At 42.0% G+C, this 72,089-nt stretch overlaps 1 long non-coding RNA gene across 1 annotated transcript; it reads left to right on the forward strand.

Annotated features, from left to right (window-relative positions):
- The first annotated feature begins 33,172 nt into the window (after positions 1 to 33,172).
- Positions 33,173 to 45,950, forward strand: LOC149474749 (uncharacterized). Its single transcript, XR_016306376.1, has 3 exons — positions 33,173 to 33,370; positions 45,103 to 45,213; positions 45,345 to 45,950. It is a non-coding gene; the product is annotated as an uncharacterized LOC149474749 (long non-coding RNA).
- Positions 45,951 to 72,089: the final 26,139 nt, after the last annotated feature.

Below are 72,089 nucleotides of genomic sequence, written 5' to 3' on the forward strand. Positions count from 1 at the left end.
GTCCGCCCCTGACAGTATGTACCTTTATTGACATCAAAAGTACTGGCCCATTGGCACACAGTTCCTTGCCAAATTCTCACAGCTGCTATATCTTAGAGGCAAACTGAAACGAGGTGACAGGAAATTCATAAAAGGTATCCATTATCAAGATCAGTTATACCAAAAGTGTGGAAGTTTGATAATTGGGCAGGTTTGGTTTGTGCTCTAATTGAAAACTTTTCTTTTAACCTACTGGAATAAAAGAAAATTGATAAAATATTACTATAGGCATACATTGATTTCTTTCTTATCAAGCCAATTATGCTTTAACTCCCAGGAGACAGGCCAAATAATTGTAGGGAAAGGGCTCCTAGGAGATATAGTTTTGAGGCATACCCACTTCATGAGAAACTGACATCCCAGCAACTTCGCACATTTATACCACAAGATAATAATAATCATACTGGGATATGCTCTAGAGGCAGAAAGAAAGGTTTGTGAATAATGTGGTACTAAAACTCTAACTATGCATGATCTGCAGCTATCCGAAGGGATGGATTGTTACCTGAAGACATTTTTTCACTGGACACCACATAAGGTATATACAGTATACATTGTACTTAGTTGTAAGCAAAGCAGCCATATTGACCAATAACCCATTTGGCATAAATTTAGGAACATTTTTGAAAACCTACAGCTGAAATGCTGTGGTATATGCTTAAAGTGGACCTGAATTAAAAAAATGGAGATTTTCTTTATTTTATATCTACAGCTGTTAATTGTACCTACAGTAAACTGAACTAGAAAAAAATCTACTTTCTCAAATTCCTTCTTAAAAGTAGCCGTGCATTTCCTGTGCCTACTACCTCATAGCTGTAATTCTGTAGTATGAAAACTAAGAAAATGTGCCTGTGGCTGCTAGTTTTATGAGATTTGGAGGGATAGTCACTACTGTGCTGTTCACCGTTCTCCTTGATGAAGACAAAACTGTACCTGATGACCTGCAGGACAAGGCAAGGAGAGTCAGTAATAGGGGAAAGATCAGCTGCAGGGAGACCAGAAGCAATACTGGTGGCTAGTTCTTTGCCTTTCTGGGGTACAGCTTCTATAGTTCTGAGTGTCTTTATTGTCAGTAGAAGACATTTAGGATTCCTGATGTAGCACCCTCCTAGTTAGGTGCAAGGATGTTAGGTAAATGTAATTCTTTTTGGCTCCTCTGTACTCAGTGGAGACAATTATTAATTGCTTTGGGCTGATCTGTGTCTAACAGGCTGCAGGTTTGATTGCTCCCCTTGCCTTCTGGAAGGTTATAGAACATAGGAGTGGGGAGGGGGGTGGGGGTGAGAAGTCTGAATATTTACGGGGCCTCATCCAATCCCTGGGGAGGTGTGGCTAGTACCCCACATGAAGAAAAATATTTTCAAAATATTCTTCCCAAATATATTGATATATTTGAAATGCTACAATTCTGGCCTAATTCAATATATTTCAAAATATATTTCAATAAATATATATATATACATACACACACTGCATGTTGAAATGTGTTTTTATTACAAAATATATGAAAAAAAAATTTTAAATACATATCTACATTTTTGGAATGCATTTACAAATACAGGTAAAAATATATGTTAAAATTACTTTTTTTAAAAAAATCTGAAGAATATATTTTAAAAAAATATGGCCAGAATTATAGCATTTCAAATATATGTCAATATATTTGGGAAGAATATCTTCAAAATATATTTCAAATATATTTTTCTTTCATATGGGAGGGGGCTAAAGAGCACATAAATAGTCTGAGGCCTGGAGTAGTCTTGTCATGTCTTGGGACTTGTCCCTCTGGGCAGACTGCTCCCGGCTGTGGCAGAGCTGGGGGGCCTACATCTGAAGTATCTCTGAAACCCTGAGTTCACCTAAAGGATCCAGTCTGTACAGCCTCACTAGAAGGTATCTGGAGGAAGCTGAATGAGCACAACTTCCCCCTGGCCTCGTGAGTACAGACTTTATCATAAAATCCTGGTGACTGTGTACTGTCAGGGTAGCTGGGCCAAGTAGTTCCTCTCCTGAGAGGTCTCTGCCACTGGCCTTCCCTAGTCTCATGTGGGGAGACTATACTCTGAAGTTTAGCAGAAGATTTGTTTCTGAGGATTGTAACAGAGAATTGTGTCCTCCTGTTACTGACCGTGATTCTGAAGTATCCCATATCACCCTGCACCCTCAAGTTTATTCAGCAATACAAAAAGACATCCCCTAGACTGATTTCTGAGTCGAGGTCAATGAACTGTTGCTGTGTGCCTGGCTGCCTTGACACTATTTTGGGAAAGAACCTGTTGTAATCTACAGTGGCCCCTCCGGGGGTAGCGCTACACTAGATAACTTGTATTGTGCATTGGTGGCCTAAGAGATTAAAAAAAATTAAAAGTGAGCAGAGATACATAAAAATTATATTAAATCACCATTGTTCAACAATGATATAGAAATCAAAATTTAGTATCCACATATAGGCATCATACACAGATAGCAATTCTTTTTAAAAAGAATGCTTTTGCAAAAGGGCAGGGCAAAAGCAAAGTCTTTGGGTCATAATATAATCCCTTTCTACAAGTTCTACAAATTCTATTACAAACAGAAACATTTTTTTTCTAAAAAGGGTTTTGTAAGCTCTTTCACAGCTGACCACAAACCAAACAGAAGGCGCCCACCAAATGAAGCCAACAACATTTTAAAAAGTTACACTTAAACAAAACCTATTAAATTCTTCATTCCACAGTGTCAGTTGGAGCCATATTCTGTACAAGATATTTGGTTTCACGTCTTAAGTTACATTTAGCTGTCAAAGTCATCAGATACTGATGGAATTTAGTTACCTATCAGATAATCTCACCCTGAAGGCCCAAACAAGAATTACCTGATAGTAACCAAACTAGTTCTACAGGAGACGGCCTGACTGAAGAGTTAACTTCAGGAGACTAAGTATACTAATAAAACATATAAGTTCTTTTTATCTATAACATTTTGCTCTTTAAGATATGAACACTTTAGCCTAGCAAAATTATCACATTTGTGGCACTTCGGATAGTAGAGATGCCATCCCCATTTGTGAAAAGGTTAGATGTTCGCAGGATCCTTCATTTAGTTCATGTGCCCATCCAGTGTTCAGGGCATGTAAAGTAAGTTTGCTATATACAATGAACTGGATAATCAATTTATCTCCATTTTTATTTTTAATTACTTCTACTTAAAGGATATGTTCAACCTAAACTTTTGTTTGTGTTTAGGAAAACAATTCACTCAACAGAATGTGAGGAAAATCATCAGGAACTGGTCAGATTTCAATCCATGTATGGGCAGGCTGGTTGTACTGAAACTGATCGGTCGATCGACTTCAGCACAACCAGCCTGTCATGTTTTTTTCATTCAATCATATATAGCCAAATGCATGGATCATTTTATTGTGGTGGTTCAGAAACCTCTCTATATCAGAATACAATAGCGCAGCAGAAGGATTCCCCCCACCCCATCAAAACTGAATGTGTAGATGTGGAAATAGAGCGAAATTTCTTTCCTGTGGCTGAAAGAGTGTAAGGGTACATTGTTTACCAGTGGTGAGCCGACTATACCAGGGTTCAGTTCAGGGCAGCTTTGGCGAACATGAGTAAAGTTCAGATGTCAAATCTAAACCCCATTGAAGTCAATGGGAGCTGAATGATAAAAACCAGTTCTAACAAATCTTGAGGCTAACATGCTAGGGATTGTCATGCAAATGGCATGAGAGGGCTAAGCACTGCCCTCAGAGATGTACGGAAGCAAAGTGTTTTTTTAAAAATTGTGTTTGGAGGGGAGCAGATATTGTAATAATGCTTAAAGTAAAACACTGAAAGGTCTGCGCATTTTAACTAACAATCGCGCAGTCATGCAACACTGTACACAAATGAAATTTATGTAATTTTTTTCACACAAATAGAGCTTTCTTTTGGTGGCATTTGATCATCATTTTTTGGGCTATAAATGAAAAAAGACAAATGTTTAAATATACAGTTGCAAGAAAAAGTATGTGAACCCCTTGGGATTACGTGGAGTTTTGCATGAATTGGGCATAAAATGTGCTCTGAACGTCATCTAAGTCACAACAATAGAAGAACACAGTCTGCTGAACATAATACTACACAAACATTAGATGTTGCCATGGTTTAATTGCACATAACATGTAAACATTCACAGTGCAGGGAGGAAAAAGTATGTGAACCTTTGGACTTAATAACTGGTTGACCCTCCTTTGGCAGCAATAACCTCAACCAAACGTTTCCTGTAGTTGCAGATCAGACCTGCACATTGATCTGGAGTAATTTTGGACCACTCCTCTTCACAAAACTGTTTCAGTGTAGCAATATTCTTGGGATGTCTGGTGTGAATCGCTCTCTTAAGGTCATGCCACAGCATTTCAATCAGGTTGAGGTCAGGACTCTGACTGGGCCACTCCAGAAGGCGTATTCTGTGCTGTTGCAGCCATTGTTTTGTTGAATTACTTGTATGCTTTGGGTCATTGTCCTGTTGCATCACCCATCCTCTGCGGAGCTTCAGTTGGCGGACAGATGGTCGTACGGTTTCCTGCAAAATGTCTTGATAAACTCTGGAATTCATTTTCCCATCAATGACAACAATCCATCCAAGCCCTAAGGCAGCAAAGCAGCCCCAAACCATGATGCTCCCTCCGCCATGTTTTACAGTGGGGATGAGGTTTTGATGTTGGTGTGCTGTGCCTTTTTGTCTCCACACATAGTGTTGTGTGTTCTTCCCAAACAACTCAATCTTGGTTTCATCTGTCCACAGTATATTTTGCCAGTAGTGCTGTGGAACATCCAGATGCTCTTTTGCAAACTTCAAACGTGCTGCAATATTTTTTTTGGACAGCAATGGCTTCCTCCGTGGTGTCCTCCCATGTACTCCACTTGTTTAATGTTTTCCTTGTTGTAGATGTGTCAACAAAAATGTTAGCATGTGCCAGAGATTTCTGTAGGTCTTTAGCTGACACTCTGGGATTCTTCTTTACCTCATGCAGCATTCTGCACTGTGCTCTTGCAGTCATTTTTACAGGACGACCACACCTAGGGAGAGTAGCAACAGTGCTAAACTTTCTCCATTTGTAGACAGTCTGTCTTACCGTGGACACATGAACATCAAGGCTTTTGGAGATACTTTTGTAACCCTTTCCAGCTTCATGCAAGTCAACAATTCTTGATCGTAGGTCTTCTGAGAGCTCTTTTCTGCGAGGCATGGTTCACATCAGACAGTGCTTCTTGAAACCAGTAAACCCAAAACAGGTGTGTGTTTTTTAAGGGCAGGAAAGCTGTCAGCAACACATCCAATATCATCACACTGATTGGAGTCAAGGTTGGCTCACTCCTGGCTCCAATTAGCTCTGGGAGAAGTCATTAAGCTAAGGCCTCACATACTTTTTCCTCCCTGCACTGTGAATGTTTACATGTTATGTGCAATTAAACCATGGCAACATCTAATGTTTGTGTAGTATTATGTTCAGCAGACTGTGTTCTTCTATTATTGTGACTTAGATGACGTTCAGAGCACATTTTATGCCCAATTCATGCAAAACTCCACGTAATCCCAAGGGGTTCACATACTTTTTCTTGCAACTGTATATATTTTTTTACTTTTTGCTATAAAACATATTCAATAAAAAAATAAAATTTAGGTCAAAATGTATTCTGCTACATATCTTTTGTAAAAAAAAAAAATCCCAATAAGTGTATATTAGTTAGTTTGTGTGAAAGTTATAGCATCTACAAATGGCGGTATATATACTGGAATTGTTTTTCTTTTTTATACATATAATGGCGGCGGTCAGTGACATACAGCGGGACTGCAATAGTATGGCGGGCATTCTGACACTAACTTACATTGGGTGGGAACTAACTGCCACTGACATCTCCAGTGACACTAATATGATCAGTGCTAATAAAAAGCACTGACACTGTACTAATGACACTGGGCAGGAAGGGGTTAACATCTGTGTTGTGTTTTACTAGGGGACATGCTGGCTTTTAACTCCCTGCTTTACACTCACCGATCTCTCTCTCCTGTCAGCTGCTCTGGCAATCACCGAGTCCCGGCCATGAATTGCTGACCAGTGATTGACACCTACAGGAGCCAATGACAGCTTGGGTATGATGGCACGAGAATGCATGCACGTCCCTTACCTGGAAAATCAAAATCACGTGTATATATACGTGATTTTGTGCAGAGCGGCAAGTGGTTAAATGCCTGGGGGACACCCCGACTGCCTGTAAAGTGGTGCATCTGTGCAACGTATACATCCTGCTACAGCAACCCTGACATTTACAAAGAAGAAAGTGCTTTGTGAAGGGAATCTCCCCTTTCCTGGCCTGCCAGGCTACATGTTCGGATAAGAATCTGGGGCGGATTTTTGGGGGCTCCCATCAACTAGGTGAATTTTCGGGTGTTTGTCCAAATACCCGAACAACCAAGGCTTTACCCTTTGTCCAAATACCAGAACAACCAAGGCTTTAACCTTTGTCCAAATACCCGAACAACCAAGGCTTTAACCTTTGTCCAAATACCCGAACAGACAAGGCTTTAACTTTTGTCCAAATACCCGAACAACCAAGGCTTTAACCTTTGTCCAAATACCCGAACAGCCAAGGCTTTAACCTTTGTCCAAATACCCGAACAGCCAAGGCTTTAACCTTTGTCCAAATACCCGAACAACCAAGGCTTTAACCTTTGTCCAAATACCCGCACTTTAACCAAACCATGCTCATGCCTATTCCTTCCCTCTCTGCTCTAGAGTGAACCTGCTGCTTTGCCCCATAAACGGCAAGTTCTTTTTAAACAGAACTATTATTTTAACATGATTTCTGTGCTTATAGGCAGCACAGTTAAGAATTTTGTAGCACATTAGGGCTCTCCGACATTGGTCTTCAATGTATGTTCATTGCTACATAATGAATGAGTAATTCTACGTAAGGTATGAGTAAGCTTGTAAGCCAGGAAAACAATACAATGTTACATTTAATTCTTAAAATTTCTGCTTCAGATGTGATAATCTCCCTTCTTCAAACTTGTATTTGTGCCATGCGACCTTCTGCACTAATATTCAAAGTCCAGCGCTTATCTTCATTGTCTGCCTTCCTCCAGTCACGCCTGTAGCTTCATAGGCATCCTGTTGTATGTTCATATAGAATAGTCTCACACTACCCCCCAGTGTTCAAGTGAACATATTATATTTACAACAAGCTGTTTAAATAGAAAATCCTCAGAAGAGGAATAGGTTATATTTATGCTGCCATATATTCGTCTATATGAGTATGTTTGCCCTGTAAATTGCTGTATTCCACCTGTCATAAGTGTATTTCACTGAGCTGGCGTATTAGTTATTTGCAGACAAGGTGATATTTCATTGAAATTCATGCATACTTTACAAAATCTGTCACCAGTCTATTCTCTGCTTTAATTAGATGAAGCATTTATTATGATTGATCCTGCATATAAATACATATTCACCACTGCTTGACTTGTTAACCTCCAATGTCCAAACCAAAGCCCTTGTCATTTGTCAGGGAGACATATTGCTTTAATATTAGTAAGAGAAATTTATGGCAAAGTCTATAAAAATCTTGCATATATAAAATAAAGTGAAAATCTATCTATATTATATAAAATATCATGTATTACAGTTATGTTTTATGCATATGCACCATGAGATTATTTAGGTCGGCAGTACCAAGAGCAACGATGATGCTTAAAGTGCAGTAATCCACAGCAACCAGTCGGACTTTGACTTCATCACTTTAGAAATGGCAGTGCAATAGCAGATAATTGGTGATGGGTTGCTATATGTTACAGTGTTTTAGAACGCACACTTTTATCAAATGTTTCAATTACCCATGTGGTTCTTTTTCACAGGTGGACGAGTGTGTTATTGTACAAGCTGCTATTCTTAGCTGCCGCCTTCTAAACATAGTGGATCCAACTGTCCAATTCTACTTCTTAACCACTTCCAGACCGGACACTTTCACCTCCTTCCTGCCCAGGCCAGTTTTCAGCTTTCAGTGCTATCACACTTTGAATGACAATTACATGGTCATGCAACACTGTACCCATATGAATATTTTAGCATTTTTTTGAGACAGATAAAACTTTATTTTGGTGGTATTTATTCACCACTGGGATTTTTATTTTTTTTGCTATATAAATGAAAAAGTCCAAAAATTTTGAAAAAAAGTGTTTTTCTTATAAAATTTTGCAAATAAAAAATCTTTCTTCATAAATCTTGACCAAAATGTATTCAGCTATCTTTTTAGTAAAAAAAAAATGACCAAATTAGTTTTTAACCAAAAATTATAATTTTTCAAAACATTGTTTACATTTTTTTTTATACTATAGTTTATGTTTTTGTTTTTTAACATACTGTCACCCTAGCAGTACAGTGTCACCATAGTGACACTGTACTACTTGTGGGGGGGTGATGAAGATTCTTTTTTTTTTTTACACTGAGTGCTTTTACACCCATAAAGGATGTAAAAACAATCATTTCGCCTTCTCTCTGGCTGCATTCTTGCAGCCATTGAGAAATACTGTGCGATCTGTAATTGGTCACAACTTGTCACATGGTACAAGGCTGTTGTGAATAGCCTTGTACCATGTGATCTCTGTGATCATTCCACAAGTAGTAAGCAATGATGTCAGAAGTGACATCTTTCTTACTACTATTCATGTGATCACTGATTGGCAGCACATATTTCTCTTCCATGTGGGGAAGCAGGCTGTCCTAGGATGGTCCAGGTAAATCTTTCTATGCTGAAGCTTTCTAGACATTAGTTAAACGCTGGGATAAGTTTTAAATGTAGCAGGGGAGTATGTTGAAAAATAAATGTAGTTTCCACTATTTTAAATTTGTTTTTTTATTATAAAAACTCAAAAGACCCTGTTTCATTTGAATGCCCTTCGTATCATTACATGTTATCAATCGAAGAAAACTGCTTTAACATTATGTATTTTTATATATATATATATATATATATATATAAGCCTGTTTGCATTTATTAACCACTTTAGGACCCCATAGCAGATATACTGCTACAGGGCGGCCCTCCAGTGCAGGATCACGTAAATAAACGTGATTCTGCGCTTCCACCTGATGCGCACGCACACACGCTGCCGGCGGGCTGCTTTGGCTGTGAGTATTCACAGCAGAAAACAATCTGCAGGTGTCCACTGCACACGATGATCGTCAGGGAGAGACACAGAACTGGTGTCACTGGTTCCCACAAATTGTCAGTTAGTGTCCGATTGTCCGCCACAATATCGCAGTCCCACTATAAGCTGCTGATCGCTGCCATTACTAGTATAATAAATAAATATTCCAATATATATACCGCCATTTTTAGATGCTATAACTTTAGCTATAACTATATCTCAAACCAATCAATACACACTTGTTGGGATTTTTTTTTTTTACCAAAAATATGTAGTAGAATACATATTGATCTAAATTAATGAAGAAATTTGATTTTTACATTCAGAATTTAAATTTAGATTTTTTTTTTAATTGTCTGTCTTTTTTTGTTTATAGCGCAAAAAATGGAAAAATAAAATGCAGTGGTGATCAAATACTATCAAGAGAAAGCTCTGTTTGTGGGAAAAAATGGCATACATTTTATTTGGGTACAGCATTGCATGACCACACAATTGTCAGTTAACCTCCCTGGAGGTATTCCTGAGTGTAGCTCGGGGTAATGTTTCAGCACCACAAGCGGTAACCCCAAGCTACATTCGGGAATACCTTGCAGCGTTGCTCCGTGATCTCTTCTTCACTTACCTTGTCCTTCGCTCCAGCGTTGTCCCTCCTGCAGTGTCCCCTGCAATGTCCTCTGGCGGATGCAGGTATCTGTCTTCTGGGTTCCGTTCCCCGCGACGTACAGAGGACGGAACGGTGGGAAATTTGAAAGTTGTAAAAGTGACATTCACTAAATACACTAAAATCACATAGTATAACATTACTGTATCAAACCATTTCACATATATTTTGTCCCGATTGCTTTGTCCTGTGCCCTGCCTGCATTTTTACTGTTCTTTCTGCCTGGAAACTGAGAAATGTCCATGGCGTCCAAAAAGCGTCCCTTTAGGTCAAAATCGGTTTTAGACCAGCTAGAGAACAGCGATAGTAAATTAGAACCACTTGCAGAATTGAGTGATAATGATTCGTGGGGAAATTTGTCATCAGACACTGAAAACGATTTTGCGACTTTGCTCAGTGATGTGCGAACTTGGCGCTCTATTTCAAATTTCAGTGTTTTTGGTTTGATTATATTATTGAATTAAATGTATTATTATTATATTATTATTTTTTATGATTATTTATTCAATTATAATTTATGATTTCATGTTTCAAATTTTAACATACCCGGGATGTTTACTAGACTCTTGTTCAGACAGATTTCAGTGAGTTATTCCTAAAAATTACAGGCCTACAATAAAAAAAATACATATTTTAATGCAAAAAAATGTACCGCTTTGAGCACAGAAATATGGACATACAGTGTTCCCTCGCCACTTCGCGCTTCATGTTTTGCGGCTTCAGTGCTTCGCGGGTCAGCAGCCACATTGTGGAGAGGAGCGTTGTTTCATGTTGATGCGCGAGAGAGAAGGATCCCTGCATGTCAACCAAAGAGATGAGTTGACTCAGAGTACTGTACATACCACAGGCTTTCATAAAGGCGCGTGATTGGTTTCCGGTGTGACATCGACCAATAAGAGTACGAGTGGATTTATCCCTGTGAGTTGATTGTCTGCGCATCATTGCAGCCTCACTTAGCATCTTCCCTTGTTGTATCTTGAGTCTCCGAGTCAAGTGAGAGCCTCTCCTCCGCCACCAACACAAGACTCTTCGCCTCTCTCAGAAAGCAATGTTGATTAATGTTTATTACTGTATAAGGTTTTGTAATTAACCCTATTGTAATTAGCACTGACACGTTTAAGTAAATACGTATACTGTACAGTACTGTTGTAATTTTTGTCTTAAATGAGTAAAGTATGAATACTGTTTACATATTTAAAACATTCTTGTACAGTACCCGCATACACAAAAATTCCTAGGGGCAAATACTACTTCGCGGTTTTTCAGCTTTCGCGGAAGGTTCTGGTCCCCATTAACAGCGAAAAACGAGGGATCACTGTAATCAGACCGCTAGGGAGGCTACAGTACCTCAGCGCCCTATCGTAAAAAATGGCTTGGTCAAGAAGGGGAAACATTTTCTAAAGGACAAGTGGTTAACTTAGTATGCAGCTGACCACAATCAATAGATATTTACAGTGAATGCTGTAATTACATTTTCTTCTCAACTTAAATTCCTGAGAAGAATCTGCTTGCTCACCCTGAATGTTTATGGGGTTTGGCTGTACACTTCTTAACAATAGCACACCTTCAAGTTAGGCAAGGCAAAGGGCTTTGCCAGTAAGAAGGGTGTAGTCCTGACTTCAATACAGTATAAAAACAGGAAGATTGTGCCTGTGTTATGGTATGGACCAACACCTGAGTCTAAACTTGTCAGGTGCAGTCATTCTGTCTCAAGCCAGAAAAGCTTCTTTAATCCTATTTTACTTTGTGGGATTATTATTTTCTCACTAGGTAAATGAATAATTCTTTACAGGTGATAGACAAAAATGGAAACAGAAGGTGTAGTGCACTTACGCACCAGTGTGTTTACCTAATTTTAGGAGTGGGACAAAAGGCTGATTATTTTGGCATATTTTTAAGTATAGTTGTGAAAAATGTTTAAAATATATTCAAGAATGTTCAGATCTAAAGAAAAGAACCTCTCACTCAGTACTGTTAGATCCATGTACTCCCCGGATCCTTCAGTTCCAGATTCTATGATCAGTACATGACAAACATTATATCATAATAACCTCTTACCACTTACAGCCCCAGTCTTTTCTGACTTTTTGTTTACAAGTAAAAATCAGCATTTTGTTTGCTAGAAAATTACTTGGAACCCCCAAACATTATATATATATATATATATATATATATATATATATATATATATACATACAGTATATATATACATATATACACATATATATATATATATATATATATATATATATATAAAATGTATTTTATTTTATTTTTAATTGTTGCTAGAAAATTACTTGGAACCCCCAAACATTTTATTTATATATATATATATATATATATATATACCATCATATTATTCTCTAGGGTCTCTGTTAAAAAAATAAAATATATAAAATTGTATTTTTTTAACAGAGGCCCTAGAGAATAAAATGATGGTGGTTTAATAAATATTATTGCAAGTAAACACAATATATAATCGAATTTTGGCAAAATATAAAAGACGATGTTGTGAAGAGTAAATAGATACCTAACTTGTCATGCCTTTACCCCAGGTTCACACCTAAGCGTTTTCCGCAGCGTTTTACAGAAATCCATTTAACATGATTTCCTAGGGGACACGTTCACATCTCCGCATTTTCACCCGGTGCGTTTTTTGGAAAGGGTCAGGGACTTTTTTGAACACAATAAGTTGCGTTTTTGGTTCTATAGACTTCAATGGAAATGCTGCAGAAAAGCATGTAGTGTGTTTTTACTGCGTTTTGCATTTTAAATCTGCCTAGCAACAAGAGAAATAACAAAAAAACCCTGCAAAACACATATAAAATGCATCAAAAACGCAGATGCAAAAATGAAAAATGCAACGCAGAAATGGTCAAATGCAAACTGCATACATCTGTACCTAGCCTTAAACATGTCTTCAAAATTAAACACGCTCCTGTAATGATGCCAAACGACGGTATTTAAACATTTCCATATTCAACAATTTAAACATTTTTACAGGTTACCAGTTTAAAGTTACAGAGGAGGTCTAGCTCTTGAATGATTGCTTTCGCTGTAACGTTTGCGGCAATACCTCACCTGTGCGGTGCAAACATCATTTACATTTTGCCACTGCGCACAAGCATGGTGGAGGGAAAGACCACTTTGAAAGAAACAACAAATTATCACCTTCATTGCTATCACAAGAAATGTAAACATCCCTTGTGATCACAATAACGCATGACAGGTCCCCTTTATGGAGAAATGGAGAACCCAGATCTCTCCTCTACCCTTGAAAGCAGAAATCAGATTTAAAAAAAACATTGATCTGATCTTTCACAAAAAAAAAAAAGGCAATGTTTACATCTGCCCGAGGGCCCGGGATCAGTAGGGGGCCCCATTAGATGCCCCTGGTAACTTTCATTGTTTTTTCATAGGCTTTTTTGGGTGTGGGCGAGGAAACCGGGGCCCCATGATCCCCTATTGCCCGGGGGCCCTATGAGTTGTCAGTCCGCCCCTACATTTGCCCTAAACCAGAAGTGACATCAAGACTTCGCTTCCGGCCTTCTAGATCATAGAGGTGATCAGAGATGATCCAGTCCATCTTCACCTCTATGGCCAGCCATGCGAACCACCAGATCTGATCCCAGGCTTCCCGGAGAGACAGGTAAGCCCGAGAAACACCAGCGAACCGAGGGGGGGACCCCTCCCGCTGCTTATAAAATCAATCCAGCTGCTAATCAGCCATTCGGATTGCTTTTATGAAAAAAAGCTTTGTGGACTGGAAATTTGAATACTGGGGTTTTGGCTGACAACTGCAGTCATAGATCCGGTAAACCTGCAACGTATATGTACATTAGTGGGTCTACAAGTGGTTATTGGCTCAGGACCCTTGCTTTGTGTCACAAATGAGACTGTCAGGTATAGTTTAATACTATGGACCCGTTGATGCGTTATGCGGTTTTTTTCTTTTTTCAGTTTGTTGCTGGGCAGAATAAACCGCATCAAAAATGCATCAAAAAAGCGTTAAAAACGCATCAAAAACGCACTACATGCTTTTCTGCAGCATCTCCATTGAAGTCTACAGAACCAAAAAATGCAACGTTTTGCGTTTAAAAAGTCCCTGACCCTTTCCAAAAAATGCACCAGATGAAAACGTGGAGATGTGAACCTATCCCATAGGAAATCATGTTATATGGACTGCTGTGTGTTTCTGTAAAACGCAGCAGAAAACGCTTAGGTGTGACGCATGGACTTAAGGCAGACAGGGCATGGAATACTGGTAAGAGACACTTACAGCACTGGGGTGCAGAGCTCACAGGCAGACAGAAGTACAGGAGTTTCTCATAGCAGTGGGATGATGATCATGCAGAAACACAGGGGTAATGGTATTAATGAGGAACATAGAGGTGCAAAGGGGTCCCAGGGAATGCAGGTACAAAGGATACAGTTGGGGTGCACAAGGTGTTTAGGACAGGGAAGATAGCTATTCGTACAATGAAGGTGAGGGCCCTTGGAAAGGCCAAAGTGCAGAGTCCCAGCGGCGAGCACCCGGTGCTCTTTGTGATCGCTGTGTCCTACGGACTGTCACAGTGTGGGGAAAGTACTGCCGATAACCGGCAAATGACACAGAGGACATCTTCACCGATCATCAGGGCACTGATCATCAGGCAGGGCAAGAACACACAGAGGGTCACCGGGGAAAAGCTGGAAGACACTGGGATCACAGGGGGTGTGGAATCACACTGGAAGACACTGGGATCACAGGGGGTGCGGAATCACACTGGAAGACACTGCGATCACAGGGGGTGCGGAATCATACTGGGATCACAGGAGGTGCGGAGTCACACTGGAAGACACTGGGATCACAGGGGGTGCAGAATCATACTGGGATCACAGGAGGTGCGAAGTCACACTGGAAAGCACTGGGATCACGGGAGGTGCGGAATCACACTGGAATTACAGGGGGTGCGGAATCACACTGGAAGGCACTGGGATCACAGGGGATGCAGAATCACACTGGAAGGCACAGGGATCACAGGGAGTGCGGAATCACACTGGAAGGTAGTGGGATCACAGGGGGTACGGAATCACACTTGAAGACACTGGGATCACTTGGGGTGCGGAATCACACTGGAAGGTACTGGGATCACAGGAGGTGCAGAATCAAACTGGAAAGCACTGGGATAACAGGAGGTGCGGAATCACACTGGAATTACAGGGGGTGCGGAATCACACTGGAAGGCACTGGGATCACAGGGGATGCAGAATCACACTGGAAGGCACTGGGATCATAGGGGGTGCAGAATCACACTGGGAGACACTGAGATCAGGGGGGGTGCGGAATCACACTTGAAGACACTGGGATTATAGGGGGTACAGAATCACACTGGGAGACACTGAGATCACGGGGGGTGCGGAATCACACTGGAAGGCACTGGGATCACAGGGGGTGCGGAATCACACTTGAAGACACTGGGATCACAGAGGGTACAGAATCACACTGGGAGACACTGAGATCACGGGGGGTGCGGAATCACACTGGAAGGCACTGGCATCACAGGGGGTGCGGAATCACACTGGAAGACACTGAGATCACAGGGAGTGCGGAATTACACTGGAAGACACTGAGATCACAGGGGGTGAGGAATCACACTGGAAGACATTGGGATAACAGGGGGTGCGGAATCACACTGGAAGACACTGGGATCACAGTGGGTGCGGAATCACACTGGAAGACATTGGGTGACGCTTACACACAGTCACTAGGAACAAGGGGGTCCAACTACAGGAACCCATGGTATCTAGGAGTTTCTTAGACAGTCAGGGACACAAGGAATCTCAGGGTCACTGGGAGTCACTCAGAAAATAGGACACTGGGGGGGTTGATTTACTAAAGGCAAATAGACTGTGAACTTTTCAAGCGCAATTGCACTCATTTTTCCCCGAGTTTTGTGGATGTGGTAAAACTCTGCTTTTTTCCATCATCCAATCATGTGCAAGCACAAATGCTTTTTTTTCCATTTTCCTTGCACATGTAAGCAGGTGTAGTTAGCTAGTCTGCCGTTAGGCTGCTTTGTTCCAAAATAGTGCATGCTAACAGTAAATTATGTAATGGAGCGTTAGGGCCCTTTTAGACAAATCCTGTAGAGATGTAATGGGTGAAGTTAGTGTCCATATACAGGTGAAACTCGAAAAATTTGAATATCGTGCAAAAGTTCATTTATTTCAGATAGACTCATTACATGCAAAGCAAGATAGTTCAAGCCGTGATTTGTTATAATTGTGATGATTATGGCTTACAGCTCATGAAAACCCCAAATCCACAATCTCAGAAAATTAGAATATTGTGAAAAGGTGCAATATTCTCGGCTCAAAGTGTCCCACTCTAATCAGCTAATTAAGCCATAATACCTGCAAAGGGTTCCTGAGCCTTTAAATGGTCTCTCAGTCTGGTTCAGTAGGAATCACAATCATGGGAAAGACTGCTGACCTGACAGTTGTGCAGAAAACCATCAATGACACCTTCCATAAGGAGGGAAAGCCTCAAAAGGTAATTGCAAAAGAAGTTGGATGTTCCCAAAGTGCTGTATCAAAGCACATTAATAGAAAGTTATGTGGAAGGGAAAAGTGTGGAAGAAAAAGGTGCACAAGCAGCAGGGATGACCGCAGCCTGAAGAGGATTGTCAGGAAAAGGCCATTCAAAAGTGTTGGGGACTTTCACAAGGAGTGGACTGAGGCTTGAGTCAGTGCATCAAGAGCCACCACACACAGACGGATCCTGGACATGGGCTTCAAATGTCGTATTCCTCTTGTCAAGCGGCTCCTGAACAACAAACAACGTCAGAAGCGTCTTACCTGGGCTAAAGAAAAACAGACCTGGTCTATTGATCAGTGGTCCAAAGTCCTCTTTGCTCATGAGAGCAACTTTTGCATCTCATTTGGAAACCAAGGACCCAGAGTACGGAGGAAGAATGGAGAGGAACACACTGCAAGATGCTTGAAGTCCAGTGTGAAGTTTCCATAGTCCGTGTTGATTTGGGGAGCCATGTCATCTGCTGGTGTTGGTCCACTGTGCTTCATTAAGTCCAGGGTCAACGCAGCCGTCTACCAGGAGATTTTGGATCACTTCATGCTTCCTTCTGCAGACGAGCTTTATGGGGATGCTGACTTCATTTTCCAGCAGGACTTGGCACCTGCCCACACTTCCAAAAGCACCAAAACCTTGTTCAATGACCGTGGGATTACTGTGCTTGATTGGCCAGCAAACTCGCCTGACCTGAAACTCATAGAGAATCTATGGGACATTGCCAAGAGAAAGATGAGAGACATGAGACCAAACAATGCAGAAGAGCTGAAGGCCGCTATTGAAGCGTCCTGGTCTTCCATGACACCTCAGCAGTGCCACAGGCTGATAGCTTCCATGCCACGCCGCATTGAGGCAGTAATTGCTGCAAAAGGGGCCAAAATCAAGTACTGAGTACATATGCATGCTTATACTTTTCAGAGGTCCGATATTGTTCTATGTACAATCCTTGTTTTATTGATTGCATGTAATATTCTAATTTTCTGAGATTGTGGATTTGGGGTTTTCATGAGCTGTAAGCCATAATCATCATAATTATGACAAATCACGGCCTGAACTATCTTGCTTTGCATGTAATGAGTCTATCGCATATATTAGTTTCACCTTTTAAGTTGCATTACTGAAATAAATGAACTTTTGCACGATATTCTACTTTTTTGAGTTTCACCTGTATATAAACACCAGGTTAGGGGGAGCCTAGGCAGATACGGGGTATGGGAGTCAGTTACCCCAGGGCAGAAGTCCCAGCAGACGTGTACAGAGTTAAATAGGAGCAGCTGCAGCAATCCTGTCTCTGGAACAACTAGAAGAAAGTCGTGAGCTGGATGCCTAATGCCTAATGGGCAAGTCAGAGCCCTCTGAATGAGTACTAATTATATTGGGATCAGGAGAGTAACTTCAGGGAGCATACCCGGCTGGGAAGAGTTATGGAGTAGGACTTGAAAGGAGAAGCTGGCATACTATAGAAGGAGCCTTGTTAATCTCAGCTGACAGAGCAGTATGCTTCACCTTGAGAATCGCAATTTGAATAGAGCAGAAGGCTGCAGATATAAAGACTATACAAAAGGGAAGATGACTTAAGAGTAATGTGTAATGTGTTGCTTTCACATGATGACTGCTATGGTGTGTCCACCATGTCTGTGATTGGCAAAGTGATGTCAATCAATCCCAGATAGTATGTCCATGTGATGTGATTTGTCACTACCATCTCTGGAAGAACCCCAGTATGAAGCAGATGTGTGTGGATGTGTGGACGTTCCTTTCTTTGAATATAAAGGCTAATGGCCAGGGATCCAACTGCCTTTAGTAAATCCATCCCTATGAGTTTATGAGTTTTGTGGTTATTTGGAATATTCTCAGGAAGCCAGGAATGTTAGGAAGCACTGGGGGGGGGGGGTCATCAGTATCCTTTTCCACTAAGAAGCACTGGGGAACATGGAGGAACACTAGAAATCTTCTCCACTAGGAATCATTGAGGAACACTACGACAACCTTCAATGACATTTTTCATGCAGATTCTTTTTTTTTTCTTGACTTCCAGAGGCTCCTCTTTATGAAACATAGTTGATTGTCAAAAAATAAAAAGTGGATTTTTAGGGAGATCAATCTCTCCATCAAGTAGACTACTACTTTGTCCACTCTCTTGATCCCCACAGTATCTTCTGCAGATGCAGTATCTTTCCAATGCATATATGTAAAAGTAAGTTTGTGAATAGATCTTAAAAAATGTGAACTGTAAACACAAAATTATAAAATCACTCTAGAGTTAGGTATGTAAACGTGTTGCGCAGGGGCGCACTGACAACTTATTTGGCCCCCGGGCAATAGGGGATCATGGGGCCCCTGTGTCCTTGCCCACACTCAAAAAAGCCTATAAAAAAGGTACCAGGGGCATTTCATGGGGCCCCTACTGACCCCGGGCCCTCGGCAGTGCTCGAATGGCCAGTCCGCCCCTGGTGTTGCGTTAACAAATATTCAAAGGATGACACTCTGTATCATAAATGGATAAAAAATGCTTATAGACTGTATACCAACAATATAAATGTGAACGTAATTGCAAATTAACTTGTTTCAAATTACTGAAAAAAGCAAAAAAAACTGTCTAAATCACTTGTGAAATAACATGACAATGTGCACTCTCCATGTGATAGTACAGATTGTCAGACCAAGCCATTCATATACAGTATAAGTCAAAACATAAGGCTCAAGGAAAACAAAGAAGGAACATAGTGCTTACTGCCAATCATATGTTGATTAAAATAAAATAATACACTCACATAAATACAGTTGTAAATGCTTTACACCATAATATGGCTATGCAAGACTCTTCCCAATGCGTTTCATCAATGCCATCGGGGTACACCAGGTGTTTGACGGCTGGAGCGTAGCTGCTGCCAGACGTTCTATGATGGATAGAATCTGCCTGTTGTCTGGCCCTGGGATTAAAGTGGTATACACTGTGACTCCTTTACGGTGAGAGCCCCATTGAGAGCTGTTGATGCTGGCTCCATTTACCTAGCTCTACATCGTCCTTGGATTTAAAGAAACGTGTATTTTGACTATGGCATATGTTGCACTAACCATTATTCAAAATGTGATACTCAATACGCTCATATACAGTAGCGATACATCAATATATATGTGAATGTAATTGTAAATGAAAAAATAGTGAAAAAATTCCCAAAACAATCCAAAACATTCATGAAATAATGTTAGACCATCACAGGGTCTGTCTCACCCTTAATATTTAACCCTGTGAAGGTCTAACATTATTTCATGAGTGTTTTGGATTGTTTTTGGAATTTTTTCACTATTTTTTCATTTACAATTGCATTCACATATATATTGATGTATCGCTATTGTATATGAGTGTATTGAGTATCACATTTTGAATAATGGTTAGTGCAACATATGTTTCCCATGCAGCCTACAACCTACCCTCCTAAATTGTTTTGCTCTCCTTCCACACATATCTTATCCTGTTGGCCCACAATAGGACCACTACTGCTGACATCTATGACCCCTGAAGCAATTGGCTTCTTTGCTAGCGGACTAGGACACAAAGTCCGGATTCTTATACGTTTTCATATTTTGATCGCTTTAGTTGTCCCCAAGATCACTTTTTATTCATGAAAATTAAATCTATGTATATCCTTTCTCAACATCTTAGATGACGTTTGCATATACCATTCCCAATGTTGTCAAGTATGTGTTTGAAGCTTATAAATGTATGTTTTTGGTCTTAAAAGATTTCTGCTTTCTCTCTTTAGCAAATCATCTGTGGTTACTTACAATGTCTTCGCAGTGTGCCTGGTGTTAAAATGTATGTCCAGGAACTACCCAAACTTACCCTCTCTCTCCCCTCTATGGCATATCTTAGCATTCTTTTCATTTACCTTGTTCTTGTAATAGGAAACAGCTTTATCACTCTATGACATCATCAGCAGGCTTGTAAAATTCTTGAAGGCATCTACTGGCAGCTCAGTTCCCACTGATGTAGGCACACCCGCCAGGACTACAAGAGTCCCTCTTCTACACACAGTGTGTGAGTAGGCTTTGGGTAAGAAAGACAGCTGCATTGTTTTCCTGAGAAAGAAATCAATGTATGCGTATGGAATGGGACAAAGAGGGGTGGGGGATAGGTGGCACTCTGTAGCCCAAAAGGAAGGGCTGACAACACTGAAGAGGATTTTAATTTAAAAAAAGCAGTGTTGTCAGCCCAAAAAAGGACCTTAGGAAAACACTGGATTTCTGACAAGTCAGTTGATATTTTTCTGTAGTTACAGTATTTTTAAATGGGTAAAAGATGAGGAAATGTGCATATATGAAAGACATACCAAATATGTTTAGTTACCGTAATTGCACTGACATTTACTATAACTAATAAATGTTGTAATTCTATAGTCAATGTAAGGCAGCATTATCAGTGTATTGTTTACATAGAAGAATGATACCATTTACCCCAACAGAGGATTCCTTGTGTTTGTGAATTAGGGCTCATTCGCACATATGGTTGAGGAGAAGTAACACCCTGCAGATGAGCCATCCTTTTACCACCCCTCAACTGCTACCCCCTTTAGTTGCAGAAGCAGTGGCAGGGGGTGTACACATGCTGTGAAGGTGATGCTTTGTTTTACAGCCGTGATAGGACTTATACCCCGGTCACTTTCACTCTGCAATCACCCCACAACCATGTGCAATGCAAGGTACGGTAGTCTAGCATATAAGGGGTTAAAACATGCAGCGAGGTGACGATACAAAACCTTATTACTGCTTGCCAAATGCTCTTTGAAGAACAATCCGAATGTGGATTGCTTATCAAAGAGCAAAGCATATGTGAATGAGCCTTTAGGCTAGGTTCACAGGTATGTAGTTCCCTGCTGCCGCGTTTGTGCAAGCATTACAGCACATTCATTTGAATGGGCTGCTGAACCTGCAGGAAGCTCAAGAAGAAGGACCCTGACCCATTTCTAAAGCCACAGCTGTACCATGCATTTCCACTTTTCCTTGCACAGGAAAATGTGCCATTTTTTCCAATGCATGGGGGTGCCATTAAGAACTAATGGCACTCCAATCCGACATCCATTCATACTGGAAGGCAGTTCACGAACGTGTCCACTATTCCACTACTCATCTGCCCCCTACCTTTTATACCCCGCTTCAGTCCCTGGCCAACACTATTGTAGAAATCTCTCGCTATGCATATGATACGTGCCACAAAGCTTTGTGTCCCAATACATTGGAGATCAAATTGTGTCCCCTCCATGAAAGAGTGGCTCCAAAAAATCAATAGTATTGTTGAAATGGAAGCTCATACACATATCCAGTGACAAACTCTCTAGATTTACTGCTACTTGGGCATGCTGGACCCACTTCCAGACCACCACGACCTACAAAATATTTTTAACCCACGAGCATTGACTGAATAGTAGTATTTCACAGTGCAGCGCTGTGAAATACGACCAAGGCATGGTGGACTTGACCTTGCCACACCAAATTTCCATACTATTGATACGTAATTACTGGCTTAGATAGTATGGGGAGGTGGATGTCTCTCAGTGGCCCCACGTATGGGCCTTGGCCTAGATGGCTCAGTGTGTCCCCTCTGGATTTGTGATTTTATTTTCCTATTTGACATTCTTTTTCCCCCTACCTCCCCTCCTCCTATGTTTGTTTGTTTGTATGTTTGTTTGTTTTATAAGGGCTCCTTACACTTGGATGATGCCCTTAGGGGGCTTACAGCTTTGAAGGCAGCAAAACCCTCAGATCCACTTCTATTACTTTGTTTTTATTTTATTTTTATTTGCCTGACAATTGTACCTTATTTGTTTATTTTTTTATTTTCTATTTGTGCATTGTGAGATGTTTCTTACAGACTATCTGCCTTGGCTTTATCCAGTTGCCAAGTATTACTCTTTGGTTTGTGTGTACCAGGTTCTTCATTTTTTGTGCTTATGGTGGTATCGCCTCTCATATCTTTCCATTGCATTGTATAATCGCTAGCGTGTGGACATCATGTTTGTATTTGTCTTTTTTGATGACCATAATAAACATTCTATGGAAAAAAGCCTGACCATTGTAAAAAAAAAAAAGAATTAATGGCACCCCTGCGCTTCTGATAAACAGCAGGTAATTTTTGCTGTGGTTGTAGAGACACATGCAATTTATGCTCCTTCCCACACATGCAATAGTGTGAACCTAGCCTTACTGTTATTGATTATTTTCTATTTTCAGATATGATTGTGATGGGATTATGTTGTATTCCTAGGCAGTAGTTGATACTTTAAAGGCAATAAACAGTGACATGTAGAAATTCATTAAAATATTTTACTTGGTAAAAATAAAATATCTGCTACTCCAGACATATCACTGATGATTTCCATTCAAAAGGTAGGATAAACTGCTAAAAGTTCCTATCATTGAATAACATAAAGCATTATCTGTCACCATACTATGTCCATTGGCTATACTAGTAGTTGTTTGCTAATGTCAATAACTGCTGTTTAAGTGCTGGAGTTTTATCTATATGCTGCCTGTGAGGCCTTGTTCACATTATCACGTAGCGGAATGCTAGTTTTTTACATGCGATTTGATTTTAATATGCGGTTTTCACACAATTCTGACTGTCGCATAGGGCAGCCCATTCACTTGAATAGCTGCCCTATGCACACCTGTCGCACGAAAAGAAACTCCTTCTCTTTTTCGGGTGAAAAGCTTTATTTAATTTCTAAAAGTGTGGTTCGTCAAGCTCCTGTTGCATGACAATTGCGGGAGAATGCGCAGCGCATTTTGATGCGATTTTCACACAGTTTGGGATCACAACGATTCTGTCCATGATCCCCATCACAAGATATGAACGGGACCTGCCTGTGCCATAGACTTTGTTTTCCTGCTGGACATAATTCGTAAGTCAAACAAAAACGTACGGTTTTGCAAGTTTACTATTTTCAGCACAGTTGTAGTTTTTGTTGAAAGTACAGTTTTTTGGATTTTTACCATTTCCCCATATTTATAAAGCAGTGGAGGGGGAGCAAAGCAATTCTGGAGTAGCGAAAGGATTATGTGTAACAATAAAAACTAGGGAAAGCATGTAGTTAAATGAATATTAATGGGATTGAGGACACCTTATTAATGTGTGGTGAGGTTTTTCTAAATTTTTTTCCCCAAAATGGTGCAAAAAATTAAGCTTAAAGTTGTTACAAAAAATTTGGAATGGCCTGGGCCTATTTGAGTTTAATCTGGTATACTGTAGGTACAATCCAGAGCTTTAACCATTTGCCGCCTGCCCTATGGCCGAATAGCGGGCGGCAAATGTCATCAGTGTTCCGGGTGGACGCCATATGGTGTCCTCCCGCACATGCGCAGATTGCGCTCCTGCAGAGTGGCACAGCGGAGCGATTTGTCACCGGCCGCGTACCACAGACACGGCCGATGACAGATCTGAGTATCGGCCCCGTTGCCGGTACCATGTGACCTGCTGTGACCGATCACAGCAGGTCACATGACAGTTGTATACAATGGATGGCTTAATTCATGCCATCCATTGTATACTAGTGTCTAGCTGTGAATGGTCACAGCTAATCACATGCACATGTCATGTGATTAGCTGTGGCCAAATTACAGCTAAGCACGAAAAAAAAAAAAAAACCCTGAATGAATCGATGTCATTCATGTAAATGCTTGCTTATAGCAAAGTAATTCTTTGCTATAAGCAACTTGTGTAATAAAAAAAAAAAATACTGATCACTTCCCCAAAGTAGTATAATGTTACTATGGTAACATTGTACTACTTTGGTCATAGTGAAATATGAAAAAAAATCTTAAAAAAAAGAAAAAAAATTAATAAAAAATAATAAAAAAAATAAAAAAAATAAAAAAAATTTTTTCATACTGTCACCAGTCAGTGTCCCTGTTCACCGCCATGCCAGTTATATGATGATGCTGTACTGCACTGGTGACAATATGTAAAAAAAAAATAGTGAAACTAATTTTTTTCATTTTTTCATTTTTCGAAAAATTATGACAAAAAAAATACAACTTCAGAAAACTCGCCATGCCTCTTATGAAGTACGTCGGACTGTCTACTTTGCAAAAAGGGGTCATTTGGGGGATATCTGTACTGTTCTGACATTCTTGGAACTCAAGAAATTAGATTGGCTGTCAGTACAAGATTGATCAATATTCAGATATATCCCATAGTTTGTGAACTCTATAACTTTCCTACAAACTAAAAAATACATCCTAATTTGGGTTATTTTCACCAAAGACATGTAGCAGAATACATCTTGGCCTAAATTTATGAAGAACAATTATTTATTTGCAAACGTTTATAACAGAAACAGAGAAAAACCTTTTTTTTCAAAAGTTTGGGTCTTTTTGTGTTAATTTAGCAAAAAATAAAAACCCCAGCGGTGATTAAATACCACCAAAAGAAAGCTCTAGTTGTGTGAAGAAAATGATAAAATTTTAGTTTGGGTACAATGTTGCATGATCGGGCAATTGTCATTGAAATTGTGAGAGCGCTGAAACCTGAAAAATGGCCTGGGCAGGAAGGGGGTAAAATTGCCTGGTATTGAATTGGTTAAAAATCACTTATTAGTTTTTGATAGAAGTACAGGACTTCTTTTATATAGACTAGTCATTGTGTCAACTTTGAATCTGTGCATCATGCTTCATGGCTGAATAAATATAACTAAAGGCAAAATGTTTTTTTCCATTTTGGCTAGAGTAAGGGAGGGTTAGATCTCCCATCATTTTTTTTTGCTTGCCATCTGTGTCCCATTGGGGAGATTATTTAATTCACTTCATCTCCCACAGCCAAGAAAGAAGTAAGAGGAAATCCTTGACTGTCATTAGAGTGACCAGGACTGGTATCCCATTGGACGATTTTCACTCTGTTTCTATCCTGGTGACAAGCCAAAATTTGGGATTTTCTTTCACTTTCACTCTGTCATAATGGTCACCAGGACAAACAGAGAGTTTGAATCTCCAAAAAGGGTCCAGATCTAGCCTATCTGATCTGGAGGTGAATTATAAAAAGTCAGGGGGCACAATGTCAACAGTGTGGCAGATATGCAGGGAATCAGTATTCCCTATTTACTCAGCATGCTTCTCTACCACAAGTCACAACTTGGAAAAAACATCTGATGTAGAGACGATGCAGGAGTGGGAACAGATATCAATAAAAACCTGATAGGTCCTCTAATCTCTGTCGACTCTGTTCAAAACAAAAAAGAGCTCTGTATTTTGTTATTTATTTATTTATTTATTTATTTCAGGTACTTGTATAGCGCAGTCAAGGTATGCAGCGCTTTACATATATATTGTACATTCACATCAGTCCCTAACCCTCAAGGGGTGTACAATCTAAAGTCTCTAATTTACATTCATACATACACATACTAGGGACAATTTAGACAGGAGCCAATTAACCTATCAGCATGTCTTTGGAGTGTGGGAGGAACATGCAGTACTAAGAGGAAACCCACGCAGGCACAGGGAGAACATGCAGACTCCAAGCAGGTAGTGCCATGGTTGGGATTCGAACCAATGACCCTAGTTATACCTTATTTTCCATATACCTAACTCAATTGAGAGGAGAGAAGAGAGAGTGCATGTCATTTTTTTTTCTTCTTTACTGTATGATCAGTATCCTTACTGCAGGATTCGAGCGCCACTTTTTAATTGCCTATCCATGGTTGAGGGGGTTACGAGATTGAAAACAGAACCCCCAACATTCCAGCATGATATATTTCACTACTATAATTACCTTTGATTAATTTCTTAAGTAATTGACAGTTTCAAGATATACATGTAACATAATTAACACTTTCCCACTGAGCATATGCATATATGCAGCCTCAGTGAAGTGGTCTTTATCCACAGGGAAGCATATATTATATTCTGTTTTGTGCTGACAGCGTGCTGCACAGCGCACTCCCAGCACAGAGAGTCTCATATTAATGATTAAAAAACAGGAGGGCCAGTTCCCGATCACCTGATCGCTCTAATAGCCTGTGAATGGCTATCACAACGATCAGTCTCTGTACAGTCTGCCCCACTGTATTTTTTCCTCCTCCTGAAGGGAAGATAAATACATTGTATCTTTTTCTCCTTGCTAGAGAAGAAAGTTATAAATAAATAAATGTAAAATAGCTAGATCAAGGTTTGATCTAGGTCAATGTCAGAATTAAAGTATAACAAAAGCCATTTTTTAAGTTTTGGATAGAGTGGAGAGGGATTAAAACACCTATTAGGTTTCTATTGCTGTCTGTGCCCTTGTTCAGGAGGTTCACCCTCTCGGTTTGTCCCGTTTACCATTATCAGTGAAAGTGAAGGAAAATCCCAAATTTTGGGTTGTCTCTAGAATATAATAGAAGGCAAGTCTTCCAATGGGGCATTGGTTCTGGTGACCTGGGGGTCCCCAAAGGAGTTCCATAGGGATGTCCTCTCACTTCCTGTTTGGCTATGGGACAGGAAGGGAAATCTCTGCAAAGGGACACAGACAGTGAAAAAAATCTGACAGAGGTTATAAACCTCCCTTACTCTATCTAAAATGAAAAAAAAAAAAGTTTTGCCTATAGTTCTGCTGTCAGGTTATGGTCAAAAATCATGCTCAGACACAAAGGCAGGGTCAAAGGTTGGAGTCAAATGTCAATAATAGTGTATTTTAGGTAGGATTAAGAAATATATCTTTTTTACATTTATTATCCAAGTCAATGTCAGTGTGTTTTAGGTAGGATAAAAAAAAAGCAAAATATGCACTATTGTTTCTGGGCTGTACTACGGGTGCAAACAACAAATAACATACACATATGTGGTATCACCGTGATTGTCAGGAGTAGAATTTGTTTGAAGTTGTTCTGTGGTGGTAGGTTATGGTAATAGCAAGAAGGGAGACAGAAGGAAGCCTGAGCTACTGATATTATTGCTGTTTTACTTTACACATTTGGCACTTTCAAAAAACATTTTGTTTTTACTCGCTATACCAGAACTTAAAGCGGAGTTCCACCCAAAAAAGGAAGTTCTGCTTTAAGTACTGGTGCCCCGCTCCCTGTGAGTAATTGGCACCTTTGGGGAGCAGGAGTGGAGCGGGTACCCAATTTAGACAGGTACCCGCTCCCACTTCCACTACGATCGCCTAGGCAATCGGTAGTGGAAGTTGTCCTCCCCTCCTCCCTCCCCGTAGTCTTTTGGGACACATGACAGGTCCCAGAAGACTGCAAAACCATTCACAAAGCACAGCGCTACTTGTGCCTGCATAGTGGGCACCCGGCTGTGAAGCCACAAGCTGTCACAGCCGGGTTCCCACACTTAAGATGCAGGCGCTAGGGAGAGAAGACAGCCGGTAAAACCTGCTGCAGTGAGGACACAGCAGGATCAAGGAACAGGTGAGTGGCTGCTTTGTTGGCAGTAAGTTGGCAGCAACAGTTTTTGTAGCTGATGACTTTTTTTTTTACAGCTTTGACTGGAGCTCTGCTTTAAATAGCAGAGTTTAAAGAAAATCACTTTCATTTTCAGACACTCATTTTCTAGCATCAGTATTGTAACAGCAATACAAACAATAGATATGTTTGACAATCCAATATACAATTATTTATTTACATACATATTTACATACATAGTTAGTCTGGCTGAAAAAAGACAAAAGTCCATCCAGTTCAACCATTAAAAAGAAAAAAAAAAGGTTATAATCCCATACCCACAGTTGATCCAGAGGAAGACAAAAAAAACTGGCAAAGCATGATCCAATTTGCTCCAGCGGGGAAAAAATTTCCTTCCTGATCCCCCGAGAGGCAATCGGATATTCCCTGGATCAACTTTACCTATAAATGTCTTTTCATGTCACAAGCTCTGCCATTTGCTGGCCACCTCTTTCCACAACATCCTGAATTCCCAGCATGCTTTGCAGCTTCTCCTCTGCTGTTTACTTTCAATTTCTAAGAACTACATGTCCCGTGGTACCTTGCTGCCTGCAAGCAGTGATTCCTGTACTGACTCCACCTCCTGAGATGCCTCCTCACAGCACCCCTGTAGCTCAGAAAGCAGGCTCTGTGAAATGTGTGACACAGCAGTGCCTACTCACAGGACATAGTGAACACGTGTAATAGAATTTAGGAAAGCAACTTGCACTTAACCACTTGTCCTCCAGAAGGTTTTACCCCCTTATGTCCAGGGCATTTTTTGCTATTCAGCACTGCGCTACTTTAACTGACCACTGCTTAGTCATGCAACAAAAATGAAATTTATATAATTTTTTCACACAGTAGAGCTTTCTTTTGGCGGTATTTGATCACCAGTGTTTTTTTGTTTTTCATTATATAAATGAAAAAAACAGAAAATTTTGAAAATATATATATTTTTTATTTTCTGCTATAAAACATATCCAATAAAAAAATAAGAAAATCCAATTGATGTATATTAATTGGCTTGTGTGAAAGTTATAGTGTCTACAAACTACAGTATATACTGAAATTTACACAGTTATAGGCGCTATTCCTGTAATAGGAGTGATCAGGGGCGGACTGACAACTCATGGGGCCCCCGGGGAATAGGGGATCATGGGGCCCCTGTGTCCTTGCCCAAACTCAAAAAAGCCTATGAAAAAGGTACCAGGGGCATCTCATGGGGCCCCCTACTGTAACAATTTAAAAAAACAATTTATTTTGTTTACGTCGCCTAGTCTCCAGATGCCGCTTCTAGCACTAAATCTACTGTTAGCGGGCAGCAAGCAGTTAAAAAATTTAATTAAAAAAAGTCAACATATCTTGATAGTATGGGGTTGATATTCTAACATCAAATAGGCTGTTCACTGCACAAGGGAATTTTCACTTTGCAAGGGAATTTTCCCTGAGCTTAACGTGATGAAAATTCACTTCGCAAAGAATATCCAATCACGTGCAAGGAAAATGGGGGAAAAAAAAAAAAGTTTTTTGCTTGCATATATTGGATGGTTAAAATCAGCAGCACTTCACCTCATTCACTAAACTAAGAGAAAATTCCTTGCAATGTGAACGGCCTATTTGCCTTAAGTAAATCAACCTTCATATGTTTATTGGCATGTTCTACCAAAGTTTGAGCTCTCCTTTAAAATTGCACATTAATGTTTTTTTTGATCCTGCAATTAAAGAGATCTGTATCACTCAGCACAATGCTTTTGCTCAACTAAATGCAGGCTACCCACCTGTAACATATTTAGCTTTTATTTTCTTAGACACTCATCAAAGGCAGGACATGTTTGTCCAAACATATTTTACAATACATTAAATCCTAATCATTTTCATACGGGCCGAACGATGAACTGACATTTCCTGCAGGCCTCGTCTTTGGAATTTACACATCTCCGCTTAAATGAAACAAATAGAAGAAAAAAATCCTTATTAGTACCTTGTGGTTTATAATAGAAAATCTCCTTTTTTCTTCTTTCTGTTTAACTTGTATGACATGTTGCTTTGACTCAACCAGTTCCTCTCGTTCATCCGCTTTTCTTCCAGAAAATAGCTTCAGGGTGGAGCAGAGAGTTCAAGTTGTAGTTCGTTTAAGTTAAGCAGGAAAGATAAAAACCTCGTATTGTATTTCACAAAGGACCGTGGTCCCTGAGCAATCTATGACTATACAACCGCTATAAACCTTTGATTAACCACTGTTTTGCGCTGATGAAGGAGTGCCTCCTCAGCCTGATTCAAACCCCTCTTCATAATCCAGTATCCTTAAACCTCTCTTCATTATGTGATCATAATTGCTTCTATCTAGAGAGTGCATAACCTCGCACCTACATAGAGTGAGTGCCAAGGTTTAAAACTATAATAAGCTGAATTCTCACCTCCTAATCCATTATTTCAATCATTAGACCACAGTTTATTCCTCTAGAGAACATTAACATTTGAAAATGTGTCAAGCCGAGTATGAAATTCATCATAATCCCAGACCACCTGCCAACTAATTAGCATATAGAAATCTGATTTTCCTGCAGCCCGAGATTAATCCAATGTTTGACATGAGTTTATATGTTCAAATTGTTTTCAGGCAGTGGCGTGGGAAGGCCAGAGAAATGTGATGTGAAACCGAAAATAAACTGCAATCAGGGCTCCAAACAGGGTATGCCAAATACGTAATAGGATCCTGCTTTCAAAGGGCTTGATGGTTCTCGCAACAAGTAGTGACATATTTCCAACTGAGCAGGGATTTCTGAAGTTAACCTATGCCTACAGAAAAACGATTAAGGTCGTCAACAGTACTTACACAATAGCAGTAGATCACTGAGGTTTCATTGCATTAAACATGTGCATGCATGTATGTTTAGGCTGCCTTCAGCACATTAGGAACAGTACATTTGGTGCAATGACTGCAAATTAGTATTTTTATTTTTTAAAATATACTATGAGCTTGACTTTTCACAGGTTTTTTAAACCACAGTAGCCAGGCCTTACTGCAGGCAACACTCACAGGCAGCACCAGAACCACATGATTGCTTACTGTATTGGGTCCAGGGCTGATGTGGACACTTTCAGAAGTGAGGACCTCTCATAGACAAATGGGTGTGCAGACTGGAGGACTAGCTGGCGGTTCCTCTGGAAGTTCTGAACTGTTCTGTCTGAGAAGGCCCTCAACACTGCTCGTGGTTTTGTTATCAAGAGGCAAATCCACCTGTCCCCCAATTGTGTGGGTTGGCTGACTTTTATTAAAATGAACCAATCTTAGTTTGCTAATGACTACAAAATCCCTGTTGCTGAAGCTACAAACTAAACTTTCATGCACCACTCCCCCCAAAAAAACAAAAGAAATGATCACTGCCACTATAAAGGTGCCACACAATGTTTCTGTCTGCAGCTGAACCTCAGCAGATGAACCGCTAATTTTTGCTGCCAGGTAAATCCTGCTTTGTACCTGTATATTTGTTGCCTGTTCCAGTTGTTTGGTGGCTATTGTCTCTCAGATAATACGCTACATGTTTATATCAAAATAAAACCTGCCTTGTCTCTCCCTCCGATATTGTGGCTTAACCAAGCTACTTACATAGTGTCCAGCCGCTGAACAATATTTGTGGCTATTGTCTCTCAAATATTACATGCTTTTTATTTCAAGATACTAACTTGTCTTGCCTATTTCTATTAGCTGCCTATTCAAGTGCTTTCTTACTGTTTAAGTGAACTTTAAATCTGTTGTGGCTGGTATTTCCATCATTTAGTTCTAGGCTCAATTCAGCAGGATAAAAAGTCGCAGCCAAAACTACTCCAAAAAAAATTTTTCAACTTAAAATGAATCAGATTGGGGTGAAACTGCTGCATTTAAGCCAAGATGAATGTAAAAGTTACACATCCAAATTATATGATGCCAGAATAGTGTTGCTGATGCTGTCCATGGAAATCGTACTGTTCTGTGACACCATATAAAGCCTAAAGGTTAACACTTTTTTGAAAAAATATAGCAAATAAATATTGAATATAGCTTATACAGTACAATTGCTACACAAGCTATATTGTCATTTTATGTTATTAAAAAATACCTCTCCTTTTCAATCTGCAGCTTCTGTAATTTTGAGGCAAAATTCAATGCTATACGGCAACCTGGAGGTCTTCTGTACACAGTTGGTGTTTAGAACCTCCCTCGAAATGTAATTTCCTGCTTGTGTGAAAAAACTAAAAACCTGCACTAAGATACAAGTCAACTTGTGGGCATCCTCTGTGATAGGAATTATATTTTTGATGAGATACTCTCATGGTTAATTACTTCAAAGGGATGCAGACACTGCAACTTTCCTCATTAGAGCACTGCAAGTGCATTAGCTGATTAGAAATAACTATTTGCTGACCATGTTAATGCCAAATGATGGCTACAGCGCGACTCTCCAGTTCTGGCAGGACATCCATGGATGTCCTCCCACGTGAGAGCCCCCTGGGATGCCTTTGGACACAGTTGATAACAGAACGTGGTAAAGGGCCAATCACAGCAGCCCTTTACCATGTGATTAGCTGTGTTCAATCACAGCTGGTCACATGTAAACAGACTTGCAGGTTATCTGCATTTCCTTTCCTCACACGCTGTCTCTGTGTGAGGAAAGAAAAGCCGATAACTGGCTAGCCTGACAGTACATTGTTTGCACTGATAATCATAATCAGTGCAGCCCCATCAGTGCCAATTAGTGTTGATCAGTGCTGCCTATCAGTGCCGCCTCATCAGTGCAGGCTCATCCATGCCTACTCATCAATGCCCATCAGTGCCCAGCAGTGCAGCGTATCAATGCCACTTCATCATTGATCATCAGTGCTGCCTCATCAGTGCAGCCTCATCAGTGCCCATCAGGTCACATCAGTGCAGCCTCTTAAGTGCACATCAGTGAAGCCTCATCAGAGCACATCAGTGATTAAGAAAAATTACTTATTTGCAAAATGTTATAACAGAAACTAAGAAAAAATGTTTATTTCCATAATTTTTGGTCTTTTTTTTTGTTTGTTTAGCAAAAAATAAAAAAACCCAGTGGTGATTAAATACCATCAAATGAAGAGTCTATTTGTGTGAAAAAACGATAACAATTCTCATATGGGTACAGTGTTGCATGACTGCGCAGCTATCGTGTGACAGCGCTGAAAGCTGAAAATTGGCCTGGGCAGGAAGGGGATGAAAGTGCCCGGTATTGGAATGACTAACACAGACACTCCCATTCAAGAATCAGCCTTCCAAAGACGTAGTTGAACACAGATTTTTCTAAGCTGTACCAATGTAACTATGCAGAAAATCCATACCTGAAATTTAGCTTTAACTAAACATGAGAAAGACTGTGATCACCTTCCATTGCTGTGCTTTCTGGCAGACCTTTGTAAATCTCAGGACTGGATGGACAAATCATTAACTAAAACAGCTCCCACCTGTGTTTCAATGGTTTTTATTCTGTGCTCTTTGCCTGGAGTTCAGCTGTAAAACATGTAAGTTCATAGAGATGTTTGAAAAAGTTTTTTTATTTGTTTTAATTTGTGCTTGGTGCACTAATGCAGCTAAATTTGAAAACAATGTAAAATATATATATTTTTGCCAATTTAGTCCAAGATATTCCAATGAATAAGTGTATTAGTCCTGCTGATTTCTTTAAGGGGAATTGAAGCATCCCTACCTTAAATTTTACTTTTATGGCAGTTAGGCAATCAATTGAAATCTCTGCTTAATGTGCTGTAGTATTTTCATTGTGGAGTCATTTACAGTGTAATGTTATGAACAGAAAATATTTAATGGGCTATATCATTGATGTCTTTTAAATCCAGCCATAAAGTTATATATTGATCTCAGCCAGTAATAAACAGTTTATTTGAGCAATGAGGCACAGGCTTTTTTTTTACACCTTTAATATTAACCCTACCATCACTACTCACAAAACATGGGTATTCGGATCTGCCATACTGTAAGATACTATTGATATAAATGTATACTATTATTAAATACAGGCGTACCTCAGTTCATAAATTTAATGCGTTCTGCGGGACTTTTTGTATTGCGAAAAAATCGTAAACCGAAACGCTGTTTCCCATAGGAATGCACTGAAAACCAATTAATCAGTTACGGAGGTCAGAGAAAAGTAATAAAAAAGCATTTTATCTGTTCAAGACTCTTTATACAGTGCACTTTAAAGGCATAAATACTCTACAGAGACATGATTAAAAAAAAGTTCATAAATGCATTGAAAATCAATTAATCCGTTCCAGAGGTCAGAAAAAAGTAAAAAAAAGTCTTATCTGTTCAAAACTCTTTATAAATTGCACTTTAAAGGCATAGTACTGTACATGGACATGATTAAAAAAAAATTAGTAAATGCATTGAAAACCAATTAATCTGTTCGTAAACTGAGGCATTATTTTCAATGGAATTTTATTCATAAACCGAAAATTCCGTTAACTGAGGCGTTCGTAAACCAAGGTACGCCTGTATCTCACTTTGCAAGGATAGCAGTTATCTATAGTAACTAATCAAGTTTTAGCAATCAGCTTTTCATGTAACTGGTCACTGTTTTTTGTTCTATTGGTATAATACTTACTGTGCTGTCATGTAATAAAGATCAAAACATCATCCAAAGCAGACTTGCACTCAAATGATAACTTCTAGCTGTGTTAGTCTTGCTGGTATATATAAAGAGTTAGGGCAAAGGTGAAGATCAGAGTTTAGGCTCCATGCACACTAGTGTTTTGGGGGTTTTTAAGCTGGAAAAAAACGCTGGATAAAAATCGCTGGTAATAGAGTTTTAATAGCATTTAGAAGCATTTAGGAGCTTTAGTGTTTTATTAGTGTTTTTAAAGTCCCTGTAGGGAAAAAAAAGAAAAGGCTAGAAAAAAGCTGTTAGGAGTGTTTTAGTAGCACTTAGGAGCATTTAGGAGCATTCAGCATCTTTTTCTGCTGGAAAAATGCTTTCAAAAACTCTACAAAAAAAATTTGTATCTGCTCCTAAACACCGAAGCTTGAAAAACAGCCTAAAATAGTGTGCATGGAAACATAGAATAACACTATTTAGCTTCTAGGAGCATAAAAAATGCTGATAACAGCTTCTAGGAGCTTAAAAAATGCTAGGGTGTATGGAGGCTTAGGCTCCATGCTCACTAGCTTTTTTTTTAAGCTAAAAAACCACTGGATAAAAAATGCTGGTAATATTGTTTTTTTAGCAGTGTTTTAGTTGTGGTTTAGTAGCCTTTAGAAGTGTTTAGGAGCATTTAGTGTTTTTTTCTGCTTGGAAAATGCTCCAGAACACTTTACAAAATTTATTTTTTTCTGCTCCTAGACACAAAAGCTAAAAGAATGCTAATAGCCTAAAGTAGTGTGCATGGACACAGAGGATAACACTATTTAGTTTTTAGGAGCAGAAAAAAAATACTAATAATAGCTTCTAGGAGCTTATAAAAAACGCTAGTGTGTATGGAGCCTAAAAGTAACACTAAAGGATATCTTATCTTTTTCAAAAATATTCCATACACATCCACTACACATCATGGTTTCAATTTGTGCATTGCACGGAAGGTTCCCTTGCTCAAGTCATCACATGTCCAGGCCCGTCTGAAGTTTGCCAATGACCATCTGGATGATCCAGAGGAGGCATGGGAGAAAGTCATGTGGTCAGATGAGACCAAAGTAGAACTTTTTGGTCTAAACTTCACTCGTCGTGTTTGGAGGAAAAAGAAGGATGAGTTGCATCCCAAGAACACCATCCCTACTGTGAAGCATGGGGGTGGTAACATCATGCTTTGGGGGTGCTTTTCTGCGAAGGAGACAGGACAACTGCACTGTATTAAGGAGAGGATGAATGGGGCCATTTATTGTGAGATTTTGAGCAACAACCTCCTTCCCTCAGTCAGAGCATTGAAGATGGGTCGTGGCTGGGTCTTCCAACATGACAACGACCCAAAGCACACAGCCAGGATAACCAAGGAGTGGCTCCGTAAGAAGCATATCAAGGTTCTGGAGTGGCCTAGCCAGTCTCCAGACCAAAATCCAATAGAACATCTTTGGAGGGAGCTGAAACTCCGTGTTGCTCGGCGACAGCCCCCGAAACCTGACAGATCTAGAGGAGATCTGTGTGGAGGAGTGGGCCAAAATCCCTGTTGCAGTGTGTGCAAACCTGGTCAAGAACTACAGGAAACGTTTGACCTCTGTAATTGCAAACAAAGGCTTCTGTACCAAATATTAACACTGATTTTCTCAGGTGTTCAAATACTTATATTGAGCAGTACAAGACAAATAAATTCTTTAAAAATCATAAAATGTGATTTCCTGAATTTTTTTTTTAAATTCTGTCTCTCAGAGTGGGAATGCACCTACAGTGTGAATTTCAGACCCTTCCATGATTTCTAAGTGGGAGAACCTGCAAAATCGCAGGGTGTTCAAATACTTCTGTTCCTCACTGTATAGCAGACATTTCTCTAACACCCAGGAAGGCAAATGGAATTAACTTGTCAGTTTTAGCCAAAGAGCAGGAGGCTAGAGTTTGCAATGGTTATTGTTATAGTTAATGCAATGTATACAGCTAACAAGGATTATTTTTTTTCCTGAAGATGAATACCAGGTATGGATAGTTTACATAGGCCAACCTTCTGTGTTCAAGCTAACGGAGATCACATGAGTAGCGGTGTCTACTACAGTGCTTTCTAGAAGGATACTACAGGTGTGGTATATACATAGTCACATTGGTCCAAACTGCACCAACGTAACTATGTAAAAAATATCCATACCTGGAATTCCTTTTTAACGAAAAAGGAATTTCGCTATTTTCAAGCAAAATCAGATAGTTAATTACTTGTGCAATCCAAAAACACTCTAATGGTACCTAAATAGAAAGCAAATCCACCTAATTTACCCTTCATTTGCGTTTTATAAAACCTTGCAAACAGATTCAGTAAATGTACCCCATAAGTTACTAGGAGGGAACGCAGTCTCCTGTCATATGATTCTCTGCTGCAAGACCTTCCTATCATCCTGTGTGTTGAGTTATACACAAGCCTGCATTATTCCAAGATTCACAGTTGTGCAGAAGATAAAGGTGACAGCTACTAAAAGAATTACCCAAAGTCACACTTGTCAGCTGAATCCAGGGATGAACTCAACCACACAGCAGGACGCGAAGTCTCCTGAGTACATTTATATACAAATATTTCATGTTTGAGTGACTTATACTGTTAAAAAAAAGAAATATTCTGCAGAAGCTATACCTCTCAGTTTATTAATCAGACATCCTATGTCAATTAGCTCTAATGCGATAATAGCATTTTCCATGGGGACTTTAAGCCATCTTAATTTTGAATGGCATTTTTTGCTGCCTGCTGTGCATTTTCTTACTTATTAATGCTTCACATGCCAAGGTGAGCAATCCTAGCACATTTCACAAAGTCTGCTTTCATGTCAAACAATCTTGCAGATATTTTTATCCTATCCCCCTGGCGATTTTGTAGGACCAACAAATCAAGCTAGCAGGTTTTGCAAACATGGAAATGTCAACATATTCACAGCCGATCTCGCAGCTTCTCTGTGTCTTTTACAGGAACGTGGAATAACAAGACGGCAACTTCAAGGCTTCCTGTCAATTCCTTTGCCCAATTATTGTACTAAGGAAGGGTATTTTCTTTCTCTTTGTAGTAGGGCTCTCCAATTAATGCAAGGCCTTTCAAATACACAAAAAGACAATGGCTTGATTTACTGTACATATTTTCACTTATGGAGTCCTTTATGAAAATGTGATTCTACTAATTGTCATCTGTGTGTGTTTACTATTTTTACCAGAACTAGCGGGGGAAAAAAGAAATTGGCACATAGTACAGTCCCTTTAACATTTTTGCCATTTAAACTGAACATAGCAGGGTATACATCTTTAAAACAGGTAAAAATAAGGGCCATCATGCCTGATTTAGTCTTTAAATACAATGAATCCTTGTGTAGCCCTTCAGAACCTAGGCCCAGGCTCTATATAGGGCCTCCAGGTTGAGGTTAAGCCTTACCTTCTACTGCTGCTGTCATTCCATTTGTCAAATGCCAGAATGTCAATGTACAGTAATTACAAGTTTAATTATCAGAAGGAGCTTATTGTCAGGAGGTGGCTTCGTTTACTATCAATGCATAGAAAATGCAAAAGTGCAATATTAATCCACTCAACAATGACCAAAATTTATCAATATTTGGCCAATTTAACACCCATTTTCTATGCCCTGCCCTCTTTAGTACACAAAATTAAAACTTTCCTGCTAAAATAGAGATAGATGCACTGTATGCAGAAGAAACCACCAGCTTTTTGGAAAGGATACTGCTCATGCTAAATACCAACGCTTTTGGTTCTATATAAAGAACAGTAGAGAATTCAGAGAGTTTGACAACAACAAAGTAACGTCAACATATCAGCATTAACTCAGTCTGTTTTTTTGCTTCTCCTGCTATCTGTCAGGGTAGATCTATATAGAGCTAAGATGATAAAGACTTGAACTACCCTTAGTCAAATGGCCAGAAACAGTTAACAGCATGTTGTCTGTGCTGCAAAAGTTTCTTCTGCTCTCCAATAGGTGTTCTTGTGCATATGTTCCATCATGGTTTGCTTACGGTTTTTGGGGTTGTATTCAATATCTATAAAGAGAGATCACACAAATACTTATAAGTATAACATTTATTAAAAGTAATGACAGATTAAGATAATATTAGAAAATATAACAATACTTAACTAAAGATGCTGTTTCGCCATGGAGTCCCCGGCCGCTTTTTGCAGCATGACCGACCATGTTTAGACGCAATGCATGATTGCAAGCTCTGGTTTGAGACTGAATGTTTAAAGCTAGAACTGTAGTATATAAACTTATGTGTAAGGAATGGACAGCTCCCACTCAACTCCCCTCGTAAGCAACAATATGACGTTTTAGGGACTTGGTCAGTTCACACATTCCTGAAAGGAGATTAGTGGGCTGACTTGTCTATATGCTCAGCTTACAATGAAATTCCTATAGTCAGCTAAGGTAACCAAAATAACCAGGATATTAGAGACTTTATTAGATATTTGTGAGGCCAACATTAATAACGAAATAGGCAATGTCCCCATGAGCATAATGGTAAATCTCTGTTCTATTGTAAAACCTTCAGTGAAAGAATCAACTTCATACTGCAAGTTTAGAACCTCTTTGCTTGGCTAACAGAGCCCACATATTCAAAGAATCTGCAAAACGTTGTGGTGCAGTTCTAGAAAAGTGTTGTGTGCATTGCACGTTGATGATATAATAGCTGTCATCTGCCACAGCTAAGATACCTGTACCGGGCAGTAGGCTGCCACTAAATGTCTTTTAAAAGCAGTACAAAGGATGGGGAAAGCACATCACTTCTCTTAATACTACACAGCTCGGCTTTATCCCAGTATAAGAAATATTTATAGCAATAACAGCCTCCTACACTGAACGGAGTAACTCTAATAAGTTCCCTTTAAAGTAAACCTGTATTAACAGTAAAACCCCAAAATAACTCTATATCTGAAAAAAAATGCCTTTATTTACCGTATCTTGCCTGCTTATGTTTATTCAGCCCCTTCAAAGATTGTAATCCAATGACAACCATACTCTGTGGTCAGTACTTGCTCTATGGCACGTTCCCCATTCAGTATGTCAAAGCACTTGGACATAACATTTGGCAATCAAACTTTGCATTGTGTGTGAGCTAGGGAAGTGTGTACATGTGCCCCATAACCTGAAATAATGGGATGTTAAAGTGGTTGTAAACCTCAGACATGAAATATGAACAAAGTACATCCCTCTATAGTGTACGCAATCCAGAGACATGTCTATGCTATTTAAATAAAAAAGGTGCTCAAACTCCAATATTACTACGCCAACGCTAGTTGGCATAGAAATATATCTCATTACCTATTTATGTACATGAAAACATATTGTTTGGCAAAAAAAAAAAAATATGAAATTCCACCTTGAAAGTTAACCAGTTGCTCTCCAGAAGATTTACCACTCTTCATGACCAGGCCATCTTTTTGCTTTGCAACACTGCACTACTTTAACTGACAATTGCATGCTCATACAACACTGTACGCAAATTAAATGTGTATAATTTGTAACACAAATAGAGCTTTCTTTTGGAGGTATTTGATCACCACTGGGTTTTTTATTATAAAGTATATTTTTTACCTTTTTCCTATAAAACATATCCAATAAAAATTTTAAAATATCTAATTTCTTCATAAATTTAGGCCAAAATGTATTCTACATGTCTTTGTAAAAATATTTCCAATAAGTGTATATTAATTGGTTTGCATGAAAGTTATAGCGTCTACAAACTATGGTATATATACTGGAATTTTTATTTATTTATATATTATACTAGTGATGGTGGTGATCAGCGACTTATAGCGGGACTGTGATAGTTGATACGGAATTGTTTCTTGCCACCCTGTTGACTATTTGCAACAAAACCTTTGATGGTTCTGTGATCACACCACAAAATATTTTTTCAAGAGTGCTGCATCCCTCTAAAAGACTTTTTACAATTTTTGACTTTTCAGAGTCAGTTAAATCTCTTTTTTGGCCCATTTTAACTGAGGAAAAGAAGCTGCCTAATAATTATGCACACCTTGATATAGGGTGTCGGTCTCCTTGGCCACACACTCCCTCATTACACAAATACACATCACCTGATATGCCTAAATCCAATAAGCATTCAAGTTTATACAGCTTGGAGTTGGACAATATGCATAAAAAAAACTCACTTGCCTGATATATTGTGCACACAGTGTAGGTATGAGGAAGTTAACTTTTTGGATCTGAACATTTTTATAAACAATTTTATTTAACTTACATAAAAGCGGTAGACTATAATAGTTTTATTTTACAGACAAGCTGTCACCTTTTAAATGGTAGCTAACATCTCTGTGACAATATTTGAGATTGAGGAGAAACTGCACAAGCATGTCTGATATTCTGGAAGAAGCTATATTGATGACCAAGCTGTCTAAACCTGGGTTCACACTGATGCGGTGCAAAATTTGCACCGGTTTCTGTGCGATTTCCGCACCGCATCATAATCACACCCTGTTCACATGAACCACTGTGGGTGTATATTTTAGGTTAACAACACCCCAAAATCAGTTCGCAAAACACAGTGCGATGTGCAGAATCAGATCGCATGGGTGTTCTAGTGCGGACCAAAAAAATGATCCTGCACCTTTTTGGTGTGATTTGAGCCATACAAAATGTATAGCTCAAATCGCACCGCACAGAATTCGCATGTGATTTGCACAAGAATGTGGTGCGATTCCTGTGCGAATCACATGCGGTATGTTGCACCGCACAAGTGTGAGCCCAGGCTAAAGCTAGAGGGACATAATAAAAATCAGAGGAAAAAAAGATCATACTTGGAGTCACAAGGGAGTTCCGGACCTTTGTTTACATTTAGTGACGGGTACTAGAAGTTGTGATTCGCAGAAAATGGGTAATGCAATCAATTGCATTGGAAGTTTTTTTTCCTTTTGGCTGCACAGCGGACATAGTTTATTGTGATTGCCAAAGATATTCAATACTGTACAATGTAACTGACAATGAATTTATATCATGGAATTTTTTTTTTTTTAAAAAAGGACTTAAAATTAAGTCTTTAAAAAAGGAGTTAAAAATTGTCTGTTTATTTGCTACTAATATTTTTTTCTTGTAAACAAGTAGGGGGATTTTGATAAGCCCCACTGCAGACTGCTATAGTCATCAAACCTGATATCCCCTGGCAAGGTACCGTCCCCATGCTGATGGGTCATGTTATCTAATTAAGGTGATAGCAATATTGCTGCTAAATGTACCACTTCTCACAGAAGCACACTAACTTAGAGCAGTCTTTTTTAAACCTCCGAGCAGGAAAGATTCACTTAGGACATGATCTTGCACCAAAACAGCAGATAATCCTTAATGTCTAATTTATAGGGGTTTTTTTACCATGCTATCTATACCTGCCAGTCATTGACCTCTTTATCTTTTAGCTATCATATATCACAGATAGTGCTAAAAAGTGACATACAAATGAAGAAGGCAATACACACTTTTTACATTCATCTAGTATGGCTTTTTGTTGTGCTGCAGAATTATAACCATGCCTACAAGAATGGATGAGCTTTGGGTTGAACATAAGTTTGACCTTAAGCCAACCTGTTTGTAGCTCAGCGAACAATCTGGTCATACTTGATTTATATGAAAGCCTGTCATTTAGCAGCAGTATCACTACTACCTCTAAATGACAGATCCCTGCTGGCTTCTGTTTGAAAGTGTAAACAAGTTGGTTGGGATCCTGGGTGATATCATTGATCAAACTTATCATTTGTGATCAGGGGCGGACTTACAACTCATGGGGCCCCCGGACAATAGGGGATCATGGGGCCCCTGTGTCCTTGCCCAAACTCAAAAAAGCCTATGAAAAAGGTACCAGGGGCATCTCATGGGGCTCCCTACTGACCCCGGGCACTCAGGCAGTGCCCGAGTTTCCAAATGGTCAGTCCGCCCCTGGACTTAGCGCTAACCTATGAGAACCTCCATGTTGGAACATATATTGCAGGTATACCCAGTGCATTCCTCCGTGAAGGTACATGGACACACCAGAAGCACAGCACAGCACAATAGCAGCTGAAGGCGCGCATTGTGTCCGTGCAGCAATTTCAACTACTAAAAAAGGCAACCGTCCCAATTATACATAGCTTAAACAATTTAAAGGAACACTTTTTAATCAGAGTATAGCATCGCGTCCATTAAACTCCTGGGATATTGATCTGGTCAGTTAAGTAGCAGAGGCGGTTGTTAATCAGTGTCAGCTGTTTTGGTGTTAATGAAATTAACAACAGGTGCACTAGATGGGCAACAATGAGACAACCCCCAAAACAGGAATGGTTTTACAGGTGGAGGCCATTGACATTTTTTCCTGACTCATATTTTCTGACTGTTTTTTACTAGTTTTGCATCTGGCTAGGGTCAGTGTCACTACTGGTAGCATGAGGTGATACCTGGACCCTACAGATGTTGCACAGGCAGTCCAACTCCTCCAGGATGGCACATCAATACGTTCCATTTCCAGAAGGTTTTCTGTATCTCCCAAAACAGTCTCAAGAGCATGCAGGAGATTCCAGGAGACAGGCAGTTACTCTAGGACAGCACAACAATGTCCGACTTCATGTGGCAAGAGTGCGCAGGCAGTTCCTGGAGGAAGGAATTGATATAATTGATTGGCCCCCATGCTCGCCTGACCTAAATCCATTAGAATACCTCTGGGTTATCATGTTTCAGTCCATCCAACACCACCATGTTGCACCTCAGACTATTCAGGTGCTCAGTGATACCCTTATCCAGGCATTCAGCCTGGCTTGCTGGAAAGTAAAAGGGGGGAGGTTAGTGAGCAATGTGCCCCCCCCCCCCCCAACCATATAAGGCCACATGCTCTACATTGAGAGAATGTTTTGTAAGGGGGGGGGCAAAATCCCCATGTCCTGTCCCCCAAAGGTATGAAGCCCTGCAGGAAGGAACCTTTCAGTTCAGCTTCACGATAAATAAGGCCTCCTGATGTAAAGCCAATGTCAATCACACCATTCAGCAATGTAGATCCATGTCATTCGAAATATGCACAGCCTGGCAATGTAGACCTGCTGCTATGATTATGCCAGCCAGCCACTTCTCCCATTACAAATGACAGCTCCCCTACAAAACAGACCTTTATACAGGCATACAGCCTCTGTGCTCAGGAAAGAGGGGGGGAAAGTGATCATATGCCCCCCTGAACAATATGAGGCAGCATGCCTGTAGGAGAGGAAGGATACCTTGCAAAAAGGATGTACAAGTTCCCCCCAGCAAGGCATCTTGTCCCTCTCGCACAGAACCTAGGCAGGAGCTGGATGAATGCAGCTATCACTGTAGCAGCACAGACTACTGCAGTGATCCACAACTTCTTCAGCGCCCATCAGGTATGAGATATGCATACCTTCATCGTGCCAAGCTGGACCAATGTAATGCACTATACAGATGGTATTCAGCTTTAACAAAAAATGAACAATGTCCCTTGATATCACATCAGTCACATTGACCAGGGATGTAGATCCACATCGATCACAACGAGCAATGCTTTGCAATGTAGACACTTTACCACCAGAACCAGCTGTCAAAATGATACTTTCCCGCTGCTATTCCAATCACAAGCAGGGGCGGACTAACCATTTAGAAACTCAGGCACTGCCCGTGGGCCCGAGGTCAGTAGGGGTGAGCTGTAAGCCATAATCATCACAGTTATGACAAATCACGGCTTGAACTATCTTGCTTTGCATGTAATGAGTCTATCTCATATATTAGTTTCACCTTGTAAGTTGCATTACTGAAATAAATGAACTTATTCTAATTTTTGGAGTTTCACCTGTATATGCTTATTCCCTAGCAGCATAAACTTTAATTTCCTTGTTCTCCCACCAGTCCAGCATTGAGAACCAAGGGAAATACTAGGTATGGAGGAGCATGTGACCCACTCCATGTAACAATGTTAGGCCAATTCCTAATGCCATATGGCTTACACAGTTCCCCTTTCCAAACAGTTAAGGTGCTGGGAGTGAAAAAAAAGGTATGTATGTGCTGATGTGGAGGGAAAAATTAAACTAAACATATTGTTTTGCCCTGCATGAGCAAAGCACAAAATTACTTTAAAAAGCAGCATCCTGCCAGGTGATCAGAGTAGAATGATAAATTGTTCTTTGAACCACTTTACCAGAGTTAACTCAGGTAAATTGATTAATTCGTCCATAGATTCTGCTACCAAATTAAGGCATCACTTCAAGTGAAGCTGCACATTTTTCAGCTTTACTTGCAGTGAAGCTGAATAAGTTCAGCTTTATTATCATGGAATTATTATTATACAGTATGAAAATCAGAGAAGAGCAGCTTCCATCTGAGGATTTTAACTCAGGTATTCGAAAGAACTCTTATGGGTTTCCTTGGATTAGTCATTCGCCAAGTAGTAAATTCTTCCCCAAAGGACTTTGAAAACTATCTGTAGTACGCAATCACGAGTCATGTTTGCGCTCCATAATTTAGCATCTCTTTACATTTTGCACATTAACTAGGCTTCCAAATGTTATATATTTGCTATAGCCTAAAATAAATATGTCCCTGAATATATTACGCTATTGATAAACTTTATGTCTTTACAGGGTGTCTTAAAATTCCACGTACGTCAAAACAGCTGTCTGAAGATATGTTGCTTGCTTTTCCCTGGGCACCCTTTCCTGCTTAAGAAATACTAATAGCTAAGTCAAATTTAGGTGAGATGTGCATGGAAAGGACTTGCTATGTAGATATAATGTAAATATAATGCTAATTAACCTAAAATAATTCATATTATTATTCAGGTTGGAGATGGTGATAAATAAACATTTATTATTTGCATTTTCAGATGCCGAGACTTTAAATATGCATTTTCCTGTCTCTCTCGCGAAGTGTCAACTCACTGCACAAGTACAAGTAAAATTACATCTGTATCTAAGGCAATAAAATATAAAAAAAAATTCCCTTTCCTCCTCAAGGTGTAAATATCTTCACCAGTATGAATTTAAAGTTCAACTAATGATATTATTTATCTTTTATGTGTTATCTCTCTGACTTTACGAGACCTCATAAACTTCTTGGCTTTCATCTACAACCTTGTTGTTATTATTGCAGACAATTCATTTTTGTTTCTTTTATTACCAGAATAAAACATACAACGGAGTTGTAGTGTTAGAGGTAGCAATGCTCAGACCTGCTACCATATTCAAATGGACGAGGCATAGATGAGCATAATCCATACACATTGCATGCTGATTGGTGATGACAGATTGCATTCGTATTGAATTATTAGACTGATATTCGAAACGCAGGTGAAACTATACAATTACCCCTGCAGCTGGAACTACTTTGCCCACCCCCGGCGGGTATCTTAACAGTAATTTTAGGTAAACCAGAGCTTCAATATTAACTCAATAATACAGTCCCATATCATCAGTCCTATTCTTTCTTTTAAATTCTCACCAAATCGTATGACCCTTAATGCATGTGAGGGTCAAATAAAGCTTTTTTATCGCAAACCTGGTGTCCATGTTTTCTTCCGTTTACAGTGTGCTCTTCCTCTCCAGAAGTTACACTGTATAAAAAAAGGAGAAAAACAAAACTATATAACGGAATACATGCTAAAACACACCATAATGTACTGATAACTGATTGTGCTCACATGTATTGTGCCAATACAGTGCAAACATTACTCTTCACTATGCGGTTTCTTCACCAAATGCTTATCCATCAAGCCAATATACTCTTACTAAATACTATTGCCCTAAAGTCCCGGGACTTCATATTGAAACGTTTGCACACTGCTATGCTCTCCAGCTAGCAAGCTTTGCATTGGAAACAGCAAGGTAGGTTCACATATGTAGCACTACCCTCGCGAGGGCCGCTGTTTTGGGTGCCCCTAAGCTCTGCACTGCCAGGCAACAGGTATTTTTCACACTTTCATCTACATCCAGGGAACAGTCCGTTTTGGTTTTGTTATTTTATTAGGGAAATAACTTGGATAGGGAAATAGGGATTATATGATGTCCAGTTTGGAATGAATCAATGAAGGGGGGACAACTTCCTTTCTATGTACAGAAAAAAATCCTGGACTGTTCTTTTCCTTGAAAGCCATCAGCCTTTGTGGATCAGTAGCAACAGCCCTTTATGGGCGAGGAACTAGCAGCCCCTCAAAATGAGCCTAGCTTCTTGTAACTACATGCAGAGATGTCTCCTCTGTAGAACAGCTCCCAGCTCCACAGCCTGCAGACACTACCAGCCCTCCTGGCAGCTCTGAAGATTTCTTGGGACAAGGATAAAGGATTGAGCCCAGTGCTGCCCTTTGAAAGTTTGCTTCGTGTGGGAATCTTTCCCCTTGTGGATCCCAGGGCGTGCTGATGTGCTCACTCTGTCCTCTTTGTTCCCACTTCTCCAGGTCTTGATCCCATTCATGCTGCACTACTGAATGTACCCTCTTGAGCCACAAGGCTGGCCCCCCCTCCCCCAGACCTGAGGGACCTCTCCCAGGCACTGACAGTCTCCTCAGCACTCCATCTTCCACCGAACTCTTCTCTCAGCCTGACTCTCCAATATTTATGGGCCTGTCCACCACACTACCAGGACCACACAACCTGGGATTGGCCAGACTCCCATAAACATGCAGATTGCATCTCCATCCTGCTTACCTACTTCTGAAAGGTTATATGATCCTCCAGAGTCAGGAGGAGGTGATAGAGCCATAACCTTTTAAGTCATCCAGCTGATCTGCAATAACCCGACCTCAATCACAAACTCACACAGTTACCATGAGTCATACATAATGATTTTGCCTGCAATACACCACACTATTCTAGTAGCACAGTAGAGGGTGCTGCACATATAATGCAATACATGATCAAGCAGGCAAACTGTATTAAAGTATATGTAAACCCTCACCTTGTAAAACAACCCATTCAGTTGAAAATAGAAATGAAAGGCAAAACATTTGCGCTTAGATAAAAAAAAAACATTACAAACACTTTTTTTTTTCCTCTTTTATAAGTGATCACATATCCACTAAGCTCCTTATGCAGCTGAGAACAGAGAGCAGGAGGAGGAGAAAAAGCAGCACACTGAACTCCACAGTAAATGGTTGTACAGAGGAAGGATGGGAGGTGTTGGGACAAGTCTGATCATTGGAGGATAACAGGCTGAGTTCCCAGCATAGCTAAAGAACCACATACCCACTGTAATCAGTTTTTGATAGGAAAGCAGAGGGGCTGGCAGAACACCATGGATTTTACACAAAGGATGCAACACAGAAAGAACAGGATACTTTTTCATACAAGTACATGGTACAGCAGGAATATATCAGGAATATAAAATGTTGGGCTTGCATACTCTTTAAAGTGATCCATTGCTGGCCATTCCCTGCTTAACATGTATGATATGTACATGTAAGTATTTTAACACGTGATGCAATATGTGTCAAAGAATATGTTTTAGTGCAAGGTTTCTATATTTATGATAGGCTGTATAGTTAGGTGCAGATAGTTTATTTAGAATGTTGTATGAGCTATACAATCACTGATAGATCAGCCCTAGATTTTAATGATTTTTTTGATGAAAGATGATTGACAGTGCAAATAAAAGTCAAATTTGGTAAATTGTTTGGATTTTCTAGAAACCATGTATGGCAAGAACCAGTTGCTATGTTATGTGTCTTCAAAACCCCTCTAGCCCATCCTACTAATATATATATATATATATATATATATATATATATATATATAGTGGCAGAGCGCTGTCTAGAAATAAGTTATGAACCCAGGATTTTCAACCAGGCCTTTCATCAAATCAAAAGTTCTGTAAAATTTTTGTTGCTGTCTGTGCTCCTGGTGGGGAGAACCAAGCCTCTATTTGTCCTCGAGACCATTGTCATCAACACAGAAAATAAGTGAAATCTGACATTATAGAGTTGTCATGAGAGCTAGAGGTGAGAGGTTTCTCGTGACAGCCTTCTAAGACTGAAATTCCTCCCATTGCCTGTTGCATCTCCAAGACTGGAAGTGAAGGAAAATGTCCCCATCAAGAAACAGACAGCAAAAAAAATGACCTAATAGGGGTTTTTAACCCTGCTCTACTCTATCTAATTGAAAAACAAAGGTTTTGGCTATACACACACTTTAACCTCCCTGGCGGTATTCCCGAGTGTAGCTCGGGGTAACATTTCAGCACCAAAAGCGGTAACCCCGAGCTACACTCGGGCATACCCTGCGGCACTGCTCCGGCATGTGTTCTTCACTTACCTTACCCTGCGCTCCCACGATGTGTCCCCTGCAGCGTCCCCGGCCATCTCCTCCTGCCGATGCCGGCATCCGGCTTCTGTGTCCTGTCCCTGTGACGTCGGGACGTACGGGCGCCGCCGCCGACGGCGGCGGGAAATTTAAAAATTTTAAAAAATGTCATTTTTTTTTTTTTACATTTTACATAGTAAAACATTGCTGTCTCAACCAATTTCACATACATATTGTCCCTAGTGCTTTGTCCATCGCCCTGCCTGCATTTTGTCTGTTCTTTCTGCCTGGAAACTGAGAAATGTCCATGGCATCCAAAAAGTGTCCCTTTAGGTCAAAAGCTGTTTAGATCAGCTAGAGAACAGCGATAGTAAATCAGAACCACTTGCAGAATTGAGTGATAATGATTCGTGGGGGAAATTCGTCATCAGACACTGAAAACGATTTTGCGACTTTGCTCAGCAATGTGCGAACTTGGCGCTCTATTTCACATTTCAGTGTTTTTGGTTTGATTATATTATTGAATTAAATTTTTTATTATTTTTATATTATTTTTATGATTATTTATTAAATTATAATTTATGATTTTGTGTTTCAAATTTTATCATACCCGGGATGTTTACTAGACTCTTGTTCGGACAGATTTCAGTGAGTTTTTCCTAAAAATTACAGCCTACAATAAAAAAAATACATATTTCCATGCAAAAAAATGGTACCGCTTTCAGCACCAAAAATCTGAAATAATCATACCGCCAGGGAGGTTAAAGCTCCTTGCACTTGGGGCCTTCAAGCTGCAGTGTGTCACTCCCAGGGGATTGCACCAGGTCCAAAACACCAGTTCTACATGGTACAGCATTCAGCCATAGCCTACCATAGACAGGTTTGACAGGCTGTCTGCTGCACCAATCCCTCCCAGGCACACTAATACATCAAAAGGGATGCACTGCAACTGACCAGCCCCATGTGCAAGGGGTCTAACAGTGAAGGATTACCTAAATATCAGATTAAGGTTAGGAGGCATTTTTTTCACTGTTGTTCTTAGAAACCTAAAGCCCCTTATTTATTACAAGTAGTTATATAGCACCAACAATGTATGTAGTGCTTCACACATATAAATACATTGTACATTCACAACAGTCCTTGCCTTCAAGAAGCTTACAATCTAAGGTCCCTAACTCACATACACATAGCTTATAAACAAGTGCTAGGAGCATTGGAGGAAACCCAGAAAAGCACAGGGAGAACTTACAAGTAGTGTCATGGCTGGGATTGAAACCAACAACCCTAGTGCTGCCAGACAGAAGTGCTGACCATTAAGCCATTATTCCCCATTAAAAAACTAGCAAGTGTAGGGGTTGTTCCCAAGGTAAGCCAATGTGCCACATGCATGCTAGCCTAAAATTGGCATTTCAGTTTTACACAAAGATAGATTTACATGCATGACTATATTACCAATGAAAACTGAAAGAAAAGAAAATAATGCTACCCAAGGCAAAAAATCAAAATGTTTTCTTTTAAAATTTAACCCAGGAAAGCTGAGAGCTGATTGGTTGCTGTAAAGAACACATACACTTTGCTTTCCTCCAGTTTTCATTAATCAGCATAAGTGTTGTTAATGACATGTTAAAGACAGCTTCGGTCTCATAAAACAAACTGGAAATGTGATACAATTACTGTGTTGACATGAAAATTGGCCACAGGTGTTGTCATCGAGTGTCTTGTCTAATGGTTCTTAAAAAGACATGAAAACATTTGTAAACGAGGACACTCAAGGAAAAAGAAAGAAAAAAAAAAGAACCTTCCAGGCAGAGGTGATATGTATAGCATGACTTGATCTGAAGCTTTCACATGAATTGAAATAGCCTATTGTGAGAAAATAACTGCTGAAATTTTGAAATTTCATGTCAGTGTCTCTATAAAGGAACGGATGTCAAAGAGCTTCAAAGGCTGACAACTGTTTATTTGGATGAGAAAGACATCGGTTTTCACAGACAGAGCAAAGAGACAATGCCAAGAGATAGATGGAACAATGGCCCAAACTAAGTACATAATAATAAGGCTTATTTAAGTTGGAGATCCAGAATAACATATTTAACTACAGGAAAACAGCTTTCACCAGACGCTAAACATTGTCCAACATGGTCAGAATAGTACTCTTTATTGGCCAGCCCCAACAGGCAGATTTATTAGCATCCAAGATATGTATGAGAAAAGGAACACCATGCCAATAGTTGGAAATCCAAATATTCATTTTATCATAGAATAGAAAGAAAAACCCAGTGCTTTTCATGGGTTCTAAGCATCCCCCTTCATCAAAGGTACCAGAATAAAAACAATAAATGCATTTAATCAATAGCAAAACTTTCAAAAAAAGTCTAATAATTCTAAAATAAATTGTTTAAAAGGTTATGTGTTGTGATATTTTTGAGCAAAAAAAAAGATAGAATTTTCACACATCTGAATGTTTAAATGCCAGATAATGGAGTATGAAATGCAAATGATTTTGATGGTCTCTCTCATACATTCTCATATGTAGACTAGTACTTAAAGCAGAACTACACTGCATTTGAGCACCACAAACCAAAAACACTATTTAATTAATTTGTAATATTCAAAACATATGGCCATTTTGAGTAAGGGCAGATGATTCATGTAGCATGTTCTTCCTTGAATCCATCTGCCCTTAGGTCAGACATGCAGGCAGTGTCTTTAGCTGAGAAAATCCCTCCTCCCCTCCTGAAGACTCCTGGGATGTATGACATAATTTGCCAAGGCCTGGAAACCAGGAAGTAACAGAAGAAATGTAAAAAGAAATAAATCAATTAAATATTATAAACTTTTCTATTTACTAATGCTAGCAGCATAAGGATTAAAAATAGTCAATTTTGATGGAGAGAGTGAAGTTCCACTTTACTGGCAGGAAAGGAGCAACTGCAGTTTCACTGAGAGACCGGTCATCATTCTAAGGCAGCAAGGTTGCTTGGAGTGCTGGATGAACTGGGGGCTTCACAGAGTAACCAACAGCTGAGGATGCTGACTGGAGCATATGGTACAACTGAGCAGAAGGGAGCACTACTGGGGGGCCGCCAGTAGACCCTACTTGACATCTCACTACATCTTGCTAGACCGGGACAGAGCTGTTTGCAGAGAAATACAGTGACAGTGTTTTGCATTAGTTTAAAAGGGAAGTCTACCTTTAGAGCTCCAACTTCATGGGCCCCAATGAACTGGCCAGCTGAAAGACTAGAGTGGTACCTTACTGACTGCTGAACTTTTGCTGTGAACTGTACTCAAATTTTTCTCACATTCATACAGTTGTCCAGGGCAAGCCTCAGGAGGTGGATGTTTGTTTTGCTGCTTAAATTGCTGTCATATATCTCTTTTTCATGGGATGACAATTGCTGTACAGTTCTTTTATCACTGAACTATTACTGTGTACTTCCTCTGCTATTTATCTTATTGCAATATACAATTTGTATTACCTAACCAGTCATTGTGTCCTTCTTGGTATACATGCATATTGAGTTTGGGGGGGTGCATTTACATATTCCTGCACAGGTATCTGCAGTTGATACTTCTAATCTAGCCAGGTGTATCAGAGTGTACCAAGCAGTTCATAGACTCATGGGCACAGATTAGGTACAGGGGCACATGGGCACAGTAAGAGACCACACTATCGTATAAAAATATCACAGTTTATTAACATAAAATAATCACAAAATAATCACAAAATAAAATAAAATAATCACTACACATGCAGTACATTTGCAAAGGATCACCATCAAATTAAGTACTGTATATCAGGAAGACATCAGAATATGTGTTCAGTAGATACCCCATCTCCAAACTTGCAATATACAGTAAAACAGGACTAATAACACGAGACTTCAATAGAAGGTGTTTTTATCATATTTCAATTATATTTGTCTTGCTGATCGTCACACAAGTAAATTATTGTTGCAATGCATGCAATAAACCACCCAGAACTGAAGTCCAGTCCTTTTGAGAGTCTTGTTGAATGGCCACCACTGCAGTATGAACCCCATGGATTGATCTAGAATCCATGGATTTTATATTTTAACGATTTGTACCATTCCATAGATTACACTAGAAAGGGATATAAAGCCCAGGTTAGATACTGCAGGTGCATAACTTCCTTTATTAAGATGGATTTAGATGGACACCATGTTACCACAGCATTTAATAAAGCTGATTTACTAAAGGAACAGAAATTATTCCATTTGTGAAGTAATAATTTAGTGTAGCGCCCTCTGGTGTACATAGTTTGTAGTTAAAGGCTTGTTAGAAGCCTGGGTGTGAGTAAGTGGATTTACTTTAGGTCAGGCTGGAGGGCTGTACAGGTCAGGCCTCTGGTATCTCCCGCTGGTACTGGAAGCTTGGAGAAATTTCTAGAAGCTAGTGGGTGGAGGCCAGAAGATGCTGATCTTCATATTTATAGGAATCTGGCGAATCCCTGGAGGCCTGGCCTAATCAGCCCATAAATATGAGAGAGCCTGGCCAGCAGGGGAGTGGGCGGAAGATGGATTACTGAGGTTTGCTGCTGTGTAGCCTGGGAGGGGACCCCTGAGGGAGGGGTGGGGGGTTCTGCCTCCAGGCTGGGAGAAGTAAGTTGACAAAGGGAGCTCCACTGCCCTGCAGTCAAGTGAGGAAGAACAGCCTGCAAGCCTGGAAAGAAACTAGTTAAGCGAAAGGCCTGAAAGCAGTTTACCTAAAGCTACAGGACAATGTGAGTACCTCTACATCTCCAGGGCCTACAAGGGAGAGGGCTGCTAGGTGCCAAACCAGTTCTCCCTGGGACAGGACTGCAAGTCTGATCTAGAATCACTTGCTTTGGGATACTATTCAAGACAGCTAGGTGAATGGGCAGCTTCTAGCTGGGGTCTGAGAAGATTCATATACAGAATGCTCCTTACAGAGACTGTTACTGATTCTTCAAGAGACTGATGCCACTTCATGAAGTTTTTCCTCAGAGTTATTGTTTTAAGTCAAGTTGGACATCCCATATACCCCAGACTCCATCCAAGTTGTTTTTCCCTAAAAAAAAAAAAAAAACATGCCCATGGACTGGTTATTGACTCTGAATGGAAGTTGAAAAAATGCATGTTGCCTGGCTGTGCAGGAAATAGGGGGACCTAAAACCAGCAGCTCTCAAGGGGGCAGTGCTACACTTGGTTTAGTGAAAAAAATTAAGCATGCACATGTAAATTATCCAATCATGTGCCAGAAACAAAATCCAATTTTTTTTTTTTATTGCAGCTGATTGGATATCGCAAATAGACACAGCTTCACTTTATTTACTAAGCAATGTAAACTGAAAAAATGTATTGGTCACGGTCCACTCTTAGCTCCTCTTGCCGTATTTATTAGTTATCAACAAAGTGACTGCATACAACAATGTCTCCACCTGAGAACCAACCTTCCTTGACGTGTTTCACCACTCCTGGCTTGCACACAAGGATAGGGGAAGTCTTGAATGAAGCTGTGGATGTGGGTATGTCTTTAATGTAAAGTGAACTTTCTTTTCTTATTAGTAGGTTATCCAATGGGGTTGATTTACAAAATGAATAAATACTGTTCACTTTCCAAACTAAATGTTCAGTGAACTTAGTAAATTAGAGGAAGTTTTCGCTTCACTCAATCAAATGCTAGAAAAAAATCCTAGTTTTATATTTCCTTTGCACATAATTGGATATTCAAAGTGAACACAGGATCACCGTATTTCTAACATTCACTTTATTAAGTAAACAGTTTCTATTCCTTTAGTTAATCAACCCCACAGATTGACCACCAATTTCAGTGCTACGTTTTGGCTCATAAGTGCATCAAAAAGTCTTATTCCTACGTGTGGAATCAAAAGAATCAAGACACACTAATTTTGTTTGTAGTAAATCATTGTGTCAGTACAGGACAGACTGACAACAGGTAAAGTATGTTAAGAAGTGTGACTAAGTACTATCTGCCATTTGAAGAATTATTGCTTTCTTCTGTGTGATCCTCCCTTATTACTATTCATATTTATGTCTTTTTATGCATATTTATTTAATGAATTGCCTGATCAGCACTTGAGATTTAAATATTGTTTGAGGGCCAGAACTATGTTGTTAACTTGTTTTGAACAACTTCTGTATTTATTAAAATTATGAATACTTTATTTGATTGCTTACTAGACGGTGGATGGATGCATGGATGGAAATATGGGGTTGGTTTACTAAAGGCAAATAAGCTGTTCACTTTGCAAAGAATACCCAATCATGTTCAAGGAAAATAAAAAAAATTTTTTTTTTCTTGCTCATAATTGGATCATGATCCCAATCATTTAGTTAAAGCTGGCCATAGATGAGTGGAAATTCAAAAACATTTTGTACGAGGCAGAGTAATCATTCGAAATTCACATGTTTAAAAAAAAAAAAGAATGGTCACATTGGAATTTTTTTTTCAAAAGGATGAATTTGAACCATTAGTGGTTCAATTGTGTGGGAAACAAAATGTCAAAATTACATTGCATCACTTCTGCCCATAAAGAAATCAGTCACTCGGGGAATCAGGAAGGAATTGTTCCCCCTGCAGGAGTAAATTGGATCATGCTTTGCTGGGTTTTTTTTTCTTCCTCTAGAGCAGTGGTTCTTAACCTTGTTGGAGGTACTGAACCCCACCAGTTTCATATGCGCATTCACCGAACCCTTCTTAATTGGAAAAATAAAATATGATTTTTTAAATTCAAAACATAGGTATATATTTAGGTATATATTTATACATAGGTGCACAAAATGAACAAAACCGTTAAGAACAAAGAACAAAACCATTAAAACATGATTTTCACACAAAAACAAAAACATAATAATGAATATTTACTGCACGAATCATATGAGTCGGGTGTGGGTCTTCACCTCCGCCGAACCCGCGAGACTGACTCACCGAACCCCTGGGGTTCAATCGAACCCAGGTTAAGAACCACTGCTCTAGATCAACTGTGGGTGCAGGATTATAACTTTTTTTTTTTTGATCGTACTAAATGGACTTTTGTCTTTTTTCAGCCAGACTAACCATGTAAAACAGTGCTTTAATGTTGAAAACAACTGGAATAATGTTGATGTTCACTGGAACATTTCTAAAACACTGATAGAATATTATATTAAAGGAGCATTTCCATTTTCATTTGAATTTTCCATCTTTTTTTTTTTTTTACTCATCTATGCAAAATTCCCTTGCAAAGTGAACAGGAGAAGAGCATGTAAATATTTACTTAGCCTAGTGATTGAAGTCAAGCTAAAGCTGGGTTCACACCTGTGCAGGTGATTGCTGCTGCAGGACTGCACCTGTTCCTGCAGCCACAACCACCGACACAAAAAATGCTTCTCGCACTGGGAACCGCAGTTTCTGTACGGACCAAATATGGTGCAGGGACCTTTTTCTTGCAAAACGCGGCTCACAGCAGCGCTAAAGTGTGAGCTTAGTGTAAGGGAAAGTTCACTTTACAAGTTTGCAAGAAATGCGCAATCATGTGCAAAGTTATATATATATATATATATATATATATATATATATATAGGATTTTTGCTCTCATGATCGAATGATTGATGTCTTCCTGATTAAATTAATTCACTAAGCCAGACTCAAAGGGGTTGGTTTACTTATGCTATATGACACTATTTTGGGTAGAGGAAACGCAGCTGTTTCCGCACGCAAAACACGCTGCTCTTCTCAGACGCACTGGGCTGCTATTCATTCTTAATAGCTCCCCCACACATTTAAAAATGCAGCACATTTTTGGGTGCTGGAACAGCTGGGAAATTAGATGGTGCAAAAAGCACCATGCGATTTCCTGGCCACTGCGGTTTAAAAATTGTGCAAGAACATTTTTCCTGCATGAAACACATCAACCCATTCATTTGAATGGGTTACTGTTCCTGAGCAAAGATAACTCGCAGAACTGCAGAAGTGTGAACCAAGCCTAAAGGCATAAAGGCTGTTAACTTTAAAAAGTGTATGTTCTTTTGCAAAGGGATTGTTAGTAAATAAGATGATCCTGTGAAACTAGGGACATTTTTAAAAATCCAGGATTTTTGCTAGTCCATGATTTGTTGATAGAAGTGAACATGGCTCAGTGAACATTTTGCTTAGCAAACAGTATTTACTTCTTCAGTAAATCAACCCCATTTATCCCCTCCTGCTCATATGTATTGATTTTTGAAACAATTGACCTGATCATAGTAGTCAATTGGATACTGGAAACCATGGGGCCCCCGGGCAATTGGGGATTATGGGGCCCCTGTGTCCTTGCCCAAACTCAGAAAAGCCTATGAAAAAGGTACCAGGGGCATCTCATGGGGCCCCCAACTGACTCCGGGCACTCGGGCATCGCCCGAGTTTCCAGATGGTCAGGCCGCCCCTGCTGGAAACAATTGCTCAGTGCAAACTATAACACGGCCTAATGATATTCAGCAGTTGCAGTGACAATTTTTTTTTTGGAGTTAAACAACGTGAATAAAAACAAGGGGTATTTACTAAGACTGTAGCAGCTGTGCATGGCAACCAATCAGCTTCTAGCTTTCATTTAAGAAGCTGAAGCTAGAAGCTGATTTGTTGTTATGCACAGCTGCTGTAGATGCTGTCTGCTCCAGTGTTTTAAAGTGGAACTGCACTGCATCTGAGAACCACAAACCAAAAATGCTATATAATTCATTTTTAATATTGAAAGCAAACTCCTCCATCCATGCTTTAATTGTAAAGAAACACCAAATATTGGGACTTTAAATACCCCTCCAAGGGTCAAATATATGCATAACAACCTAATAAAAAAATGTTACAACACTTTATTCCACTGATATAAAAACATGATTACATGATTAAAACAAAATTAGTAATATAGCACGTAGAATCTGTCCCTTATCTCCCACACATAGTGGTGGAGGGACTGTTACATTGGAGGCCTATGGTGATCTGAACTGTAGGTCGACGCGTTTCGAGGGGTAACCCACTTCCCCAGGACCTTAGATCTCAGAGAAGTGAATATGGTAATCACTACAATAATTTTTAAAATATGAAAAAATTAGATCATTACTAGAGATGAGCGAATCGAAGTATCCGAAGTGGAATTCGAGTCGAATTTCGGAAAAATTTCGATTCGTGCCGAATCCGAAAAACAGCCTAATTCGGACGCGCGAATCGAAATTTTTCCGAAAATGGCGGCTGACATGTGCGGCGACGGAGCGGGGATGTCGGGGAAGGCGCGCAGACAAGGCGCGCTGCCCCATAATGCATTCCTCAACGACATGTGATCGCATCAGCCAATCAGCAGCCAGCCAGCCAGCACTGTGTAATGGTCGAGGTATATATAGCGGCCATTTTGGAAATCTTCATTTGCCTGCAGTCATTGAACAGAGGCAGACCGCTCTGTACTAGGGACAGGGACAGAGTTAGGGCCACAGAAACGAGAATTGGGGACAGAGAGAAGTTACTTAGGGACAGAGAACCATTACTCAGGGACACAGACTTGTTAATGAGGGCCACAGAATCGTTATTTAGGGACAAAGAAACGCTAGTTAGGGCCACAGAATTCATACTCAGGGACAGACAGAATTGTTACTCAGTGCCAGAGAATTGTTACTTAGGGCCACAGAAACGTTATTAGGGCCACAGAATTTTTACTCAGGGACAGACAGAATTGTTACTGAGTGCCAGAGAATTGTTACTCAGGGACAGACAGAATTGTTACTGAGTGCCAGAGAATTCTTACTCAGGGCCACAGAATTCATTCTCAGGGACAGACAGAATTGTTACTCAGGGACAGACAGAATTGTTACTGAGTGCCAGAGAATTGTTACTCAGGGACAGACAGAATTGTTACTGAGTGCCAGAGAATTGTTACTCAGGGACAGACAGAATTGTTACTGAGTGCCAGAGAATTGTTACTCTCACAGACACAAAATTGTTACTTGCACAGACACAGAATTGTTACTTGCACAGACACACAATTGTTACTCAGGGCCACAGAATTCATACTCAGGGACAGACAGAATTGTTACTGAGTGCCAGAGAATTCTTACTCAGGGCCACAGAATTCATACTCAGGGACAGACAGAATTGTTACTCAGGGACAGACAGAATTGTTACTGAGTGCCAGAGAATTGTTACTCAGGGACAGACAGAATTGTTACTGAGTGCCAGAGAATTGTTACTCTCACAGACACAAAATTGTTACTTGCACAGACACAGAATTGTTACTTGCACAGACACACAATTGTTACTCAGGGCCACAGAATTCATACTCAGGGACAGACAGAATTGTTACTGAGTGCCAGAGAATTGTTACTCAGGGACAGACAGAATTGTTACTGAGTGCCAGAGAATTGTTACTCTCACAGACACAAAATTGTTACTTGCACAGACACAGAATTGTTACTCGCACAGAGACAGAATTGTTACTCAGGGCCACAGAATTCATACTCAGGGACAGACAGAATTGTTACTGAGTGCCAGAGAATTGTTACTCAGGGAAGACAGAATTGTTACTGAGTGCCATAGAATTGTTACTCAGGGACAGACAGAATTGTTACTGAGTGCCAGAGAATTGTTACTCTCACAGACACAAAATTGTTACTTGCACAGACACAGAATTGTTACTCGCACAGAGACAGAATTGTTACTCAGGGCCACAGAATTCATACTCAGGGACAGACAGAATTGTTACTGAGTGCCAGAGAATTGTTACTCAGGGACAGACAGAATTGTTACTGAGTGCCAGAGAATTGTTACTCTCACAGACACAAAATTGTTACTTGCACAGACACAGAATTGTTACTTGCACAGACACACAATTGTTACTGAGTGCCAGAGAATTGTTACTCAGGGACAGACAGAATTGTTACTGAGTGCCAGAGAATTGTTACTCAGGGACAGACAGAATTGTTACTGAGTGCCAGAGAATTGTTACTCAGGGACAGACAGAATTGTTACTGAGTGCCAGAGAATTGTTACTCTCACAGACACAAAATTGTTACTTGAACAGACACAGAATTGTTACTCGCACAGAGACAGAATTGTTACTCAGGGCCACAGAATTCATACTCAGGGACAGACAGAATTGTTACTGAGTGCCAGAGAATTGTTACTCAGGGACAGACAGAATTGTTACTGAGTGCCAGAGAATTGTTACTCTCACAGACACAAAATTGTTACTTGCACAGACACAGAATTGTTACTTGCACAGACACACAATTGTTACTGAGTGCCAGAGAATTGTTACTCAGGGACAGACAGAATTGTTACTGAGTGCCAGAGAATTGTTACTCAGGGACAGACAGAATTGTTACTGAGTGCCAGAGAATTGTTACTCAGGGACAGACAGAATTGTTACTGAGTGCCAGAGAATTGTTACTCTCACAGACACAAAATTGTTACTTGCACAGACACAGAATTGTTACTCGCACAGAGACAGAATTGTTACTCAGGGCCACAGAATTCATACTCAGGGACAGACAGAATTGTTACTGAGTGCCAGAGAATTGTTACTCAGGGACAGACAGAATTGTTACTGAGTGCCAGAGAATTGTTACTCTCACAGACACAAAATTGTTACTTGCACAGACACAGAATTGTTACTTGCACAGACACACAATTGTTACTCAGGGCCACAGAATTCATACTCAGGGACAGACAGAATTGTTACTGAGTGCCAGAGAATTGTTACTCAGGGACAGACAGAATTGTTACTGAGTGCCAGAGAATTGTTACTCAGGGACAGACAGAATTGTTACTGAGTGCCAGAGAATTGTTACTCTCACAGACACAAAATTGTTACTTGCACAGACACAGAATTGTTACTTGCACAGACACACAATTGTTACTCAGGGCCACAGAATTCATACTCAGGGACAGACAGAATTGTTACTGAGTGCCAGAGAATTGTTACTCAGGGACAGACAGAATTGTTACTGAGTGCCAGAGAATTGTTACTCAGGGACAGACAGAATTGTTACTGAGTGCCAGAGAATTGTTACTCTCACAGACACAAAATTGTTACTTGCACAGACACAGAATTGTTACTCGCACAGAGACAGAATTGTTACTCAGGGCCACAGAATTCATACTCAGGGACAGACAGAATTGTTACTGAGTGCCAGAGAATTGTTACTCAGGGACAGACAGAATTGTTACTGAGTGCCAGAGAATTGTTACTCTCACAGACACAAAATTGTTACTTGCACAGACACAGAATTGTTACTTGCACAGACACACAATTGTTACTCAGGGCCACAGAATTCATACTCAGGGACAGACAGAATTGTTACTGAGTGCCAGAGAATTGTTACTCAGGGACAGACAGAATTGTTACTGAGTGCCAGAGAATTGTTACTCTCACAGACACAAAATTGTTACTTGCACAGACACAGAATTGTTACTCGCACAGAGACAGAATTTTTACTCAGGGCCACAGAATTCATACTCAGGGACAGACAGAATTGTTACTGAGTGCCAGAGAATTGTTACTCAGGGAAGACAGAATTGTTACTGAGTGCCATAGAATTGTTACTCAGGGACAGACAGAATTGTTACTGAGTGCCAGAGAATTGTTACTCTCACAGACACAAAATTGTTACTTGCACAGACACAGAATTGTTACTCGCACAGAGACAGAATTGTTACTCAGGGCCACAGAATTCATACTCAGGGACAGACAGAATTGTTACTGAGTGCCAGAGAATTGTTACTCAGGGACAGACAGAATTGTTACTGAGTGCCAGAGAATTGTTACTCTCACAGACACAAAATTGTTACTTGCACAGACACAGAATTGTTACTTGCACAGACACACAATTGTTACTGAGTGCCAGAGAATTGTTAATCAGGGACAGACAGAATTGTTACTGAGTGCCAGAGAATTGTTACTCAGGGACAGACAGAATTGTTACTGAGTGCCAGAGAATTGTTACTCAGGGACAGACAGAATTGTTACTGAGTGCCAGAGAATTGTTACTCTCACAGACACAAAATTGTTACTTGCACAGACACAGAATTGTTACTCGCACAGAGACAGAATTGTTACTCAGGGCCACAGAATTCATACTCAGGGACAGACAGAATTGTTACTGAGTGCCAGAGAATTGTTACTCAGGGACAGACAGAATTGTTACTGAGTGCCAGAGAATTGTTACTCTCACAGACACAAAATTGTTACTTGCACAGACACAGAATTGTTACTTGCACAGACACACAATTGTTACTCAGGGCCACAGAATTCATACTCAGGGACAGACAGAATTGTTACTGAGTGCCAGAGAATTCTTACTCAGGGCCACAGAATTCATACTCAGGGACAGACAGAATTGTTACTCAGGGACAGACAGAATTGTTACTGAGTGCCAGAGAATTGTTACTCAGGGACAGACAGAATTGTTACTGAGTGCCAGAGAATTGTTACTCTCACAGACACAAAATTGTTACTTGCACAGACACAGAATTGTTACTTGCACAGACACACAATTGTTACTCAGGGCCACAGAATTCATACTCAGGGACAGACAGAATTGTTACTGAGTGCCAGAGAATTGTTACTCAGGGACACCTAATCGTTGAATTAAATAGTATGTCAGACAACATGCAGAGGAGTGGCAGAGGAGGCAATGTTTTAGGAGCGAGCAGACGTGGCAGCAGAGGAAGGGGTCGAGGCAGCAGTATTCGCAGCCAGAGGCCAGTGCTCCCGGTGTCATCCAGCGGTCGTGTCTCCACCGACAACCCTGCCGTCATTGATTGGTTGGCTCGGTCGTCTTCCTCTTCCCAGGTCACCTCTGACACCTACAGCCAACGGTCGGTGGGTACGTCAGACACAACCGTTAGTTGGCATGGCCCGGGACCAAGCCCACTGAAATCACGTGTCCTCTACCTGCCCCTGTCCTTTGCTGTTCCCTCACCAAGCGAAGTATCGCATGCTGTGGGCTCAGCCCCACTGTACAGTGAGGAAGAGCTAACAGAGGGCGGTCAGGAACGGGGGGAGACATCGGCCTTTTCAGCAGCCAAGCGAACAAGTACTGGCGAGGAGAGTGGCTCGGTAGCCGGTCTAGAGACAGGTCTGTCTCCTGACCCAGACGCAGCCGAGGGGGCTAGTAGTGAGGCGGAGACCCTACTTGATGATGAGGAGGTTGATCGCACTTGGCAGCCTCGTCGTCATCAGGCAATTTCTTCCGCATCATCAGGAGAAGAGGGTGGCAGCTTGGCAGCGAGCAAAACAGTCGGTGGGTTGCCCAGGAGACAGCAGCAGGGTCGCATCAGTGTCAGTGGAGCCAAACGTCCACGGAGTAGAGCACCAGCTCCACTGCAGCCTACCACCACGGCCAGTAGTGGTGCCGGTGCGCACGGAGGAAGTAGCAGTCAGCCAGTGAAGAGTAGCGGGGGCAAAGTTTCCTACTCGGTGGTGTGGCAATTTTTCCTCAAGCCGCCCGAGGAAGTAAACGTAGCCGTATGTCGACTATGTGGCCAGAAATGCAAGCGTGGCCAGGGGGCCCATGTTGGGACTACAGCGTTGCGTCAGCATATGCAGCGTCACCATTCGGTGGCCTGGGAAAACCGTGATAAACATACGGCGGTTCTGCCTGCCCCAGCCCCCGCTCCATCACCCGCTCCGTTACTTGCTCCGTCACCCGACGTCGTCAATCGCCCTCTATCAGCCAGTCAAGGCTCCAACACCTCTGCTGAGGGGAGTTGTCGCTCATTGGCATCTTCCGCTCGTTCAGATGCTCCTTCTCCTGCTACTCCTCTTCTCGGATTCCGTCAACAGTCTTTCTTGGAATCCGTATCCAAGAGACAACAGTTTGCGAGCACGCACCCGACGGTGCAAAAGCTGAACGTCCTCCTGTCCAAGTTGCTGGTGCTGCAGTCCCTCCCTTTCCAACTGGTGGACTCAGCACCTTTCCGAGAAATGATGGCTTGTGCCGCGCCGCGGTGGAGAGTGCCAAGCCGTCATTTCTTTGCCCAAAAGGCAGTGCCAGCCCTGCATTCACATGTAGAAGAGATGGTGGGCCAGTCTTTGAGCATGTCGGTCTCTGCCAAAGTGCACGGCAGCGCCGACGTGTGGAGCTGTAACTACGGTCAGGGACAGTACATGTCATTTACGGCCCACTGGGTGAACGTGGTGCCGGCACAGCCGCACCAGCAACTTGGACAGGTCACGACGCTTTTGCCTCCACGTTTGCACGTCCTTGGTCCAGCAAGCATGTCCGCCTCTACCACCTCTTTTTCCGCCGTGTCCTCAGCCGCCACCCCCGTGCCAAGTCCCATTACCCGACCGGCATATCACATGTGCAGGGCGCAACGGTGTCACGCTGTGCTGCACCTGGTATGCCTTGGCGAACGTAGTCACACAGGGGAGGAACTGCTGAGTGTAATGAACAGAGAAATCGACAGATGGCTGTCTCCGCGCAAACTAAAAATCGGAACCATGTTGACTGACAACGGAAAGAACATGGTGTCTGCTCTGCGTCAAGGAAGGTTGTGCCATGCGCCATGCATGGCTCACGTGTTCAATCTGGTTGTCAAGCGGTTCCTAAAATCCACCATCCCACTGCAAGACATCCTTAAAATGTCACGTAAACTGTGCATGCATTTCAGCCATTCCTACACCGCAAAGAACACCCTCATTGAGCTGCAGCGGCAGAACGGAATTCCACAGCATCGCCTGATCTGCGACGTTGCAACAAGGTGGAATTCAACCCTACACATGTTAGACCGCCTTTACGAGCAGCGAAAGGCCATCACCGATTTCCTGATGTTACAAGCGGATAAAGGTACTCCCCTGTGTAACTTAGATGTCAGCCATTGGCAGCTCATGCGTGACACCTGCCGCTTGCTCAGGCCCTTTGAGGAGGCCACGCTATTCGTGAGTCGGCAGGACTATGGGATGAACGACGTCATTCCTCTGTTGCACGTCCTGGAACAAATGCTGTTAACAATGGCTGGTCAGGGTGCGGTAGACGTGGCGCACAGATCTCAACGCCACATGACCCCTGTGGGGGCAGGACAGGAAGAAGAGGAGGAGGTAGAGGAGGACATTTGTGCTCAGGAATTATTGAGTGAAATGGGTGGTTTTTCCACTCAGCGGACAGGAGTGGAGGAGCAGGAGCATCTGGTAGAGGAGGAGGAGGAGGAGACAGAGGACCCAGACGCACCGTGGCAGTATGCTGTGGAGATGGAGGCAGGGAGTCCCTCGCATTCCTTGGCACAAATGGCCCATAGCATGCTCGGTTGCTTGCGTAGCGACAGCCGAATAATAACCATCAGACAGAGGGATGACTTTTGGCTGTCCACCTTGTTGGACCCTCGCTACCGGTCCAAAATGGTGGCCTTTTTCACACCTGCTGAGAGGGAGGCCAAAATTACGTACTATAAAAACCACCTATGTAGTCAGTTGGTCTCTGCCTTTGTGCGCCAACGTCCATCCTCAGACACTGTGGGCCCTGTGCGCTCGCGTTCCGCTGGCATGGCAGCAGGGGAGGGGTGGGGTGGTAGGAGCAGTGGCAGCTCCACCAGCAGCGGCTGCCTCAGTCTGCAGTCGATGATGAGTAGCTTTCTTCACCAGCGCAGTGAGGAAACTACTAACCAGCCGCAGCAGCAGCAGCAGCATCAGGTGGACCTGGAGCAGGAGCTCAAACAACAGGCTTGGGCCTACTTGGACAGCACCCTGCCAACCGAGGTAGACAATCCCCTTGACTACTGGGCAACGAAACTTGACCTTTGGCCCCAACTAGCTGAATTTGCCCTTGAAAGGCTGTCATGCCCGGCCAGTAGCGTGGCATCGGAGCGCGTGTTTAGTGCGGCAGGAGGTATTGTAACTCCGCGGAGGACACGACTGTCCACCCAAAGTGTGGAGAGACTCACGTTTGTGAAAATGAATCAGGCGTGGATTAGTCTGGATTTCAAACCACCAGTTCCTGACACAACTGACTAAATCCGCCATGAATCATGCCTCAAACATGTGCCACTTTCAGGTCTCCTCACACTGCTGGTGTGTTGAATTTTTTGACATAGGGTGCTGGCAGATTACGGGCCTCCTATAGCTGCTGCCAGGCCCCTAATCTGCCATAGGCCCCTATATACCGCCTCCTCCTGCTGCTGCCAGGTCCAGAGTCTCTCATGGGTCCCTGTACGGCCTCCCATTGCTGCTGTCTCCATCGCCACACTCTGCTGCCATGTGCCACTTTCAGGTCTCTTCACACTGCTGGTGTGTTAAATTTTTTGACATAGGGTGCAGGCAGATTACGGGCCTCACATAGCTGCTTCCAGGCCCCTAATCTGCCATGGGCCCCTATATACCGCCTCCTCATGCTGCTGCCAAGTCTAGAGTCTCTCATGGGTCCCTGTACGGCCTCCCATTGCTGCTGTCTCCATCGCCACACTCTGCTGCCATGTGCCACTTTCAGGTCTCTTCACACTGCTGGTGTGTTAAATTTTTTGACATAGGGTGCAGGCAGATTACGGGCCTCACATAGCTGCTGCCAGGCCCCTAATCTGCCATGGGCCCCTATATACCGCCTCCTCATGCTGCTGCCAAGTCCAGAGTCTGTCATGGTCCCTGTACGGCCTCCCATTGCTGCTGTCTCCATCGCCACACTCTGCTGCCATGTGCCACTTTCAGGTCTCTTCACACTGCTGGTGTGTTAAATTTTTTGACATAGGGTGCTGCAAGATAACGGGCCTCACATAGCTGCTGCCAGGCCCCTAATCTGCCATGGGCCCCTATATACCGCCTCCTCATGCTGCTGCCAAGTCCAGAGTCTGTCATGGTCCCTGTACGGCCTCCCATTGCTGCTGTCTCCATCGCCACACTCTGCTGCCATGTGCCACTTTCAGGTCTCTTCACACTGCTGGTGTGTTAAATTTTTTGACATAGGGTGCTGCAAGATAACGGGCCTCACATAGCTGCTGCCAGGCCCCTAATCAGCCATGGGCCCCTATACCGCCTCCTCCTGCTGCTGCCAGGTCCAGAGTCTCTCATGCCATGTGCCACTTTCAGGTCTCTTCACACTGCTGGTGTGTTAAATTTTTTGACATAGGGTGCTGCAAGATAACGGGCCTCACATAGCTGCTGCCAGGCCCCTAATCTGCCATGGGCCCCTATATACCGCCTCCTCATGCTGCTGCCAAGTCTAGAGTCTCTCATGGGTCCCTGTACGGCCTCCCATTGCTGCTGTCTCCATCGCCACACTCTGCTGCCATGTGCCACTTTCAGGTCTCTTCACACTGCTGGTGTGTTAAATTTTTTGACATAGGGTGCTGCAAGATAACGGGCCTCACATAGCTGCTGCCAGGCCCCTAATCTGCCATGGGCCCCTATATACCGCCTCCTCATGCTGCTGCCAAGTCCAGAGTCTGTCATGGTCCCTGTACGGCCTCCCATTGCTGCTGTCTCCATCGCCACACTCTGCTGCCATGTGCCACTTTCAGGTCTCTTCACACTGCTGGTGTGTTAAATTTTTTGACATAGGGTGCAGGCAGATTACGGGCCTCACATAGCTGCTGCCAGGCCCCTAATCTGCCATGGGCCCCTATATACCGCCTCCTCATGCTGCTGCCAAGTCCAGAGTCTGTCATGGTCCCTGTACGGCCTCCCATTGCTGCTGTCTCCATCGCCACACTCTGCTGCCATGTGCCACTTTCAGGTCTCTTCACACTGCTGGTGTGTTAAATTTTTTGACATAGGGTGCAGGCAGATTACGGGCCTCACATAGCTGCTGCCAGGCCCCTAATCTGCCATGGGCCCCTATATACCGCCTCCTCCTGCTGCTGCCAGGTCCAGAGTCTCTCATGCCATGTGCCACTTTCAGGTCTCTTCACACTGCTGGTGTGTTTAATTTTTTGACATAGGGTGCTGCAAGATAACGGGCCTCACATAGCTGCTGCCAGGCCCCTAATCTGCCATGGGCCCCTATATACCGCCTCCTCATGCTGCTGCCAAGTCTAGAGTCTCTCATGGGTCCCTGTACGGCCTCCCATTGCTGCTGTCTCCATCGCCACACTCTGCTGCCATGTGCCACTTTCAGGTCTCTTCACACTGCTGGTGTGTTAAATTTTTTGACATAGGGTGCTGCAAGATAACGGGCCTCACATAGCTGCTGCCAGGCCCCTAATCTGCCATGGGCCCCTATATACCGCCTCCTCATGCTGCTGCCAAGTCCAGAGTCTGTCATGGTCCCTGTACGGCCTCCCATTGCTGCTGTCTCCATCGCCACACTCTGCTGCCATGTGCCACTTTCAGGTCTCTTCACACTGCTGGTGTGTTAAATTTTTTGACATAGGGTGCAGGCAGATTACGGGCCTCACATAGCTGCTGCCAGGCCCCTAATCTGCCATGGGCCCCTATATACCGCCTCCTCATGCTGCTGCCAAGTCCAGAGTCTGTCATGGTCCCTGTACGGCCTCCCATTGCTGCTGTCTCCATCGCCACACTCTGCTGCCATGTGCCACTTTCAGGTCTCTTCACACTGCTGGTGTGTTAAATTTTTTGACATAGGGTGCTGCAAGATAACGGGCCTCACATAGCTGCTGCCAGGCCCCTAATCAGCCATGGGCCCCTATACCGCCTCCTCCTGCTGCTGCCAGGTCCAGAGTCTCTCATGCCATGTGCCACTTTCAGGTCTCTTCACACTGCTGGTGTGTTTAATTTTTTGACATAGGGTGCAGGCAGATTACGGGCCTCACATAGCTGCTGCCAGGCCCCTAATCTGCCATGGGCCCCTATATACCGCCTCCTCATGCTGCTGCCAAGTCTAGAGTCTCTCATGGGTCCCTGTACGGCCTCCCATTGCTGCTGTCTCCATCGCCACACTCTGCTGCCATGTGCCACTTTCAGGTCTCTTCACACTGCTGGTGTGTTAAATTTTTTGACATAGGGTGCTGGCAGATTACGGGCCTCCTATAGCTGCTGCCAGGCCCCTAATCTGCCATGGGCCCCTATATACCGCCTCCTCATGCTGCTGCCAAGTTCAGAGTCTGTCATGGGTCCCTGTACGGCCTCCCATTGCTGCTGTCTCCATCGCCACACTCTGCCATGTGCCACTTTCAGGTCTCCTCACACTGCTGGTGTGTTGAATTTTTTGACATAGGGTGCTGGCAGATTACGGGCCTCCTATAGCTGCTGCCAGGCCCCTAATCTGCCATAAGCCCCTATATACCGCCTCCTCATGCTGCTGCCAAGTCCAGAGTCTGTCATGGGTCCCTGTACGGCCTCCCATTGCTGCTGTCTCCATCGCCACACTCTGCCATGTGCCACTTTCAGGTCTCCTCACACACTGCTGGTGTGTTGAATTTTTTGACATAGGGTGCTGGCAGATTACGGGCCTCCTATAGCTGCTGCCAGGCCCCTAATCTGCCGTAGGCCCCTATATACCGCCTCCTCATGCTGCTGCCAGGTCCAGAGTCTCTCATGGGTCCCTGTACGGCCTCCCATTGCTGCTGTCTCCATCGCCACACTCTGCCATGTGCCACTTTCAGGTCTCCTCACACTGCTGGTGTGTTCCATTTTTTGTCATAGGGTGCTGGCAGATTATGGGCCTCCCATAACTGCTGCCAGGCCCCTAATCTGCCATGGGCCCCTATACCGACTCCTCATGCTGTGACGTTGCAACAAGGTGGAATTCAACCCTACATATGTTAGACCGCCTTTACGAACAGCAAAAGGCCATCACAGATTTCCTGATGTTAAAAGCAGATAAAGGTACTCCCTGTGTAACTTAGATGTCAGCCATTGGCAGCTCATGCGTGACACCTGCGCTTGCTCAGGCCCTTTGAGGAGGCCACGCTATTCGTGAGTCGGCAGGACTATGGGATGAACGACGTCATTCCTCTGTTGCACGTCCTGGAACAAATGCTGTTAACAATGGCTGGTCAGGGTGCGGTAGACGTGGCGCACAGATCTCAACGCCACATGGCCCCTGTGGGGGCAGGACTGGAAGAAGAGGAGGAGGTAGAGGAGGACATTGGTGCTCAGGAATTATTGAGTGAAATGGGTGGTTTTTCCACTCAGCGGACAGGAGTGGAGGAGCAGGAGCATCTGGTAGAGGAGGAGGAAGAGGAGACAGAGGACCTAGACGCACCGTGGCAGTATGCTGTGGAGATGGAGGCAGGGAGTCCCTCGCATTCCTTGGCACAAATGGCCCATAGCATGCTCGGTTGCTTGCGTAGCGACAGCCGAATAATAACCATCAGACAGAGGGATGACTTTTGGCTGTCCACCTTGTTGGACCCTCGCTACCGTTCAAAAATGGTGGCCTTTTTCACACCTGCTGAGAGGGAGGCCAAAATAACGTACTATAAAAAACACCTATGTAGTCAGCTGGTCTCTGCCTGTCTGCGCCAACGTCCATCCTCAGACACTGTGGGCCCTGTGCGCTCGTGTTCCGCTGCCATGGCAGCAGGGGAGGGGTGGGGTGGTAGGAGCAGTGGCAGCTCCACCAGCAGCGGCTGCCTCAGTCTGCAGTCGATGATGAGTAGCTTTCTTCACCAGCGCAGTGAGGAAACTACTAACCAGCCGCAGCAGCAGCAGCAGCATCAGGTGGACCTGGAGCAGGACCTCAAACAACAGGCTTAGGCCTACTTGGACAGCACCCTGCCAACCGAGGTAGACAATCCCCTTGACTACTGGGCAACGAAACTTGACCTTTGGCCCCAACTAGCTGAATTTGCCCTTGAAAGGCTGTCATGCCCGGCCAGTAGCGTGGCATCGGAGCGCGTGTTTAGTGCGGCAGGAGGTATTGCAACTCCGCGGAGGACACGACTGTCCACCCAAAGTGTGGAGAGACTGACGTTTGTGAAAATGAATCAGGCGTGGATTAGTCTGGATTTCAAACCACCAGTTCCTGACACAACTGACTAAATCCGCCATGAATCATGCCCCAAACATGTGCCACTTTCAGGTCTCCTCACACTGCTGGTGTGTTCCATTTTTTGTCATAGGGTGCTGGCAGATTACGGGCCTCCCATAGCTGCTGCCAGGCCCCTAATCTGCCATGGGCCCCTATACCGCCTCCTCATGCTGCTGCCAAGTCCAGAGTCTCTCATGGGTCCCTGTACGGCCTCCCATTGCTGCTGCCTCCATCGCCACACTCTGCCATGTGCCACTTTCAGGTCTCCTCACACTGCTGGTGTGTTCCATTTTTTGTCATAGGGTGCTGGCAGATTACGGGCCTCCCATAGCTGCTGCCAGGCCCCTAATCTGCCATGGGCCCCTATACCGCCTCCTCATGCTGCTGCCAGGTCCAGAGTCTCTCATGGGTCCCTGTACGGCCTCCCATTGCTGCTGTCTCCATCGCCACACTCTGCCATGTGCCACTTTCAGGTCTCCTCACACTGCTGGTGGGTTCCATTTTTTGTCATAGGGTGCTGGCAGATTACGGGCCTCCCATAGCTGCTGCCAGGCCCGTAATCTGCCATGGGCCCCCGTACCGACTCCTCATGCTGCTGCCAGGCCCGTAATCTGTCATGGGCCACTGTTGTCGCTTGTTGGCATATTCCGCTCGTTCAGATGCTCCTTCTCCTGCTACTCCTCTTCACGGATTCCGTCAGCAGTCTTTCTTGGAATCCGTTTCCAAGAGACAACAGTTTGCGAGCACGCACCCGACGGTGCAGAAGCTGAACGTCCTCCTGTCCAAGTTGCTGCTGCCAGGCTCGTAATCTGTCATGCGCCCCTGTACCGCCTCCTCATGCTGCTGCCAGGTCCAGAGTGTGTCATGGGCCCCCGTACCGACTCCTCATGCTGCTGCCAGGCCCGTAATCTGTCATGGGCCCCTGTACCGCCTCCCCATGCTGCTGCCAGGTCCAGAGTGTGTCATGGGTCCCTGTACGGCCTCCCATTGCTGCTGCCAGGCCCGTAATCTGCCATGGGCCCCTGTACCGACTCCTCATGCTGCTGCCAGGCCCGTAATCTGTCATGGGCCCCTGTACCGCCTCCTCATGCTGCTGCCAGGTCCAGAGTGTGTCATGGGTCCCTGTACGGCCTCCCATTGCTGCTGTCTCTATCGCCACACTCTGCCATGTGCCACTTTCAGGTCTCCTCACACTGCTGGTGGTTTCCATTTTTGTCATAGGGTGCTGTATGGCCTCCCATTGCTGCTGCCTCCACCGCCACACTGTGGCTCCACACTCTGGTTTTGGCCCCGTGACTGCCCAAATGAGTGAAGTGTGCGGTGATTCTAAGATCGACGGCACTCATCTGCATGTCATACTGACTGACAGTATTATTTCTCTTCCCCAGCAGACTCCAAGGGCATTTAAATTAAAGGTACAGTGTTCTGCACTAATATTAAGTCTCTCTGAAGCCTAGAAACACCCTT

The sequence above is a fragment of the Staurois parvus genome, unplaced genomic scaffold (assembly GCF_062004578.1).
Source record: "Staurois parvus isolate SC_StPar_1 unplaced genomic scaffold, SC_StPar_1.0 ptg000001l, whole genome shotgun sequence".
NCBI classification, from domain to species: Eukaryota; Metazoa; Chordata; class Amphibia; order Anura; family Ranidae; genus Staurois; species Staurois parvus.